A 65,231-nucleotide genomic window follows, 5' to 3' on the forward strand; every position below is an offset into this window, starting at 1 on the left:
AAAAGCCATAAACATGTTTATTCTTAAGTAGGTGGTACAGCTTGAGATTCAAAAGCAACAGTTTCTTGTTTGCAAAAATGGCAACAGGGTGCCTGAAGCACATGGGGAGCTTCCTTGGAACTGGCTCTGTTTTGAGGAAAAGAAGATGGAAAAGGATGAAATCACACAACCTACATTGCAGGTCAGTCCAAGGAGAGATGAGAGGCACTTCACATCATTATGAGTTGCCTGCCAGTTGCTAACCGTAATGTTTTTGGATCAGTAAAAGCTAATAAACTTCTCATGCACGCCAACCTAGAGCATAAAAACATTTCTCACCAGCCTGGAATATAATACTGGCCCATTCTTCAGGAAAACCTCCTTCAGGTAATCAGGCTAGAAAAAATCATTTTATTCAAACATGAGTTATCAGAATGGAACCAGCAACAATATAAAATCTGAATAGACTAAGAACATTCCAGGATGAATATTCTAATCCTAAAGTAATTCTAAAAATATAACAAAAAGGGATATATACAACTGAAAAGTAAATATATAAGTTAAATTCAAAAACATACTCAAATAATCAAAAAAAGAAGAAAAAGGGAATAGAGGATCAAAAAACAAAAGAGAGTATAAACAGAAAACAAATAGTAAGATAATAGACCCAAAACTATAGTATCAATAATTCCATTAAAGGTTAGTAAACTAAACAAATAAAAGCAAAGGCAAATGTTATCAAAATAGGTAAAATACAAAAGAATACTACATAGTAATTACAAGGAATGGACTTTTAATTAACACACAACGTAAAGGAATTTCAAAAACGTTACTATGAGTGAAAGAAGATTTATACAAAGTGTACGTACACTTTAGTATCAAATTCGAAAACAGGCAAATGAATCTATAATGGAAAAAAATTAGAACAGTTGCCACTTCAGAATTTAAAAATAAAATATTGGATACATGAAGGAATCACCCAACATTTTATGTATTTACTCATCAGAGTTGAGTACTATTCTGGCCTTTGGATACAACAAATTCTTCAAATCAAGACTCTTTGCCTTTAACACATCATTGAAGTTACAAAAACTCAAAGATTTTTACAAATTATAACAACAGGACAGGACAGAGTTAGAATATTGGCGCTCAAGGTATAAAACATACCCCACACCCACCCACCATCAGCATTTATACTGATCTTTCAGTCCTAATTAAAATAAAATCTATGGTCCTTATTTGTGCACTGTTAAATCATTAATGCAGTATAAGTTGTCTGGTAAATGTATTTGCTCTTTCATGGAGGGAATTTTTTTTCATTTAGAACAAATTCACCTCTTTAGTAAAAGTCACTGTTTGCAATACATTTCTTTGAAAAGTGTTGATGGTTTTTGATTAAAAAACAAAAAAAGCTAATAATCCAAGAATTCGGCAGCTTAAAATATCAGCTGTTTATTCCCGTGGATCTGAGTTTGCCTGAGGTAAGAGATTGCTGTAAGTGCAATTGTTCTGCTCTACCTGGGGCCAGTAGGTTAACTGGGGTCTGTTCATCTAAAGAATGGATATTTGTTGGGTAACTAACACTACCATAGGGGTTAAGTTTATAATTGAATTTAGCAACAAGTATGACCCCGGTGACACTGGTAAAAAACTGCTTCAGTGGATCAGGAGACAAATTAGAGTTACTGGAGGTAAAGGGAAATGAAAAAGTAGGAAAAGAATGCGAGGACGAAATTTTCATGAAATTTGACTCTAAGAAAAAAGAATAGCTAAAGAAAGACAGTATTGGGTGAGCTTTAAACACTACACAATTGTATCAACGTGCAATGCTTTATTTTTATTAAATTTCTTTAGGTTTACAAAATTTTGAATTCTTAAAATATGTTTACATATATATTCTCAAGTATGAAAATGAATATGAATGTTTATATGTATAGACATTCATGACTCAAGTTGTAAGAGCTCATATTTCTTAACTTGCACAATTAGAGGAAGAGTCTCATAAAATGATATGAATAGAAGATCATGGTTTAATTGAAAACCAATTTACCACAAATATTACATTGGAGAACTCCAATTCCACACTAGTCACTGGCCTACCTGTGGAGGAACGTGGTGCATCCTGGAATCACTGTTTATTTCTCATTTGTGGAAGCCTAGTTCAGTACTTTGCAAATATTATACCCAAGAAACCAAATGATGAATTTGGCACTACTGCTATTGCTTTAAAAGACTTGTATTGGATACAGCAAAGGTAAAAATCACTGTGAGGAAAGTTTGTAGTGACAGATTTGTCTGTTGCTATTTCTCAAAGTAGGTAAGGGTTGTGGAATATTTCAGACATGTGGAGTTGGGAAGTAGGGTGAACTTGTTTTCAACTTTATGGAAAAATTGTATTTATACAGGTGTTTATGATAGGTGAGTAGATAAGTAAAATCATATCTCTTCCTGTGAGGAATGCAGGAGGAATTTTTAGTCGAGGAAAGAGAATTTCCTTTTAATTTCATTGAGAAAGCTGTAGAATTATTGAATACCAAATTTAGAATTTGCATTTCAAAGTTAAGCCTTTTCCTAGGTTGAGAGATGAAAAGGAAAGGAACATTGATTCTCTTTTGTGTTTTGTTTTCTGAATGAAATATTACTTTTTATTCAGTTTGGTATTCAAATTGTGTATGCTCCAATTGTTTTACTGAAAATACTTAAAGATATGAAACATATTTGAGCCCAGTTGGTATCCTACTTTATATTAAAACCAGACAATTTTATAAGATGATTTGTCTCCTTTAATTTTTCTATACATTTTTTTCTAGACACAGTGTGCTTTGAATACTAAACCATTAAGTTATGAGAACATTCAGAATTTAAGCACATACTAGACTTTAGTACAAATAATAACATAGACATCATTCTGTATGAAATTTGTTCTACCCCTTTCCATGTCTAAATGTTCATTTTTGCATAAACATTATCTTTGGCTTCAATAAAGATTTATAACCCCTGGAATTGTTTAACTTTATGAAATGAACCACAGTCAAACCAGGGCTTCAAACAGTTTCTTTATAAGAGACAATTTTCTGGTTATAACTCTATTCTTGCCTCTCTAGTCAACCTAAATATTAAACTTAATAAAATTGGTATATGCCAGTATATCTACAAAAATGTCGGGATTTTATAATATTTGTCATTTAATAAGAGTTAAGGCATAGATTTATAGACATATTAGATGGAAATTATGAGAGAATAATAATGAATCTTGGTGTTTTTAAAAGTAATGTAACCAACTGACTTCCTTCATCTGAAATAATAGCTAAATGACGATTACGATGTCTTCCAAGCCCACAAACACTTCTAAGGGAAAACAATTCCACTCAGAGCTTTTATCACAGGATTGCTCTGTACACCTAGTTTTGTACCGTGTGATACTACTCAAAAGCACCTCTGACTAGACAATGACTGAATCCAAGAAGTGTATCCATGCCAGACTATGAGAGTGGCCAGTGGAAAATGCTCTGAATGGCAACATAATCATTGTCAGAAATCTGAACTAGGAACTATTTAGTATGCTAGCCTTCTTTGCGTTTATATCCAATAATTCTTTTCATATTTCTTCTAGGAATATAATAATTTTACCTATTAGAAACTTACTGGATGTGGTTTGGGAGGGGCTGGCATTCTCCCTGCTTCTACTGCCATAGGTATGAAACAAAGATTGGTTCAGAGATGGGCACATAATATGTTATGTTAATTAGAGTCAATCAGAATACTCCTTGTGGATATTATGTTAAAGCTGTTGGAATACACACTCTCTTTCAACCAGGTCACTAAGAAGATATGATGTAACTCTAGGACTGGTAATGTCAATATGGCCACCATATGGAGCAATCTGGTCTAATATATATGTATATATCTTTATCTGTATTTATCTATCTATCTATCTATCTACCTACCTATCTAGAGAGAGAGAGAGAGAGAGAGAGATTGAGAGAGAGAAATATTATTCAGTCCCTGTATCAACCATTCCTGAATGCAATGGTAAACCTTTACTTATCTGTTATATACAACAATAAATTGTTTTACATTAATGATAATTTGCTTTGCATTTTTATTAAGTGCAATTGAAAGTATCCCAATTAATACAGAGAAAATTTATGCATAGGGAAAGAAATCTGAGGCTAAAAAGAAACAGAGATAAAGGTCACCCATAAGGCAGAGAAAAGGAATCATAAAAAAATCAAAGTTATGAGGAAGCAAAAGCTATAAAGAAATAGATTGGTTTGGGGAAAAGAATGAAAAGCAGATGTTTGTAAAAATTCATTAAAGGTTAGTCACTACTGCATTACTTAGAGCTGCTTAGAATCCAGTTTCAGCCTTTGTGATACCAGGCACTGCTATGGTTTCCATTATACCTCAGATCTGATTGCATACCTGAGTGTCATACTTCGTTATATCCACTTGTATCCTTACAGTAAGCCTCCCATTATTTGGTGATAACTTGAATAATTCTGTTTTAATTGCATCCACAAGGGACTAAATAAAGTAAATTATCTTAAACTTTTTAATGAAATAGTGGAAATTTTCACACTCCTCTTGTACGACCACAGATTGATGCCAGTTATGGGACCATTTGAAATTGAAATAAGGAAATTGTCATTTTCATCTGGAAGATTTTATATGAGGCAATATATAAATAAGGTGAATTTTTAATGTAAAAAATTCTGGATCTTGACAATTTAATTCATATCAATATTTACTAAATTCTTACTCTTTAGTCAAGATGCTTTCAGATAAAAAAATCTGAATCAAATTTATGATATTATAAATGTATGATATTATAAGGTAATATTGCATAATCAACAACTCAAAATCCAGAGGCAAAGTAAGCACCATACTCTATGGTATATCACTCAATAATATAACTAAGAAACCCAGGATCTCTGCCAATAAATTTCACAAAACTATATGAAATAAACAAGTACTTACAAAAGACAAATTATTAAAGATGACCAAAAGAGAGAGAGAGAGGGGAAGAGAGAGAGAGAGCAAAGAAAAAAAAAATCTGATGTGTCCAATAGCTATTTTAAAAATGTAAACTATTACTAAAAACCTTCCTATAAATTCTTATCCCCATAATGATAGAGTAGATGGTACATTACTAATCCTAATTCAGATAAAAATTATAAACACTGGGTAAAATATTTGAAGAAATAGTGAACAAAGTAGACAGAAACTGGAAGGAGTTGACCCATGAAAGAAGGAAACTACACTAGATTTTCTCTTGACGGGACTCTCAAGTTAGTATACAAGCCGTATTTTTACTGGGTTGAGGAGAGTAAGGAGGAAGATTCAATAAAGGAGGGACTAACAGAGGAGAGAGCCCATATCTGTCTATAAACTTTATCCAGATTATTTGCTAACCACTGAACCTCACATGTGCGGAGAGTTCAGATTTCTCAGTGAAAAACACAGCTAGAAGACTGAGATAAATGAGTCATTTCATTGATGCCCACTTCAGGGGAGCCAAAACTTTGAGTTTGTGTCAAATCGATTTAATTTAATTACTAGAATAATAATCAATCATCTTTAGAACAAGATAACAGAATCCAGTTTCTACAGTGGTCATCCACAATGTCCACTATGCAATAAACAATTAGTAGACAATGAGAAGGAACAAGAAATTATGACCCACACTCAAGAGGAAAAGCAGTCAACAGAAAACAATCATAAAATACTATGAACATGGAAATTAGAATACAAGGACTTTAAATAAACGATTATAAATAAGTATGGGAACTTGAAGTAAAATATGATGATGATGGATAGGCAGATAGGGGATCTCAGAAGAGAACTGGAAACTCTAGAAAATAACCCAGTGGAAATTCTACAACTGAGCAAAACAATGTGTAGTATTAAGAATGTCAGATATGGTGAAATAAGTGGTTACTAAGCTTGAGGAAAGGTCAATAGAAAATATCCAATTTTAATAGAGAACAGAGAGAAGAAAGGTTGAAAATAAATCAGTAGATTCTTAGTGATCTGTGAGATTATATCAAAAGGTCTAAGATATGTGTAATTGGAGTCCATGAAGGAGAGGAGAGGAGAGAAAGAAAGGGGAATAAGAAATATTTGTAAGATATATTAGTCTTCTTGGGCTGATGTAATAGAATATCACAGACTGTGTGGCTTAAAGAGCAGAAATTTATTTTCTCATAAATTTTGGAGGCAAGTCCAAGATCAAGGTGCCATTAGGGTCAGTTTCTTGTGAGTCTTCTCTGTCTGTCTTGTGGACTGATGACTTCTCACTGTGTCCCCACCTGGCCTTTCCTCTGTGGGCATGCAGAGAGAGAGAGAGCTAGCATCTCCTTCTCTTCTACAAGGACACCAGTTCTAATGAATTAAGGCCTCATCCTTATGATCTCATTTAACCTCTACTACCTCCTGATAGGTCCTATCTCCAAACACAGTCAAGTAGGGCATTAGGATTTCAACACACAAATTTCGCAGGACTTAATTCAGTCCATAACAGAGGAATAATGGCTAGAATTTTCTCAGATGTGGTAACAAATATCTACTAACAGACCCAAGCAAGACAAATATAAAGAAAACACTCCTAGTTTTATAATAATAAAACTTGAAAATAAAAAATAAGGAGACTATTTTAAAAGTAGGCAGAGAGAAACACATTACCTATAGGGCATTATGGAGGGCAGATGACAGTGAAGTGACATCTTTAAAATGCTGAAAGGATGTCTACCATGAAGTTTATATTCAGAAAAAAGAATGTTCAAAAATAAAATTGAAAAGAGAGTAAAATAAAGACATTGTCAATAAATAAAAACTAAGAGTATTTGTATCCAGTAGAACTGGATAAACTCTTACGGGAACTATGACATATGTAGATGTTATATATATATGTATTTGTAGATATATATACATACACAAAAATAGCAATACAAAGGATGAGGGATAAATGGAATTATACTTTTTGAAATATGAATCTAAATTTTAGGCATGCTATCATTTTTTTATTTCCCTCTCCTTTTTGACTTGGGTTATGCTGTACCACTGCCTTTCTGTGTACCCTGGAAAATTTTACTCAGCATTCAAAATTCAACTGATTCTCTCTGAGGAAACTTCTTGACAATTACAGAGTAAAGAAGTGCTTAGGATTTCATTAATAGCAACTATAGGATTACTCCATTTTATTACAATTATCCTGTATGATACTGCCCTGGTAGACCCCTCAAGAGCAGGCTGTATTTTATTGTTCTTTATATCTGCCTTAGCTTCTGCCAACATATCAATCCCTTGTTTGTTGAGTGAAGAGGTAATAAATAAATGAAGCAATGCTTGAATGAATGAACTCGTTGAATGAAAAGGAAATCAGCCTGAGGAAAGAACTTTTAGAGAAAAGAAGTTTGGACATACTAAGGGATCAAACACTATGGGGACTCTGGTGCTAAAGCAGTAATCAGGTAAAGATGTTACAAAAGCTGTGAAATGTGGATTTGGACTATAAGAGAAAGGCAGGATTTGGAGACATAGCTAGTGACCATAAATGAGACTCTAAACTCATTGTAGAAAAACAAAATACAAAAGAAGGGAAAAGGTCCCCCAAATCTCTCAAATGTAACTTTTTGTGCATTTGTCACATGGCCACTAACCTCTACAAGTCTAAGACTTCTATCCTAAAAAATTACGTATTTTGTCCTGTAAAAAAGATTTTGACTATACAAACTATGGTTCATTTTAATAAGTTACAGAGGCTTATTGGCTAATCTGACTTACCCTGACTCATTACTTTCATAAGTTAATGTCCTACTGTTTAAAATGGAAATTTCTCTCTGCATAAGTTCTTTATCTTGTTTTCATGATTAACATCTGGCATCAATAATATGGTAGTTTAGGAAACAATTTTAATCATAAAGGTTTTTTTTTGAAGATTTGGTTTGTTTGGGATTCTAGCTTTATTACTAACACCTGATACCATTCTCTTTAAAATTCAAAATTAAACATTGACTAATTTCAAGTCTTGAGGTAACATTGCTTGTACTACATGGACTATTATGAAAATTTGTGTGAGCTATGTTCAGTCACTTTCACAGATAATTTGGTTTCTCCTGAAAAGAGATTTTGTTTTAGCCATGTTAATTTATTCACAATACAGAGGGCTTTCTGACATTGGAAAGGCATTCTATTTTCTATTTAGTGAAAAACCTTCATGCGGCAATGAAAATTTTTAGGATCTGACAAAGAAAAGAGTAAAGTTATTCTAAACATCATAAAAATGCATTTAATCCAAGATTCTTGGGACTTAGAACTGGAAAAACAATTAGTTTCATCAGCAATCCAACCTTATCATTTCTCAAATAACAGAACTCTAAGGCCCAGTCAGAGAGGCAACTCCATTTTGTTATCAGCTAGTGGCAAAGCCAGAACCAGATAAAACCCAGGTCTCTGATCAAATTCTGTACTCTTCCTACTACCAAAACAAATCTGTAATACTGCACAGCACATATTTTTAATATAACTTTTTTAAACTATGCCTATGTGTCCAATTACTCACGGTGCAGTCATGTTCACTTGTCCATTTTACAGAGGTGGAAAGTTGAATTGGTAAGAATGGGAGTAGTTATACAAGAACCCCCAGCTTCCTCATCTCTCACTGGATAATTTTGGGAGATCTTCTCCATAGTTTCTCAGAGTCCGCATAGTGTTGGGTCCCTATTTGCCTCCATGGTGATTCCTTATTAATGCATCCTTTACTGGCTTTTCTATTTCACTTCCTTCTAAATTATTTTCTTTTCTTTCACATCCAGATCTTTGTCTCAGAATGTGCTTTGGGGACAACTGAAATTAGGACAAAGGGAGAATTGGAAAGTAAGTGTTTAGCCTTTCCAGTGTCTATAGAGAAGTGGAAAATAGAAAATGGGAATCAGCAGAGGCTGTTGACATAACCGAACAACCATTTTGCTGTAGCACCTATTATTAATCTCATTAACAATTAAGAAAATTAAAGTCTAGATAGGTTGTAGTTGCCTGAAATCATACAAGAAGTCAGTGGTGTGATGAACAAGTATAATCTGTTGTTTACTTGCCACCCATTACAGGATGTGAGAGCATGTTCCCTGTGGCTGGAGTCAACCAGAAATAGAAGTGAGCTGAGCTTCTTTTGCTTTAGTTGATTCTGCAATCTCTTTCTTTCCAGACTGAGAGATAACATCTTTGATTTTTGATTTGCTCTAAATTTTGTTGATTTGTTTGTGCAGTTGAAACTTTTACTATTTATTGCTCAATACATTTTAGATATTATATATTCATAACATTATAAATATATATAGCAATTTACTTTTGCAGGTTAAAAACAGCAGCCATTTGTTTTTTTTATGTGTATTTTTCATCTTAATCTCAGCCATAACCTCATGGACTAAATTATCTTCTCTGAGCTGATGGGCTAATAGATTACAGGAAACTGATTCTATCAGGACCTAGGACTCTGCTAGGACTTCTAATTCTACTTTCTAATTAAAATAAAATCTCATATAGACATAGCATAATATTTTTGATACATTATCTTCCAGTCAAATTGGACTGATTAATTTCTTTGCTGTGTAAAGTTTCTTAGTTTTTGTTTGTTTGATTGTTTGTTTGCTTATTCACTTTAGCTACTCTGCTGCAGAGCCCTTCAGACTTCCCTAGACAAAGTACATAGCTTAAGAAATGCTTATTAAAAGAATCATGACTAAAGGCTAACTTTTCACTTAGAAAAGAATAGTTCATGGTGTCTGAATCTTTGTTGCTTTTCAAAGGTACTGTTAGGTGTCACACTCCCAGAAATTAATACTGCTGTCTCTTGCAAAAAATGGGAGGGGAGAAAGAAATAGAAACAACAACCCAAAAAGAAAGGAACTGTAGAGCAGTTACTTTCTTGCAAAAGGGTCTTATGTGCTTGGAATCACACAGCTTTCAATGAATGATATTGTGTAATATGTACCATCTGGAATTAAAATACTTATCATTTAGTAAAGTAGATAAAGAAAGAACATTTGGACATTTTTACAATATGTTCATAGAATAAGCAATTTATGCAACAAAGATATATAGAAACCATTTTTTTGCCATCATTTATTTTTTCATATTTCTTGCATGAAATATGAGAAATTAAATGTAAAACTAGTTTTCTTGTGAACTTTTCCTTTGGGTTTGCCAGTAAAGAGATGATATAATTATTTCCAGATTTGCATTGGTTTAATTCTGTTGTGCATGTGTGTGTGTCTGTGTGTGTGAAAATGTTAAATGAGCTATCATTTTGGAATGTTTATTCTCATTTACCACTATACACAATTTAAATTTGGTAGAATTACAACATACTTTTGGCATGAAGTCCCTGAACTAATTATGTGGTATTTAATTGCAAAGTGGATCAGTATATATTTACATAGCATCTGTAAAGATCATTTCAAATGGGTGTGGGCTTATTTTATTTTCTTGTGAACATGTTCAAATTCATAATTCCAATTCAGAAAGATAACTTGGAATATTAATTCAGTGCCCTCAGTCACAGCTGTTTTCTATTATAAACACAGAATTGACTTGGCAATTCTCATTTTATTCTGTTGAGATCTTTTTCCAAATATTTGGAGAAATACTGGAATATTTGGAATTATTATTTAGGACCGAAAGATTCTGTCAGATAACTTAAGAACTGTTGAACTATCTTGGCCATTTAGTATTGCTAATAATTTAGATTGAGTATTCATTCTTCGTAAGGTTTATTTGCTTAGATTCTGAGAGTACCAATTTTCATCTTCTTAAGCAATGAACTGCTTTCAGAGAACACTAATTAGTTTTATTTCTATCAGAAATTATGCATGTCTGTATTTAAAGTTTGATGTATTTTGTAGGGCTGATAACTGAGGGTCGAATCTAGTAGCGATTGATGCGTTTTCCTTTTTCTGGGCTCTCTTGTATGCAAAGATTTTTATAACAATAGCTCCTAATGCAGTCAGATTTTCCTTTAAGCACTAAGCACCTAGCAGATATACCTGTGTATATTAGTGAACAGTAACAGTTAGTCTGATAAAATGTGGGAGAAACACTCACACAATCTATTATTGTGTAGCTTTACTAGTTGTTCAGTAAAATACTTAGACAGTCAAGAAAATAAAATATTAAATTTTCTGAGGACTACTGTTATAGAATGATTTGTGTCCCCAAAATTTATACATTAAAGCCATAATCCCCAGTACCTCAGAATGGACTGTATTTGGAGATAAATTCTTTAAAAAGGTGAGGTTTTTAAGGTAAATTCTTATCGAATCTGACTGGTGTATGTCTATGAAGAGGAGATTTGAACATCCTGAGTGATACCAGGATTTCATGTGCACAGAAAAAGGACCATGTGAGGACACAGGGACAAAACGGCCACCTGAAAGCCAAGGAGAGAGGACTCCGGAGAAACCAAACCTGCCAACACCTTGATCTTAGACGTTTAGCTTTCAAAACGGTAGAAAAGAAATTTTTGCTGTCTAAGCTACCCTATCTGTGCTATTTCATTTTGGTAGCCCTAGCAAACTAATACAACTGTCACTCATAAGAATATAAAGATTTTAACGTTTTAAAAAGAGAAGCACATTTAACTGAAAATTTAGAAAGAATGATAATCAACTATAAGTTGTTTGGAGTTCCATAAATTAAAAAAAGAAAGAGAGAGGAGGAAGCTACATGGTAATTTCAATATTTAACTGAAGAACAAAATCTTGTAATTAGAGAAAACAGGAATCCTACTAATATCAGGCATACAGGGAGTGAAAGTGTATGGAGACGAGGTGTTGTTGGATTACTAACAGTGGAACATTTGAGCAAAGCTGTTTATGTAAGCCTAATAGAGCAATGCAGTTTTACTAAAAGCATATACAATATTTACTCTCAAAATGAAATAAGTGCCTACCTCTACATTTGAAAGCCTAAATGTTGTCAAAGGTCATTCAGATTCAGTCAGTGCAGTCACGTAACCCAGGGGACCATGCATAATTCCTTTCCCTTCCTGCTGTGGCTCCCTTATGACACCCTATTCTATACACCTTTACCTTTAACTCCCCACTTCCTGACACTTTCCCTAAAACTTCTCCTTCCTGCTTCAAACATTTATCTCATCCCAAGACTCATACACACTCCAGGTAGAAGATTTCAAACAGCTACATGACATTAAATCTTTAGTAGCATAATGATGGACAGGGAAGATGCTGTCTAAGCACACTTGTCTCATGTTTTCCCAGGATCCCATTGAAATCATTGCACAGAATTTTAAAAAGGACTAAATTTATTACAGCAAAGAGGATTCAGGAGGAGGTCAACTGTGGATGGCAGATTTCAACATCTCTTTGGATGATAGTGGAAAGAAAATGAACATGTGTCAACTAGTGTGTCAGAGAGGACAGTTACATTTCAGTATTTGCTGAAGGATGGATACAGAAAAGAAGCCCATCTCTTACCCTAACCTTGGAAGAAAAGATATTTATATACTCACTATACACTAAACTGTCATTTTTAAACTTTCACATTTTAGAATCAGTTTATAGGCAATGCATGGAAAACGTAGTTAATGTTTAAGAAAAGGTAAACTTGAACAACTTTGACCATGAAATTAAAGGAATATTTCACAGAAGATGATGGAAGAATAGAGGAAGGGTTCTCTTTTCACATAGAGAAAATTTGAGATAATTTTCTAGAGTTGTTGGAACTAGAAATAGAACTGTAAGGTTTTATGTAAGTTTATTGCCTAAGTTAAGAAATACAGATAATAAGATAGCTATCAAAATCTAGGAATAAGGGAGTGGATAGGTGTGAGTATGCTAAATGGTTCTCTATATCAGAGTCAATAAAGCATGCATAAACTTGCTAAATCAAGAATGATCAAAACATGTTCTCAGCAGTATGGAGAAAACTACAAAAAATTAAACCAATAAACGTTTAAAATGTCACTTCTAGAGAACTGGACTGGGTTGAAAGGGTGGGGCAGGAAATCACTGTTTTTTTTATTGGAAGCTTTTCTTCGTTATTTGAATTTTTACTAAGCTCATGTATCATTTAGTTATAAATAACTTAAATGGAAAATATTAAACTGATTATATAGCACTGTTTTCAAACTTTATCAGTTTACATCACTGAAAATATATGCAAAATATGAATGAATTATTAAGGATAGGCTGTAATGCCATAATAACAAATAACCACAAATTCCAATGGCTTAATACCCACCCACCCAAGTTACTTTCCCTCAAATGCTATCTGTCCCTATGGCAGTTAGCAGGGCGGCTCTGTCCCATGTAATCCACCAGAGAGCTACAGAGAGAGCTGACAGAGTGGCAGACAAGACTCACTACCACGGGAGCCTGGAGCATGTGTACATTTCTCTCCCTCGCAACAGTGGAATGGAAAAGAGGATTGCACCTCAGCAATGAAATCCTCTGACCTGGAAGTGATACCTATCACTTCCACTCCTTGCCCAGTGGCCAGAACTTATCATATGGCTTCTCTTCTTTCTTTCAAGGAGACGGGAAAGTTTAATCCTTCAGTGTGCCAAGAAAGAGAGGAAAATAGTGTGGGTGAACACTGGATTTCTCCAATACAATAAAGAAATATGCATTTAAAGATTTTGATAGGTTCAATAATATAATTAGTATTTTGGAGCCTCTACAAACCATTAGATTATGAGTGAAAAAAGCCTAACACATTTTCAAGTCCTTTTTCTACCTCTAGGTATTTTTTTCTGAAATTTTATGATAAAAATTTTCAAGCAACAGTATTGAAAGAATTTTACAGTGAGCACCTATATTCTAGGCCTTTTGACTTTATCATTATCACTTTGCTATATTTGCTTTATCACGTATTTCTTCCAGATATATTACTGTCTAAAACTTCTTTAGCATAACTTTGCTTAAGGAATTCAAATAATAATAATACCAATAATACTAATGATAATAATATTTATTGAATAATCAACAAGGTCCTACTGTATAACATAAGGAACTATACTCAGTATTTTCTAGTAACCTATAAGGGAAGAGAATCTGAAGAATATATATGTATGTACGTATATATACACACACACACACATATATATATACATATATATATATGTGTGTGTGTGTGTATATATATATATATATATATAAACTGAATTGCTGTGCTGTACACCTGAAACTAACATGATATCGTAAATCAACTATGCTTCAATTAAGAAGATATTTACCAAGCACCTACTGTAGTCTAGGCATCTTAAATACACTATTTATTATCCTCAGAGGACTGTCATGTAAAGTACATATTATTCTCTGACTACTTTAATTAAAGAACCAATGATCAAAGAGTTTGAGTAACTTGCTCACGTTCCCTTAGCAGATCTAGGATTCAAATCATTTGTATCTGACTCTACATCCTTAATGCTCTTACTACTGTATCTCATCAGCCTTGATTTTAATACATCAGAAACTACTGTCACCTAAATCACTTTCTCTTTCCTCCTAAACAAACAGTGTATAAAAACTGTGTGTTTGATCCTAATTTGCTAATCTTGTATAGAAAATATGTTTGCTCCATCTCTGTTTCCATCTTTCTGAAGTCAATGTTTCTACTTCTCAACCTGGATAGTGTTCCTGGTCTATATTCCCACTAACCAACAGCTTTGTTATGTCACTTTTAATGCAGGCTGGAGGCCAGCACATGGAATATATGGCAGGGCTCTTGCCCTGTTGGAAACAAACCCTGGCACCATTATATACACTATAGATAACTTTTCCTGTGAGTTTTGCAAAAGGCAGTCCTACTAGCGATTGTACTGTTCTGATCTTTTTTCCAGGATAATTTTAACTTGTCTTAAGAAATCTTTAAGAACTGACAACGAGTCTCTTTTTTACACTTGAATTGTGTTTACTCAGCTGAATGTCACAAAGAAAGTGATATTTTTCCAAAGGTAGAACAATAAATTCAAAATTCAAGATAATAGTCCTGTGATTTTATAAATTACGTGTTATATTTACTTAACAATTTTGAATTCTACAATATGCTGATATTATATATCAGCTATATCAACTATATCAGCTATATCAACTATATCAACGATATCATTTTCCTTCTTTTCCCAGTACAGAAATATTCTGAGCAAACTATTCCTGAGATCTGTCTCAGATGCATAAAGAACAAAAATTTCCTAGAGTTTTTTGGTAAATATGACATTTTATTTTTTTGCTAAATTATAAATTGCCTTCAATACATGCAATGCTTCAGATATTGTGCAAAATATAATTTCATAGTACACAAACCTTTAAACTGGTATTTTAATAATCAATTACTATAAGTATATATGTAATATCTTAGAATAATTTTGTTAATTTTTTTCAACCATAATGGCATATTTTATCATGAGAGGTGGTATAACATAGTGATTGAAAGCAGGAGCTCTGAAGCCAGACTACATGGGTTTAAATCCTGTATCTGCCATTCGGCAGCTCCATGACACTGAACAAAGATACTTAAAACTATTTGTATTGTTTGAAAGTTTTCTCATTTGGGGCTGACTCTTCTCTGATTCCAGGATGCTAAAATAAACTGGAAGCACTTGCATCGGAGATTCTTACAAATTCAAACTCCTTTGGTCTCTTTGACCCCAGTGACATTCACTTCCTCATTTTAGTGGTTCCTTTCCATAGCCACACCGAGAATCTCATGTCTTAGCATTGGGACTCAAGACATTTTAAGGTATAGTCTCCCAAGCTCAGATCACTCATTTTCTTCCAGGTCTTGTATTCTGTAATTCCCCTCAAACCTGTACTTCAGTCTTTTTTTTTTTTTTTTTTTTTGCGCTGTACGCGGGCCTCTCACTGTTGTGGCTTCTCCCGTTGCGGAGCACAGGCTCCGGACGCGCAGGCTCAGCGGCCATGGCTCACGGGCCCAGCCGCTCTGTGGCACGTGGGATCTTCCCAGACCGGGGCACGAACCCACGTGCCCTGCATCGGCAGGCGGACTCTCAACCACTGCGCCACCAGGGAAGCCCTGTACTTCAGTCTTATTTCTTCCAATTTTCTTGTCCCCTCCTGATTTCATCTCTTTCACTATCCAACTTCAGTCTCATGGTTCACTGGCCCCACTCCTTAACCCTCAACTCCATTTCATTGTTTACCCTCCCAATGCACTAAAACTTAAAACCTATAACTTGGATCAGTTCAATCATTTTTCTCAGTTCCTTATTTGTAAAATGGTCTGGTTTGGAGAAAATGTGTGCAATTTTGTGTACTGGAGTCCCTACTTATAATAAACTTTCTACCTATCAGTTATCGGGTACTTTTTATGTGTCAGGTGACAAGAACTGCACATCTGTTCTCTCTCTTTTCTCCATAGCAAAAGTGTAAGATCGTAGATATTGTTTTCTATTTTGCAGATGAGGATCCAAAGCTTAGAAATGTTAAGACATTTTCCAAAGATCAAATAGTAAATGTCACAGGCAGAATTTGAAACTCAATCTTTTTCCTCTAAAGTACAAGCTCCTAACCACTGTACCATGTAATTACCAATATACATGGTAATACATGGCTTCAAATACACTACTTTTTTAGATGCATTCTATTGTCCTTTTATTACTTTTCTCTTCTTGCCTTCTTTTGGACTCAATAAATACTCTTTGTCCTTCTATTTTTCTCTATATTAGTTTGACAGTTATACATTCTTTACCTATATATTGTGGTTAAGTTTATTTAAAAAATTATTCCTTATATATTATATACAATCCTGACTTTAACCAATAAACTTTATACTCCTCCTTGCCAATGCATGGTTCCTAGAACATTTTAAGTTTTAAGTATCTACATATATTCATCTCTCATCTATCTATCTATCAGTATACACACACACACACATTTACATTCAACCATTTGGGAGAATTCATTGGATTCTTTGACACCAGTTTTGTCAAAGATGTCATCTGGGAATTTTCTTCCACCATGCCAGTTGTTCTGTCTAGTTTTTTTTTTTTTTTTTTTTTTTTTAAGGGAAATCAAATAAAAAATTCTGTTATAAAGTTCTTACTACCAAAAGTCCATCTTTTTTTTTTTGGCGGTGCACGGGACTCTCACCATTGTGGCCTCTCCCGTTGCAGAGCACAGGCTCCGGACGCGCAGGCTCAGCGGCCATGGCTCACGGGCCCAGCCGCTCCCCGGCATGTGGGATCTTCCCGGACCGGGGCACGAACCCGTGTCCCCTGCATCGGCAGGCGGACTCTCAACCACTGCGCCACCAGGGAACCCCCCATCTTTATTTTTTTAAACATTATTGTTTGCAAATACATTTCTCATTATCATTGGACACTGCCTTTTCTCTTTCTTTTTTTTTGCCTATATGTTCATGGTATTTACATGCAGAGATCATGGATAATGTTGTTTTGTTTTGTTCTGTGTTTTAGTTAGGGCCATAAATGAGGGACTGAGAGTTTATTATGATCCCATCCCATATTATAATCCCATCTCCTATTCTTCTTGATTTTCTTAATAGTCATAATGTATACATCAAGATTTGTAAATTTTAGGGACATTCTAGTAACTTTGTGCATATATTAAAAAATTAAAAATGAAGGAATTGATTTTAGAAAGCTCATTCTATTCCTCATAGCTTCATGTGTCAATGCTTAGAGTTATGTGTGCATTCTCCTAATCCATCCTCTGTCCCTGACTCAGTCTTACCTCATGGGAGCATGGATATTTAAATGCAGAATTCTTCCAAAATTATTGGAAATATCAATAAAATTTAGAAAATTTCTCCTGCATGTTTATATATCTATTCAGGCCTCTCATGGACCTCATTTAACAACTTACATGACATCTCCTCTTGGATAAATAAAAATAATTTCAAACTAACAACGTCTAAAATCAAACTCATGATCTTCTCTTCTAAATGTGTTCTCCTTAGGAAATGTACTGCCATCTATTCAATTATGCATGTCAGAAAACATCTCACCTCCTTGCTCTCTTCCCATGTGTCCAATCAGCCATCAGATCCTAATAATTTTACCTCCTGATTTTCTCACAGTGTCCACTGCTCTCTACTTCTACCACCACAATCAGTGAACTTACACTTCGAGATACCATTTTTTTCTAATTTGTATTAAAATCCTAACTGATCTCCTCATGTCTAGTCTTAGTTTCCTCCAAATTGTTTCACTCACTGAGCCAAGAAGAAACTTTTGTGTATGTGCATAAATATATTGTATATCTCTATCTAGTACATATCTCTATCTATTTATATTATATACATATGCACCCAATGATAATAAGAAACACTTATTTATCACTTACCATGTGTTAAGCACTCTTCAAGGCACTTTACATATTGTAACTCATTTAATTCTCACCATAAGGTAGGTATTATTATTTGTCCTCATTTTATAGATTAGGAGAAACTGAGACACAGAAAATTTAAAGATTCTGCCCAGGACCACAGGACAGTGAAGCTGGCATTTGAACTCAGCAATTTTAGCTTCAGTATTAATATTCTTTACCCCACTACGTGATATTACCTCAATGAATGTAATCTCTTATGACTTAAAACTCTTCAGTGACTTCCAGATTGTTCTTAGGACTATAGACTCTTTAAACATGGCATGGAATATTCTCCCCTTTCAGTCTGTGTGGTTAAATACTTCTCATGCTTTATGTGTTTCCTTAACCATTATTTCTTTAGGAAATCCTCCTTTCAGATTCCTTTGCACCATGCAGCTCTCTGTTAATATAACTTATCACAGATGAAATTTTACATATTTTTGTGATTATGTAGCTAATTTGTGTCTCACCCACTGTAGTATAAATCGTGCACACTTATATTCCCTGTGTGTAGTATAGTCTAGTACAGCAGTCCCCAACCTTTCTTGCACCAAAGACCGGTTTCGTGGAAGACAACTTTTCCATGGACCAGGTGTTGAGGCGGGGGTGGGGGGGGGGGGGGGGGGGGGGGGATGGTTCAGGAGGTAATATGAGCGATAGGGAGTGGAGGATGAAGCTTCGCTCACTCACCGCCGCTCACCTCATGCTGTGCGGCCCCGTTCCTAACAGGCCAAGGACCAGCTGGGGACCCCTGGTCTATTATATATATGGCACTCAATATATATTTTATGAAATAAAGAAAAAAGACAGGAAGGAAAGACAGAAAGAAAAAAAGGAAGGCTGAAAATTCTTAGAGTTGAAAAGGTCTAGAAAGAATATTTTACAATTTTGCTTTCAGATCAGGAATTCTTTTCACATCCTTTCTCTCATTTTTTTTAATTGAAGTATAGCTGATTTATAATATTGTGTTAGTTTCAGGTGTACAGCATAGTGATTCAGTATTTTTGCAGATTATATTCCATTATAGGTTATTACAAGGTAATGGGTATAATTCCCTGTGCTATATCCTTTCTCTTGAATTGTCTCTCTGAACAGTTTCAGTGGTAGGTAACTGTACCTTAGGAAAAGCTGCTTCCATCGCTGGGTGACTCTGATCAAATATTAGAAAATTCTTCCTTAGCTAGCTATGAAATATGGCTCCTTATAAATTTCACTCATATGTTCTACTTACTTTCATTTTGGAGCTTCCTGGAATATGTGTCATCCCCCTTTTCACATAGCAAGTTTTCAAATATTTAAAGTTATTATGTTTCTGTTAACATATTCTTTTCCCCCAGCCTAACAATATCTGATTACCTGTATTTTTATGACATAATTTTATATGACATTATTTTCATAATTTTCTTTACGTGCTTTGAAGTATTTTAAACTTATTCTTTTTCTTAATGTCTTGCCTTCAGCCAGCATTAAAAAACTGTTCAATGTATGTTCATTGTTCTTTCCTCCCACCCCCAAATAAATTTTGGTATGAAAATACATAGGCAATCCTGCACATTATTTTTTCTTCTTGGGAATTCACTTAACAAAGTAACATATTAATTTTCTGAGAAGCCTTGGATTAAAGTAACATGTTGGGCTTTCATTAATGTGGTGATTCACAAATGTATATGATCCTTTTTCCAAGGAAATATATTTATAGAATTTTTCAGAATAATGTCTGGAAAAATATATATAAATAGATGTATTAATCAGCATGGAATATTTATTGTTAATAACATATACCTAACAAAATCAGAAATATAAGAAAACTGTACTTTGTTACTTAACAAAATCCTGTTTTGTTTTGTTTTTGACTCATGAGAAACAGGTATATTATGTCAAGTGATTAGAATATAAATTTTTTCTTGTGTTCACTGGATAAAAGGAAAACGGGTAGGAGAAAATATATTTTAATGTACTCATGCTAGAAAAATGGAACTAATTGTTACTATAACACTTTTTATTAAAAATATATTCTTAATAAGACTTGTGAATAAGCCTCCTGAAATAAATATTTTACTTCTGTTTTGTTGGAAAGCATTCACTCTTTTTATTTCAGAAATCCAAAAAGCACTGGCAAATATAAGACTGAACAATTTGCAATTCAAGTGGATTTCAAGTGTTAAAACACTAAGATTCTGTCAGAAATGTGTTACAATAAATGTAGAACTTTAATTACTAGAGTACACTGTACTATATCTAAGAACAGCAGATTTAAGAAATAGGTATAATGAACTAAAAATGACTATTGCTCTGTTATTTGACATTAAATGACTAGAATTTTCTTGTTACAAAGTATCCGATGCATTTCATACCCATTCTTTTTTTTTTTTTTTTTTTGCAGTACGCGGGCCTCTCACTGTTGTGGCCTCTCAACCACTGCGCCACCAGGGAAGCCCTCATACCCATTCTTGAGCTAAGTACCAGACTTATACTTACAAATGTTACTTAACAATCTGAATTTAATTATTTCTTTATAATTATGATAAAGAAATATCTCATTTTTTCATTTTCTCTAGAAATTCCTACCTCCTGTTAGATGTTGTGTTTATACTGTGAATATAATATCTGCATAAGCAATTTTGAACATTTGCAAACAAATATATCCTTCCTATTGAATCACAATGTATTTGTATTATTTGGTATTAATAAGCTGTGAGAGAGACAAAAAGGAACTATCTTTGAGCTGATAAACTATCTTAACTCTGTGTCTGTTTTACTAATTAAAGAAAAGCAGTCTGTGCTACATATCATGGGGAAAAGCAACTTTGAATAGAAAAAAAGTAAGCTATACAAATAAAAATGGTGGCCATAAGCAATTAGAAAAGTGATTTTTATCTTAAACCTATGAATGGCAACCAAATTTCAGGTCAGAAATATGAACTCATTAAATGAATTTTAGATTGTTGAAGACATGTTTAAATAATGACAGCCTGAAGGAGCCTGAAGCAGGTCATTAAATCCATTGGGATTGGTGGTTTGATTTCATTTCCATCCAGACGGAGGTAGCGAAGATGAGGTCCATAACTGAAGGAATCGTGTTCCGCAGGCAATGTGATAGGAGTGGTAGGACATATTACAGAGACATTCACATCTACGGAGACAAAGAAAGCGTGAATAAATGAACTGGAATACAAGAGACTAAGGATGGGAAGACCAAGAGCTATTATAACAGTCCTATGGAGGGTCTAGTGGCCTGGTCTATGAAAGTGGCAGAGAGACAAACCCTTTTCGTGTAAGCTGGAAGTTATGCATATCTGTTTTATAGAAGTAACCCTGAAAAAATGTGCAACGTACACATAGTCATCTCAGTCCATACTTTGCTATGCTTAATACAGAGCACTAGAAAGGACATATTGTTAAAAGTTGTGATGGAAAAAAGGTGTATAAGATATATCACTTGTCTTATTCCTTTAGCAAGCCAGATAAGGCATGATTTGATTACTGTAGAATGAGAAAGGTAGTATTGGGGCATTAGAGGTGGAAACAATGGTTCAGAGTTGGTACTGAAAGAATGGGTAGGTGCATGGTGGAATGGAGGAGTATGGATGCAAAGGAAGAAAGCCAGTCTATTATTAGAGAAGGTGCTTGAAAGTTACCTTAAAAAAATGCAAACATTCAAACTAGTAGTACATGATGATAAGTTTTTTATAAAGTGCAATTAATATAACTTTACATATGTGATATTTGCAGAAAACAACCTTGAATCTCCATACTTAAGTGTATTTAATTGGAAAGGAAACATTTGCCAAGAACTGAATTACAAAAATTCAAACCAGGAACTATCCCGTCAGCCTTTTCATATGGTTAAGATGTGAGAAATCATGCACCTGCCTTGGATCAGAGCCCTTGGCATCAATGTCTATACTGAAGTTAGGAGCATTCAGGAGAGAAAGCCTCTTAAACCAGCGAAATTCTGACAAGTGTGCATAATAGCTGATCTCAACCATGAATTCATGTACTCTTAAATCCTATTTTGAAACTGTTTTGAGGAAGAGATCTTCCCTTAGAAGATAAGACCCAACTAACTTTGGCAATGACCTTCCTTTTGTGCACACTGACTTGTTCTGAAGGATTTTATGCTTACAGTGAGGGTGCTTTGTTCTGATCTTATGCCATTTTGTGAATTCAACTTGCTAAAAATAATGACTCTGTATAGCAGATTTATATTCATCAAGGTATTTTTTCTTACATATATTATAACCTTATCATGACACAACCTGTATTGGGCAACATTATTATTCTCCCCACCTGGGCATTGCTGAAAGAGTGGTTCAGACGGGTAAGGCAATGTGCACCAGGTATTCCAGCAAGTAAGAGGCAGAGCGGAGTCCCAGCCTCATCCCTTTCCTACTACACAGGGTCCCTTGCCTGCTGGAGAGATTATGTCCTTTCTGATGTGTTATCTCCTATCCTTATCACCCTCATGACCCATAACCCATGCATGTGTGAATAAATAGAATGTAAAAACAAGCATTCTAAATTTAATTATATTTTCATAAATTAATTATAATGTTTCTGAGAGTACCAAGAAGTAACTTGTTCGAATAGATAACATTTTTGTCAAATTTAAAGCCCCCTAAGGTGTTCAGAAGAAATAAGTATTTCCATCATTTTGGACAAGAAAAGTTCACTGTCCTATAAATTCTGAGAACTCTTCATATAAGAGGTATGTTTCTTGGCAACCACTTCATTAACAACTAGACTAGATTATGAGGTAAGAAGAAGTAAGTACTTTAGCAGTTATTATAATGCATTGTGATATAATGGTGAGCCAAGAACTCTTGCCAGGGAAATTCTTCTTTTCCATTTCTTTTCTTGGAATATAGAAATGACCATGCTTGATATCTACATTAAGCAGCAAGTAAATCAATTTCTCTTTGTTGATGTTGTTGCTGTGAAAACGATTTTTACCTCTATTGATAGAAATTTGTCTTAAGTCTCATATTCTAGGCATTGAAGAAAAATGTGCTATGATAATAACGTTGGAGTGGGGGAAAAAACACCTAATATGGGAAACCTTAGGTTCAGGTCCTGGCTATTATACTTATCCTTTGTCCTTGGAAAAATAGCCTCACTTAGTTGAGCCTCAGTTTTTCTTTCTTCAGAAATTCCTAATAATAGCACACAAGGTTCTTTTGGTGATTAATTTGTGGTTCTTAAAGTGTGGTCCCTGGACCAGCAGCGTCCATACTACCTGAGAACTGCGTGGTTAGACCCCACCCCATACCTGTTAGGTGGGAAACCCAGAGGCTGAAGCCCAGCAGCCTGTGTTTTATAAGCCCTCCAGGTGATTCTGATGCACATTAAGGTATGAGAATGATTGGAAAATAGAAATATATGAGAAAACTTTGAAAAAAACGCTCTAAAATAAAAGTGGAGGAAGAACAGAGTCCTCTTCTTTGTGTAACTTTGTAAAACTATGTAAGTACCTAGCATAGGTGCCCAACTATGTGTTGAATTTTGCTATCTCACTCCTGAACACTCTCATTCTCAAGTTCCCACTTCAGGGGAATTCCCAATTCACAAATGTGCTCTATGTGGAATCCCTTTAAATTAACTTCCTACATCAAATGTCTATGGGACTTTTGCTGTCAGGTAAGGAATGCACCTGTAGAAGCACAGAACTTTCATCAGGAAAAAAAATTACATTTATTTAGGTTGATATTAGCTGCTGTACTATTGGGTTCAGTGCACAGATTCAGCTATTAACATTTTTTTTTCTGTTGCATCTTTTGCTTTAACTACAATATTAAACAATGTGTCTCATCACCATGGAAAAAACTCACTGCGGTGGGAGCAGCCTGCTCATGAGTTCCTGGATTTTATGCTTAAGTATGCTGTTAGAAAAAAACCAAAAAATACTGAAAAACTGAAGAGTACCCAGTGCAAAATAGTCTATTCTTATAGGTTGGATGTTTATGTAATTATTTGCTTAATGAAAAGTTTAGTGAGTAATAAGCAGGCAGCACAACCTTCTGACAATTATCTGTGTCATTTTCCTGCAAACTATCCAATTGATTCTCATTTTAGGGATGTATTTTATAAGGTTGTTCAGAAACCTCTTCAAGATTAGCTTTCCAAAGGGCTTGTGCTAGGGTGGAGCATGCATGGATACTTGCCAGGCTGGTATCATCCCCTGTAGCTGGACCAAGATATCGTCTGCATCTACACCTGAGTCATCCTGGTCTCAGGCATAATTGTGAAGATGCTAAGTTTGCCTGTAACGTCTCCAGCCCCTTCTTTCTATAACCACTTGTTCCCTTCATGGCACCTCTGCCTCCAAGACACTTTGCACTCATCTCTCACACGGGGAGGGGGAAGGGTACGCTGGGACGAAGTGAGAGAGTAGCATTGACATATATACACTACCAAATGTAAAATAGATAGATAGTGGGAAGCAGCCGCATGGCACAGGGAGATCAGCTCGGTGCTTTGCGACCACCTAGAGGGGTGGGATAAGGAGGGTGGGAGGGAGACGCAAGAGGGAGGGGATATGGGGATATATGTATACATATAGCTGATTCACTTTGTTATACAGCAGAAACTAACACAACACTGTAAAGCAATTGTACTCCAATAAGGATGTTTAAAAAAAAAGCTATTTTCAGGAAAGGAGTGTATATTCTACCTTGTTGACTGCCATTAGTCCTAAGGAGTTGCCAACTTCCAGGGAATTTATTTCAATTTCAATTGAGCAAAGCCTTAAAGTACAATATTGGTTTCCCATGTATGGTCCCCAGAACATCAATCTCAGCATCCCTAGGAAACTTGCTAGAAATGAAAAGTCTCAGGTCCCACCAGACCTACTCAACCAGAAGCTCTGTGATGGGGCCATCCATTTGTGTACTCCAAAGTTTGAGAAACCCACTGATCTAAAGCAGACATTCTAACTAGGGTGATTGTAGGCATCAGCTGTCCTGTAGGTTTCAGGACAGAGGTCCCTTCCTGATACCTCCTAAATCATATTCCTTCTATTACTATTCATGAGGTTGCTTGTGGCTGGGGTACACTTTCTTCAATAAGTCTGCCCACCGAGGCAGAAATATCAGAATCTCCTCAGAGTAAAAGAAGATAGAGACATTTAGTTTCTCCAACAGGTAATAGCCCTCTGTAGATTACTAAAATCCACTTTTCAATTTGCAATTTGAACATTTGAACTTCTTGGTTCATCGACACTGTCTGTGAATAGACAAAACTTGAAAATACACTAAAAAAATATCTAAGGGCATGAGAGCTGGAGAGAAAATGAACATTATTGATATTCTTAAAGAAGATATAGAATAAATTTAATAACCATGAATATCTTAGTCAAAGACACACCCTGATGGTTACTTACTTTTAATTTTGTTATGATCGAGGTGAAGGTGCTGCAGATGAGCACTGATTTTGGGGACCTTTGTGAGTTGATTGTGAGACAGTTGAAGATCTAGAATTGATGATACATTAAAACCACTAGAAGGGAGGCCAGCATCTGATAATTTGTTGTGGTTGAGTCTCAGGAAGGCCACTTTAGGAATCACATTAAAATAATTTTCTGGTATTCCTTCAATGGAATTGTTGTCTAAAAACAGCTGCATAGTGTTGGCTGGTAATCTTGGTGGCATATTCCTCAGGGAGTTCTTAGCCATATTTAGCTGCATGAGGTTCTTGAGTCCTTTAAAGGTGTCTCTTTGAAAGGCATTGTCTAATAGTTTATTGTGCTGCAGGTCAAGAAGGGTCAGGTTCTCCAGATTGCTAAAGGTCCCTTGAGGAATTCTGGACACCTTGTTTCTAGCTAATTGTAATTGTTCTAAACTTCTTGGCAATGGAGAAGGTACCTCCTCTAGCTCATTATCTTCCAGAAATAAGAAAAGCAGCTTCTTCAGTTGGCTCAGGGCTCCTTTTTCAATTCCATAGTTGGTTATTTTGTTCTTGTTTAGATTTATCCATCTCAGCTGGGTGGCATTCTCGAATGGCTTCTCAGGAATGGTTTCTATCAGGTTGTTTTCAAGATAAAGATACCAGATCCTTGATGGTATAGCAGGGATTGCTTTGAGAGCCCGGTTTTCACAGTACAAAGCGGTAGGGAAACTGGGGGGACAGAAACATTCCCTGGGACAATGGAAGTCATGCATCATCCAGTCCTCTGGATCATTTGCCTCATAAACCTGTCTCACACTTCGAGTCCATACAGTATCTGTTATGAATAACACCCAGATGATGAAACAGATTGTGGTTGCCATTTTAGTACCTAGAGTAAGGGATACAATTGTCAGATGTTTAACGATCTTGACCTTTAGATAACTGCGTGCACCAAAATGATCCATAAACATTGCTTCTTCAAGGTGGGTGGGGAGGTAAAGACATGTCAGCATTTTATGCATATTTATCAACGAATACCCATCTATTTAGTGGGCACTATCTGCAAAGCATTTTTGCAAACACTGAAACTGACTCACCAACTTGTAACTTTCTGGTTTTAACCCAATCACAATGAAAACCAAGAAAGAAAAAGCAAATTTTAGGAACTCTTAAGTGCTTTTCCATTTCAAGCTATTTAATGCAAGGAAGTTAACTGAAATCCAGAGTTGAACACACGAGTACAAAAAAGTGACCTTTTAATAACTCAAATTTAGAGTCTATGTTGTTCCTAAGAAGTTGGCATATGTTTTCACTTTTACTCCTAAATGAGCAGAACATCTGGATGAGATTTCCCAGGCTCTTTGGCCCTTCAACCAAAGAAATAGAGAGATCAAAGAACATTTTAGCAACTTTTTGTGAAGGAAAATTTTAGGATTTGAAGAAAAATGTGTGATTAATCTCTTGCTCTGTTGCTCAACTTCTCAGGTAAGTTTTATTTTGGGGGTTTAGGGAAAGACTTCTAATATTTTAAGTAGAGGATCAAGTTGTTTAGCCAAGAAATTTGGATTATGAAACTCTCTATATAGATATAGCTATAGATGTTGATACAGATATATATCACACTTACATAAGTAAGCAGTGTTACTATGGTTGATAAGAAACAAAACAAAGAACATGCTCAGGATACAGGTGGATCTCCATATTTTCAGTATGGATGCTAACAGAGCAAAGGTTAACACTTACTGATATGTGATACATTTAAAAGACATAAATCCTCCCCGTTGAGTTTCAACAAGGTTATGGGAACAAAGAACTATCCCAACAGGAAAATAATATGTATCTATATAACAATAACGTTCTTATCAATGTACATTTAGTTCAAACACTTGGTAATAAAGACCAAATAAATTTCACTGATTCCTTAGGAAGAGATAAAATCAGCATCATTTAGAAATGCTGATCTTTCAATTTTGCCCTAAATCGAGGGAAATGACAAGCACAGGGCAGCTTCTGCAAGCTGTCAAATTTCTTGCGATTGCAGAATACTGCTCTGGTCATCTTCCAACAGAGACACATTAAAACATTATTTTTTTTTTCAGAATAGGGATTTGCTTTAGTTATTGAAGCAGTAACCCTGCCTCTGATGAATCATAACTTTGAATTCTTAACTTTAAGAGTTTTGAAAAGCGTAAAATAGTTTACCTTGCTGTCCAGGAATGTATCGCTGAGTCCTGTGTCTGGATCTGAAGTTTGCTAAAATCAGTTAAGAAAAAAAAAAAAAACTTTGACTAGAAGAATTTGTTTTTATTTTATGCTGTCTAGCCTCCTACGAGAAAAAAGAAAACCTCCTCTGACCAGTCACCATGAACACCTTTGATCTATTGTTTCCACTTTGACAGAGCTTCAGAACACCGCTTACCTCAGTTTTCTTGGATCTTCCTCGTCCCTTTCTATTGGTCACTGCTCATTCAAAGTAATGGATTGACCCAGGCTCCACTGTCGTGTTTTGGTGAATCCTCCCTAATATATATGCATCCATGGCTCCAGCTTTAACCCCTCCAACAACCACAGCACCTCAGTACCTAGATAGCCCAGCACAGGAAATTCTGACTTTAATCTCAAGAACCTATAACAAAATTCAGTGCAACTTTCATTCTGAGTTCACAGTCCCAAAGATATTGTAATGCACTGATCTGGAGACCTGATCTAACAGCAAGAAACTAAAAGCAGTTTTGATTTCAACTACAACAAAAAGATTTTAAAGCATTTTTCTCTAGATGATCTTTTTAAAAAATTGGATACAAAGACATAAAGACCAATGTTTTCTGTTTATATGGAAATATTTTATTCATTTTTTTGTATAAAACAGATGCTGGGATTACATTTAGATATATTGTTTTTGGTCAAGGGGTAAAAGATAAAAAATGTATTTGAAAAATTTAAAAGTGAAATTAGGAAAGCTCTACCTGATGTTGGCACTAAATATGGTGTATAGAAATAATTGTTTTATAGAAATAATTTTTGTGTCTCTATTTCATAGTGGAAGCTTTATTCCAAATAATTATTAAAATGAGATTTTTCTTTCCTGCATTATAAAAGATGTTCTGCATTTAGGCCATTATAGGACATTCTGCTGCACTGTTTTGTTTTTTGTTTTTCTTTAACATACAAGTTTAGGATAATATGTCTTCCAGTTCTTGTAATTTGAGGGAAAAAAATGGTATGCCTCTTAAGGAAAGACAAAAAGTTTTGAAAATCTCATTTTCAGATATTACCCTGCTGATTGATTGTAATCATTTTGTTTTTCAAAATCTATCGTATTCTGGGAAAAGGGAGTTGTATTGATATCACTCATTCAACACTGCCCACATAAATATTATCAAAGATAGAACACAGTGAAGAGGGGAGAGCACTGGACTCAAAAAATTTTTTCTGAACCACTTACTTCTTTTCTCCTAAACACAGTTTTGTCATCTACAACATACTGCTGGGGGCTTCCCTGGTGGCGCAGTGGTTGAGAGTCCGCCTGCCGATACAGGGGACACGGGTTCGTGCCCCGGTCCGGGAAGATCCCACATGCCGCGGAGCGGCTAGGCCCGTGAGCCGTGGCCGCTGAGCCTGCGCGTCCGGAGCCTGTGCTCCGCAACGGGAGAGGCCACAACAGTGAGAGGCCCGCGTACCGCAAAAAAACAAAAACAAAAACAAAAAAAACATACTGCTGGACTACCTCGCAAGGTTGGCCCTAATTTGTTGTAAATGATTAGGAAATGTTAGCCTTTCTGTAGCATTAGCCCTACACTTTCAACTGAAAAATACCTTTAATTTTCAAGGCCTTGATAGCTTAAGATCAAATTCAGACATGATCTCTTAGTAGCCCAACAGGTACACTTCTATCATATTTTAAGGAAAAAATCAAGTGTTAATTTGCTTTTGTCACAACAATGATCTCCTCTCTCTACTGCACTTTTCCTTTTCTCTTTCTTCTTTTTCTAAACCCTCAGTATAAAACAACAGATGATGTCTGAATCTGCACGGCCCGCTTTAGCTACTCTCTTATTTCTTAATTTTCTTTTTTAGCCAAACTTATTTTAGTCATTTCTTAATTCTATTACACAAATTTTGCTATGTGTCCATTGTAGGAAAATTAGTTGTACATTGGCTGCCTCCAATTTCTGTTTCTTATTCACCATTCCACCCATGATTCACCCGTCAAAATAAGGTTTCTAATCCCTCTGCTTCCCTCACATTGCTCTAACAACAACAACAAAAAAGCAATAACCTTCATATTTACTAATCTGTTGAAGTCTTTTAGTGTTTCGCCTACTTGACTTGTGACTTTTGGCAATGCAGACCCACCCCTTTAATAAAATGTTTCTTGGACTACATTCTCTCCTAGTTTTTCCTCCCCTTTCTTTGTGACTTCTCTCTATCTATGTTCTGAAGCTCTCTGTTTCCTCTAACAGTTTTTTAAAAAGCTTTTCTAGCATTTAAGTCTCTTTGAGATTCTAAGATCTCAAAGATTTTTAAACGATTCCAAGGTTTTAACCATTCCCTTTATTATGATGACTCCTGAGGCTCTTTCTTCAATCTAGCCTACGGAAGAAAAACAGCACTCCAATGTGTGTATCCACTTGCTTTCTAGACATCTCCTGTTGCAGGTCTCACAGCCATATATCTAAAATGAAATTCACTATCTCCCTTTAACTGCTCTTGTCACTTTATACTTTTGAGTGATGCTATATCATCTTATTCAGTCTCCTAAACCAGAAATCTGGAAATCATTCTCAACTCTTCCTTCTCATTTTGTGAGCATATGATAGCAATCACATTTTAAGGACGCTGGGAGACATGATATAAATTAAAATGATCATCTACAATGCTTGCCAGGTTTGGTATCATTGTTTCCAGACTAAAATATAGGATGTCTTCTGCTGTTAGTATAATCTCTGTTTGTCTATGTCTTAATTTTTCCCATTACAATTCAATCTACCCTTCTTTGATTACTGATTCCTGAAGGATGGGGACTTAACTCTTCATTAGGACTGCTTAAGTGGAAGTTCAATAAATTAAATTAAGACAATGGTGCGAACCTCTGAGTCATGCTAGTTGTTATAAGAATTAATGGAAGACTCTGCCCAGTCTTATCTGACTCTGCTAAGAGGGAAAAATGAAGCCTAATATGTAACGATGTGGCTTTGAAATTGTCCTTCTAATGACAGACTAATATTTTAGAAGTCCCTGGGGCTTTGGACATGGTAGGTATCCAATAACTATTTACCAAATAAGCAAATGAACAAATAAACGCATAAGGCACATGTATCATTTTGATAATTATGATTTTTTTGATCAGCATAACTACTATGTGAATAGGAATATAGTGAAGAACCTTCAAAATATGGTAAAAAAATGTGAGTTAGAGTCTTCCTGTTGCATCTTACTAGCTGTTTATGTGGGCACAGGTTATTTAACCATCGTAAGCCTAAGTCTACCCATAATGCACCTGTTCTGACTACTATGAAGCGTTGTTTGAAAATCAAAGAAGATAATGACGGTGAACATGTCAGAAGGCCCAGAAATTTCTTTCAGCAGAGAATGTGATAGTTGGTATCTTGGCCTTCCTGAGAAAAGTCCTAGAAACTTGAGATGGAGTTAAAGTCTTGGTGGCTTAACCTCTTTTACTTCTGTTAGTACATTTTGATGTTTCCTGTCTGCTTATCTTGCTTCTACTTCTTAGTAAAAGGGAGGATGCTTTGCTAAACTGTCTTAGACTGGGGAATTTGTCTTGTTGCATTCCTAAAGATCGTTGACATTTAAAAAAAGGCGATGCATAAAGGTATAAAAGACACGAAACTCTAGTAGGATTTCAAATTTGTTGGCATATGTATCTGATGATTCTATGTTAGCAATAGTTGGACTGTTAGGTGCTCCCAGGACCTATGTTTATGTCCAACTGACTATACGTTTACTAAGAGAAATAATTTTCTCTTCATAGATCAATTTTAGCCTGTTTAACTAAATTCTGTCAAAAAATTTAAAAATATAAAAGGAATCCACTAAAATATATAGCTGACACACATGCATATACATGTGTATTTAAATGTTTTCAAAATAATACATTTAAAATATAGCAATGACACATTTAAAAGGTCAAAATTACTACAAAACTGGTAATGCACCAAGCAGTCCCCCACCCCACACTTTGGTGTAAGTCCTGCTCCCAAGAGGCCATTGTTTTCAACTCTATTCTGGATTTCTTTTAATATTTACTTCAATATCCTTGCTTGTACTTTTTGTTTAACTTATCAATTTTAAACATCAACTATTTTCTTTTATTTTTATTATTGGAGTATAATTGCTTTACAATGTTGTGCTAGTTTCTGCTGTACAATGAAGTGAATCAGTTATATGTATACATATAACTCCTCCCTCTTGGACCTCCCTTCCCTACCCCCCCGAATTAGATAAAGATTTAGCACATTTGCTCATTCCCACTCCTACCCCACCTGCAACCATTATTCCTTTCAATAACTCCTAATGTATGTATACCACAAACTTTGATTAAATATTTACTGCATGTTATTACATAATATAAATATTGTTTACTGCTGAAGAAAACAGTGCAAAATTAGTTTAATTCCTTCATTGTATTGCACTTATTTGCCATATATATATATACATATATATATACACATACATATATATGTGACGTTCTGTATACATATATATCTATGTCACTAATATTTTCCGAAACAGAATTATTTCTCAAACAGAATTATAAAACCATTTTGGAAATATTTTGCACCCAGAGGGTAGGGTAACATAGTGTGCTGGTTAAAAGTCAGATCTGCTTGGGCTTGAATAAATCTGTCTTATTTACTAGCTGTGAAATATTAAACAATTATTTATCTTTGCCTTAGTCTTCTCATCTGTAAATTAAGGATAACAATAATATAAATAATCATAGTAATAATACTGCCTCATAAGATTGTTATGAAAATTAAATGAGTTAGTATTTTTAAAGCATCTAGAACATGGTAAAAGTGTTCATAAAAAAAAACAGAAATATTAAGTTCACTTTTTTCTCCTGGGAGATATTTCTTCTGGAATTCCATATCCTCCTACTTCAATCTAGTTTGCTTGCTGTTGTAAACCAACCTAAGCAAATTTGGTAAATGACAATTTTTAAGTTCTTTGTGGTACATTTCAGTTGACTCATAATTAATGAGGGCTATAGGAATCTTCTCCTACAACCTACAAAGAGGTGTTAAGTTTGATGAAAATAAGTTCAACTGTATGTTACATAACAGGCCTTTATTTTGCACCAAATATTTAAAAAATTCATGAAGTGAGTCTCCATTATAAGATTTCTTCAAATGTTAACTAAGCTTACCTAAGGTGTCAAAACTAATGCAAATTCAATATCTTATAATCTATAATGGAAAAGAATAGATATATGTATGTATAACTGAATCACTTTGCTATACCTCTGAAACTAACACAACATAGTAAATCAACAATATGTCAAAGAAAAAAAACAAACAACAAAATCAGCTGTCTCTGACAAAGTACTGTCTTTTAAAGTACACTTATGAATAATAGAATCCTTGGTTTCTGGTCCAGTGAGATTGTTGTGGTCCTGGACTTCCTTCAGCCATCTCCTGGGTTAGATCCCTTGTTCCTTTCTGAATCTTGTGTTCTCTTCTTTCTTGGTTAACTCCACAGCATTGGGGGAACACAGCTTCTGATCACTTCCTGTGCACGTGAGTTACCTCTCTTTTTTTGTGTGTGTGTGAAGTCACGTTTATAAAAATGTGTTTACTCAGCCCATCCGCTTAACTGATATTTCGACTAGATACAATTCTAATTTGAAATAATGGTCCTTCCAAATTTTGAAGATACTCAAGAAAGTGACTGTCTTGTTGCTTCTTGAGTTGAAATAGAAAAGGTTAATAAAATTTTAATTTTCAGTTTTTAGAATGTGACCTTTTTTGCTCTCATTAAACTTTTGAGATTTTCCTTTCATCTTCAATTTCTGAACTATTACAATATGTCTTGAGAGGGTGTATTTCACTCACTCACTGAGTACCCAGGGAGTCCTTTCAATCTAGAAATTCACGTCCATATGGTCCATCCATTTTTTTCTATTTTCTCTTTTTGAAAGTCTTAGATGGTGCACGTCCTTCTTACACTGTCTAAATCTTTGATCTCTTCTTTTCTGTTTCCATTATCAAAAGATTTTTATGCTTTCCAACAGATTTCCTTAATTTTGTCTTCTTTAAAATTTCTATATCATACTTCATGTATTTACTTTGGAAACATTCTCTGGTTGTTCCCTTCCTAAAGCATTCTTTTATTTTATGTAATTACTACCTTCTCTTTTAATCTCTTCAAAACGAGACTAAAAACTACAAGGTTTTGATAGTATTGTGAGTTTTTTTCTGCTCCCTGCAAGAATTTTATTTCCCTCGATATCTTTTTTTTTTCTTGGCTTGATTTGACCTATAGAGGTATTTCACATTGGAAACATTCCTCACATAGCTGATGGTGCTTTGCTGAATTTTGATACTTAAGAAGAAGCACTAGTAATCTTATTAGAAGATCTATGAGAATCAATAGCACTTGTCAGCTAAGGATCAGGTATTCTGTCTCTCTTTTATATATATATTACACACATACACACACATATTGGGAATAAATTGAAAAAGTCAACACATATTCTTCTTAGTGTACTTTTTATAACTTTGATTTTTTTATTAAAACTGCTAACATGAATTTTTTTGGTTGTGAGTAAATAGCAAATAACCTTCCATGCATAGTTTAGCCTTTGTATATGAAGCATCCTGAGGCTATGCTGTCCAAAATTTATCTGAAACTAGTAGCACACCCTGTCACTTATAAGCTATTTATGTTTTGATTCAATTTTGATATTTATGACTCTCTCTGGTGCCGGTTCCTCCAAGACTCTACAAGAAGACTTTGAATACCTAATCAAAAAATAAAAATAAAAATATCTCTGTGATTCTTGGGTGAGCTGTGTTACCAACCATCCAGAACCAATATGCTCTAGGATTGTTCTCCTCCAGCTTCTCAAGCTCCCTCCATTTCTACAAATGTTCCACCTTAGCACTATTGGCTTTCAGAGGATACTAAGATAACAGGAAGTGAGCAACTTGAAAGCCAATTAGTTTAAAGCTCGCCTCCAAAGCACTTCAGAAGAGGTCTCTTACAAGAAGGCATTTCATCAGAATAGTGAGAATTAGACTCATAATGTCTCCAGTATGTTGAGGAGATCCATTGAGTCAAATATGGATTCTTGTTCTCCTTAGCTTCTTATCGAACTGCCTTCCAGGGCATCCTAATCAGTCCTATACTGTTGCAGCATTTCACTCTCAATTTCTTCCTACAAATCGTATAATTTTGATTATAATTTATATAATTATAATTGTATTTATACTCTTCTTAGTCAGCTGGTCATAGAGAAGGCCCCCATGAGCCCCCGTGTACTTGATGAATCAGCACTGCTGAGCAATTGAGATTAGGCTAGATAGATCAGGTAATACTAGGTTTATGAGTAGTTAACGTCAAATTGTTGTTTAGCTTCCCCTTGGGTCCAGTTTCTTAAAAGGATAGTAGTTATTTGCTAAATATAAGCATATCCTTGCTTTGGAAAGCTAGGGTTTTAATTCTCTTACTAAGGCTTACCACACACTACATATAGCAACCTGACCTACTATGAACCCTTTAAATATCATTTAATCTGATGAGTGATAAGTAGCAGGATCACTGTGACCTCTGCTGTCTGGAGAGCCTTCTCTTGCCATGGGACAAACTCAAATCTTACAGCTTCTCAGCACGAGACTCACATGCAGTAACATGTGGCCTCCAAAATTCAAAGAGACTATTCATGTTCCTAGTGGCCATAGAGACATGGTTCAGCAAGCTGTCTTCACTTTAGAGAGCTAGCCCAACTTTCCTTAGACCTCTTAACCTTTAAAATAAATCAATAACTTGACAGCCCTATATTCTTCCATTGTATTTGGCTCCAATGTGCTGGCATTCAAGTGTCTAATTAATGTATCTAGCTAATAAAGTTTACCCTCTAGGTTGTATCACATGATGTTCTGTGAGATGGTATTTCTGCAGACTATAATGTGGTACAAAGCCAAGGAGTTAACACAATCCAGAAACAGTATGGCAAAATTATATTACTGTTCCTGTCTGGTGAAATAAAACAGACTGCTTCTAGTAATTTTGTTTATTGGAATAGAGGAGAAAGACATTATTCAGATCAGTTGCTTTATACAAAGTACTAAGAGCTATAATGATTTGGACCCCATATGGAACAGCAGTTGCAACAGAAGTTGCCATCTAATTAAACTTTGGAAAATCCAATTTTATCTTCTCAAACTATCCTTCCACTACTAAACACAAATGAGAATCCGCTGAGGATCATTAGCCCTGCACTTTTAAGTCACTAAAGATGGCACTAATATTTCTGATTTTTATTGAAGCATTATTGCTATTAGTTTAATATTTTTGTAGGAGTAGAAAGCTCTGCAATTTTCAACTTGGTATTTCCAATCAAAATGTTCCTTTTGCATGGGTTACAGAGCTGATGTAAGAATCCATCATATTTTGAAGTCATCTATTCCAGCTGTACAAGAACTTGGGTAATAAATATGGGAAGGATAAAGGTAGCTTCTCCACTTGTCATTTTAACATCAAAATACCCTCAGTAGTGGACTGCAGAAGTGTCCTGTGTCCCTGGGAATTAGTTGTGTTTCAAAACCATGTTTTCTTTCACAGGGCACAGTTACTTTGGTAACGAACTCTGGTTCTTTTAGGCGAAGACTAGGTTAAAAAAAAAAAATAGTAGCACACACTTGAGATATCATTGCAAAGTACTTATTTAAGACAAGATGCCCTCTCTTTCATTCTGGTGACTCGAGGTCCATGATTTACCTATGTTTTAAAAATTCAGTGGAGGGCAGAAGTTCCATATCATATGTCATAATGACACACTCAAGGCTCTGATGAGCAGTTCTGGAGGGTTATTAATTTCACAAATCAAATAGCTCTACAGAGGACTTCACACCTCTTTCATTCCCAGAAATCTAATTCTCAATTGGCTGTTAAGTTCTTTTTGGATCAGACTATTCTGACTTTGTACTGATCCTGATATCTATTAATGGAAAATGTATCTGTTTTACTCATTGGTAGTTAAATGACACTACGTTATCTCTTCCACTCCAGATTTGCCCTTCCTCACTGAAATCAGGGAATCAATTTTCATTGCTATGCCTTCCACCAACAATTCAGGGACATCACTAAAGTCTTTTTAAAGATACTGGTATTCCCATCTCCAATATATGTCTCAATTGGTGAAGATGGATGGGTGGATTATACATGATAAAAACCCATTTTATCATATAGTATAAGAATTCCATTTTGTGAAAATTTTTATTTTGTGCTTCTATACTATGCCAAGGAATCAACTTCATTTAATGTATGCTTCCGTTGAGTTCCATTTTGCGGTGTTTCAGCAAACTAACAGACTCCCAGCTCCTTAAACTATGTTAATGGATCCACAGTCTCTGAAAGTACACTCATATAACTAATCCAGCTTTATCTAATGTTATCATTCTCTCTCCTTGGTTGAGTACCCTCAGAATCCATCCATCTTTTCCAATTTTTAGCCAATATACGTTAGGCAATTCCTGTAGTTCATTTATAACAGTATTTCCATCTCTAGATTTTACTTTCTAATTGATATCCTGTTGCCCCTTCTTATTATAGGTGGGAATCATTGAAGGTTAAGGGGAATGGGGCATGAAAAGAATAAATTCCCTCCTAAAGGTAATGCCTTGAGTTGAGGAACTAGTTGCATCTTCAAAAAGGAAGGAATTGCTTTACAAATCAAGTAGTGTGGGGCTCTTTCAGCAAACAAAGGAGGTTCGGTGGGGCTGAGAATCATGACCACTCCTTCTCATCTGTATCTTATTGTCTAATCCCTATGCCAATTCTTGGGTGGCCCTCTATTTCCAGATCAGTGGCTAACTTTGTTGGACTTATGAACAAATTGGACTTACTAATGTGCTCTTGGAAGGAACTCGTTTGTACGTAGGGGACTTACTGTACGGTTTTTCAAAGCCTTACCCTCAGGAAATGTGTCATTTCCGGTAACTATACAGGGCCCATGTCCCATTTTTGTGGGTCACTGTCATCCAGACTCTTACCTCTGAATAATTTCAGGGTTCTGACTGCCTTTTACCTAAGCTATGCAGATAACCAATGTGAATTCCCCAATATTTCCCAACAATCTGATGTCAATAATGGATTTCTGGTATTGATATCTTTTTCTACTAGACTCCTTGGCTATAAATACCAGAGAATAATTCCGGGTGTTTCAACAAAAAAAGGGTTTCTTTGAAAATGATAGGTGGAATCACATAAATGAGAAGAGGGTGGAAGAGTGAACCTGGAAAACAGGCAGAAGATAAGGAAGCTTTTAAAAACTAGATAGAAATCATCTGGCCAGGAAGCATTGCCATTACTGCTGAATATCACTGGAACCAGAGGGTCTTACCAACAGCCTTCACTGGGGGCCACCGCAGATGAATTCTAAGCCAAGAACATGCCTCTCCTTGGCTAAGCCTGCCATAAGCTCCACCCTGGCTTTATGAGGCTGGGAAGAGAAGAGATACTTAGGGGCTACTGAGCCCCACTAAGATTACAATCAAGGGCAGTTTTCTACATATAAGAAAAAGGTCTGGAGGTGGGACAGATGAAAAAGTGACAGACCTTTACTCAGGAATATGTAATTGCCTGATTAAAAGCATGAACTGGACACTTTTCGGCACAGAAGCCTTCATGATCGTCCCTTGCTTACTCCAGAACTCTGTCTTGATGGGTCCCCCACCCTGCATCCACAAGCCCTCTGCTACAGCCTCACCCAGATTTTTGCAGTTTTCTGAATTTACTGTTATATCTTCACTCCAAGCGTTGCTTGTGATGCTTGCTCAACCAAAATCCCCTTACCACCCATCCGTCTGTAGAACACAACAAATACAGCATCACTTCCTCAACGAAGGCATTCAATACTACTCTCCTTTAGAAATAAGTACATGCTCCTGTTAGAACCTACTTACCCAATGTAGACTCAATTCCAGCTAACAATTTGTGATTGTCTCTCTGTCTTCTACGCTACAAGTTTCTTGATGACAGGCAATTCTTTTTTTGTTTGTCGTTTTGGCCTTGGAACCCGATTGAAATTCCCGACAGATATTTATTGCAAAAACATTTCTCTTTATATAACAATTTAATCAGGCTGAGGTGTGATAAGCGGGAAGGCAGCCATTAAAAAAGGCTGTCAATGCGGCAGGATCGTCTCCTCCTGCTGCTGGGTGTGGCGTAGTCATGGCCGTTCATTAGAAATTAAAGCGGAACTGAAATCCATTTACTGCCTGGTGGCGTGGAGCGCTGTTCTTACAGCTTAACCCAGCGTCTCCCGTATGCTGTGAGGCCGGCATATGTCAAGCAGCCTCCAGCTGTAATTCCAAGAAGGATCACTTTCATATGCTTTCCCTATGGCCCTAGACAATTAGTTGAGCTCAGATACACTTGATTTTCCTGGAGCCACAGGTTGGAGGCAGCAGGAAGAAGGACTGGAGAGGTGACAGGGAGAAGGGCAGGCAATTCTTTTTCCCCCATTGACTAACAGCATTGTGCTGGTATATCATAGGGGCTCAACGGCTGCTTATATGATGAGGAAGATAAATTGAATTTCGTCAATAGTTCTCATAGCCCTTTTAGTCCAATTTTAACTCCCTAACAAAATAATTTTAAGCTACCTGTCCCCTTGAATTTTAAGCATTTAATTCTTAACTCTTCTCTCCATTGTGAGACTTGGTTATAAAATATTTAATATTATTAATAATTAGCATATTTATCGTTTATCTCAGTAAGAATTTTCAGTTCTACTGATTGTAACTACTCTCTGGGATTGAATAGTCCAATTAATTTCTTCCCTATGTATAGGTTTTTCCTTTTTTTTCTTTTTTTTTTTTACTAAATACTTTAGGCATTTAGTAAAACTTTTAGGGCAAAAATCACCTATGAATATGGGCTTTTTGTATTTTCCTCAAATTTTAAAATATGTTAGAGAAAAATAGTTTTAAATAAAAACATTGCTGTAGTAGTTTCCTCACTGGAAGGTAAATTATTTTTTTAAAGGATAGCTAAAGATAGTATGTAATTAAATGCTAAACGCTGACTTCAACTATACACAAGAATTCAGTGAGAACTGGATTATAATGGTTAAGAAAGTCTCCAGCGTCAGGAACCTAACTAGCTGTGACTTTGGGTCACTCACTCAGCCCTTTCCATTAGTAAAATAGAGGCAATGATGACATTACCTCATTGGTTGTTTTGAAAATTAGGTATAAATCAATATATAAAACACATAGAACATTGGCAATCATCAAAGTTTAGCTGTTAACATCACTGCTATTTTAAGGAATAAGAGCATCAGAACGCTAAAGGGAAAGGTCTAACTGGAATTGTAGTGAAAAGCTGGTTCAAGAAATGTCCCTCGGGGGACTTCCCTGGTGGTCCAGTGGGTAAGGCTCTGCGTTCCCAATGCAGGGGGCCCAGGTTCGATCCCTGGTCGGGGAGCTATATCCGACGTGCATGCTGCAACTAAGAGTTCGCATGCCACAACTAAGAGCTTGCATGCCGCAACTAAAGATCCTGCAGGTGGCAACTAAGACCTGGTGCAGCCAAACAAATAAGTATAAAAAAAGAAAAAGAAGTGCCTTTTTTTTAAAAGTAAGAAATGTGCCTCAAACATACCTTAATGAATCAGGAAACTGGCATTCTGTTTGTTTATTTAGCCAGACTTCAAGCGTGGCTGATTGTGTTAATTGTCCATATAGGCCTCTCTCGTGTTTTGTTAATATTTTGCAGTTTTTACCATTCGCTTTTCTTGTGCCCCTCCTTATGAACAATACTTTTAATCTAATATACACCTTTTGGTTTGTATTTGTTCCTTTAAAATATGTATCTTTATATTAACGCATTTTTAATTTATATAAATGTTATTGGTTATATCTCACTGTTTCTTACTTTTTAAACCAGCAAGTTCTTTTTACGATTCAACCTTACAGTGTGTACATCTTGTCCACGACCTGTAATTGAAAGCCTGACTTTTTCTTTAGCAGATCTTTTAAAAACTGCTAGGATGTTGTATAACAATGTTCTTTTCGTGTTCTTGTTGGAATAATCATTCATGTTCCTGGCTAGAAGCCACATCCATATTTTCCATATTCCTAACTTTGGATAAGATGCCTTCTTTTTCTACTAAAAGGATGCCATTCCTAATTGAGGCATCAAAAAAAATTTAAGAAACTCTAAAGAAAAAAATGTTTGGTGCTATTGTTTGACTACCATAGCTAAAGTACTGAAGAAGTGTAATACAAACCTACTTTTCTTGAATAAAACCAAATAAAATGTGTTTTTTATTCTATGCTTGGTGCCAGTGTACAGTAATGGAAATTCCAGAGACCACTGTGAATTTCATTTATTGAATCTGAAGAAATAAACTGCACTGGTGGTAATACAGCCAACCTTTCTTCACTCTCTATCTGCTAAGTTAGGGAAGCAGAAATAAAGTGATTGCAGTTGTGCTGTGAAAACCTCAAACAAATGCCTTTTGTTCTTTGTCCAATTTTTTTATAAAGATACCTTCTAGTAGTCTGAAGGAAAATTTATTAACTAATTAACTATTTTTGCATTAAAAAATCTCATCACTAATTTTGTACCTCTCAGGACCATACTATTTTTTACAATTTTGTATACAGTGTAATTTCATTTTTTTCCCGGTGAAAATACAAACAAAGTAGTATTAAAGTGAACAAAAGAGAAAACAGGAAAAAGAAGCTGTGTGATTCAAGGTCAATAATAAAAAGAATCTTCATCTATTTAAATTTTATTACTAATTACCTATCAGTGTTCAGTGCTTCAGAAAGTTCAAGGAGGATAAAGATTTTGAAATGGTCATTGTCTTTGGTCACTTACTTTGCTTGTAATTAATTTAGAATTTGATGGCAGTAACTGATGGCCTTAACATGAGCTGTTTTTTGTGTGTAAAGAAAAACAATGTGAAAGATATAAATAGAAAGTTAATATTGGGGAAAGTTTTTGATTATGTGGCTGCTGGATCAAGGTTTTAAGTCAAGAAATGTCACAATATTTCAGATTTAGATCATATCAAATCAAGTTTACCATCATTTACCTTGCTAAATGCTATAAAAGGTACAAACAATATAGAAGAGATAGTTTACCCCACAATTCTTAAGAACTGAGATGTCAAACTACTTCCCAATCCATTTGCCAGTTATTGAGTCTCCCAAAGACTAATTTGTTAAAACAAACCCACTCAAAGTCTCTGTACCATAATTTGTGTTTAAGGCTATTATGAAATAATCATATGCAATAAGTACAAAATGTGTGCTAGGGTATTAGAGGAGCCTGGAAGAAATCTTTTCTGCGACAGTTCTTACGTTTTATAATGGAAATGTTCCACAATCAGAACTTTTCCGCAAATCCAATTCAAATAGCTGTGTTTCCTCATATTTGGCTTTTCTACTATGAAGATTCTAGGGAATGCTATCTACCATATCATTTTAACTGTGTCTATTGATTCTGAAGAACTTATTTCTAGAATCCTTAATATTTCAGTCTCTCTGTGCTTGTGAGAGAGAATGTATGTGTGAGATTGCTATTAGTAAAGATGGATTTACCTTATTAAACCAGTAAGGAAAAACCAATATCAAATTAAAATTTTATAAAAACTTACACTTTCTAATTCTGCCTGGGGAAACATGATCAGCTGGGCCACCTGAGCTATCACAGTGTCAAATGACTGTCTGAAGCCCTTTGGAATTGTCTTTGCACTGTCTGCACACTTAAATCAGACTTAACACCTCAGCAAGAGGACTGATAGACATTGGATTTTCAAAATATCCTTTTCCTTCCCTCCTCAAACTACAAAATAGTTTCTCCACATTTACCTGAAAGTTCGTAGTGAGCTTAAGCATTTTGTTTATAAAGAGATCTGTATCCAATAAAATAAATTTTTAAAAAAGTAAAAATTTACACATTATAAATCAACCATACTTTAATAAAAAAATTTTTTTAATAAAAAAAATTTTTTAATAAAAATTTTTTTTAAAGAGATCTGTACCCAAAATGAAATGATTGTTATTATTCTCACATTTGTATATTTTCCATTATAATCAAAGTTATTCTTACATCTGCTTGGAATTTAGCTAAAGACAATTGTTAGAGAAAAAGAAAAATCCAAGGGGAAAATTGAACAAGCATACACATTTTATAGAAAAGAATTCTTGTGGGCTTCCCTGGTGGCGCAGTGGTTAAGAGTCCGCCTGCCGATGCAGGGGACATGGGTTTGTGCCTCAGTCCGGGAAGATCCCACATGCCGTGGAGCGGCTGGGCCCGTGAGCCATGGCCGCTGAGCCTGCGCGTCCAGAGCCTGTACTCCGCAATGGGAGAGGCCACAACAGTGAGTAGGCCCGTGTACCACAGGAAAAAAAAAAAGTTCTTTAAAGCAAAGTTATTGGAATCTAAAGTGACTTTGCTGGGAGTACTTGCTACTAAGCATTTTTCCCCTCAGGTAGAATATTGCAGATTGTATTTGAAATATTATAAATCTAAAAAGAACTGGCCCCATAATCCACTATACATTCACAACTTTCTCCCAAGCCAAACATATTCATTTCAAATAACGTTTTCAGCCAAAGGACAATAAATACTTTCACTGTTAAATTCATTTTCAATTGCTCAAAAAGCCTCCAAGCTGTTGGCTTCATAAGTTGACAACTCACTCCCTATAATCATTTCTAGGATTTTACCTCAAATTCATAAACTTTATGCAAGAATACGTGATTTTTTTTGGCTTTTTAAGTCCTTTAATGGCCACCTAATTGCATTGCCTTTAACTTATTCAATCTATGAATATTAGGGAAAGTACCTCAAAGTAATTTTAAATATACATCTTACCCTTCTCTAAATTCTTAGAAGAACAATGATCTAAATTCAGATTTTAAAAATAATGCCTTCCAGGGGTGGTGACACGGATGTAGAGAACAAAAGTATGGACACCAAGGGGGGAAAGCGGGGGGCGGTGGTGTGAGTGTGTGGTGGTGGTGGGATGAACTGGGAGATTGGGATTGACATATATACACTGATATGTATAGAACAGATAACTGATAAGAACCTACTGTATAACAAATAAATAAAATTCAAAAAACAAATCACGCCTTCTATAAATGATCCAGAAAGAAGCACATTTTTAAATTAAGATTCCTTCTAGAAACTTTCAATATTCTTTCCATACTCTTACCTAAGGGATTCTTAAGATTTAGAATCATCCAGGGAACTTGTCCAATTTTCACGTTCCAAAGCTTTAGTATCAGAGACTCTGACTTAGTAAATTTGAGATGGAACCCAGGAATCTGTAGTTTTATCATGACTTCATGGTGATACTGATTCAGATTGTTCAAACAAAACACTCTGAAAATTTTTGCTGTCTATTTTTAATTAAATTGTGATTACTGATCTCAACCATTTTCTTTTTCCTTGTGTTTCCTGGAAGACCAGGGCCTACCGCAGAAGTTTTCAAAGCTGGGGAATTTCCTTTAGCTATATTATAATCGGTTATTAAAGAGTTACTTAAGCTTGAGGTAGAGAGAACAGCATAGAATTTCACTCTGGCACCTCTGAAATATAGCCTTGTTGTTCTTTAAAATTTAGAACTTTCCATAGCTTATGAGAAGGGAGAGAAAAATAGAGAAACCTTGAATGCACACCCTGCCAGTTGGCCATTATGCCAATGTGGGGACTGTAATGAAAAACCTGCATGGTTTTCTTTCCATTTTCACCAGATGGAATCTATCATAACAATCCATTTTAAAAGCCGCTCAGGCTGGGAGGGGTGTGCTGTAGACAGACTGTCAGCTCCAGCACTGACAGGATCCCTATTTCTAGGCACTGAATCTATCTCTTGGGAAACTTATAAACATCTTTGCAAAAGATATTAATTAGTCTTTAGCATTAATTCATTTTGCTGGCTTCTTTGTTATCATGAGCTTATTCCCTGGCTGTAGAGAAAGGAAACTTTCCTCTTTTCCCACTGGTCCAGCACAAGAGATACTTTGGCGCATTTAGCAGACATCAGTTACAGGTGGGAAGCCACCTTGTGTCTGTCCCCCAAGCCAAGAACACTTTTTGGTGAAAGTGTTACCCTAGTAATCATTTGAATAAATGGAGATAAACACCTCTTCCATAGAACTCATCTTCCAGACAGGTGGAGAAGAGGTGTGTAAACAAGCTTAACACAAGGTATAAAAGGGTATGTGGCATGAGACAGTAGGGACTGTCATAGAGCTCACCTGAAGAAAAGAAAGAAAGAATTAGAGGTGTGGGGAGAGGGACAGACAGGCAGGAAGTTCAGGGAAAGAGACTGTGATTTGATTTCATGATGGGAGGCAATAATGACTTTACAGAAAAAGTGGCATTTAAATCCCCTGTAAAAGTGTTTGGACATGGAGGTGGGAAAGTATGATGTATTAAGAGTATTGAGTGGTCAGACTAGGTCTTTAAAGGAGTGTTAGAATTATTGCTGATGACACCTTCCCAGATACTACATTCAGTCGATCAGTATTTAGCCAGGGATGTTCTCTAGGGCATGAAATATGGGTTGGAGGGAGCTAGAGAGAATGAAAACAGTTTTCATTGAGCACCTGAGAACTTCTCTTTCTCCTTTAACATTTAGAGTACATGATGATAAGGACTCAAAATTCTTAGCCGTGGTCGGTTTTTTCATGAGATTATGCTCAAAGTTCATCCTTGTCAATAATGTTGATTTTTATTAAAAATGCGTAATCTTCACAATGTCTGAGAACAACTAGACCTGCATCATGTTTTACAACCTAAGTAGATGAATTCATGTACTTTTATTTCTATCAGATTTCTTTAAGTGATATTTTGTCCCCGGTAGGAGGATTCTGCAAGGATTCTTTCCTCAGAGACTAGGGGGAGAGCTGGGGGAGAGAACGGAGAGGTGGTGCAAAGAAATCAAAGATTTCAGTTCAGAAGGAGTAAACTAATAAAAAGAAATGCGCTTTAGATCAGAAAGAACTTGTAAGAAACTATGGGCCCTTGGTAACACCTGAATGTATTTCTCATATTTCTCTTACCTAATCAAGACACTAGATCACAAATTTTTCTTTACTCTCTATTGAAAACATAAAGAGCAAGGCCGGTTAATCTCTGAAAAAGAAGGTTTTTAAAAGAGATTTTGCAGGTGTTCCATTTTTCTCCTGTAATCAGTAAAATTGATTTAAATGTCACAATTTGCTGACCCTATTGTGGTTCCTGTCGGAAAGGAAAAAAAGCATTACAGAGGATCTCCCAAAACAATGGAAAAAGTTTTGTGTCATCTTCTAGAATTTGTGCATATTTATTTTATACTATAAATGAACTTATTTTATATCTTTGAATGGAATGTCCTAGCACTTTTTAAAAAATAATGTGAGAAAACCTGATGGATTACATGTGGAATAAGGAATCTGGTCTTCATCAAGTTGTTTCTGTTTATTGTATTTTCTGAGCATTTGTCTTTTCTTTTAACTTTTCAATTTCCCGTATCCAAGAAGAAAAAGATATTGAATGATGGCCAAGACCAAGGACTCATCATGTCTCTATCCTGTCCTGCATTCCACTCTTCTTCTCCACCCCAGGCATCTGGAGAATAAATGCACAGAAGTCAAGGCCATACAGATGCACATTTCTTTGAGATGATTTTTTACTCCCAATGTTACTCCGTAACACTGTTGGCCCAAATGGAAAACACTCTTTTTCTAGATGAGGGTCAGACATCAGAGGCCAGCAACACTGGAGACCCCAAGCTCACAACTAAATCTTATTTTTCTATTCTATATTATTAGATAGGTGAGAATGGTGAGCCGTATGTATAAGTCTGGTAGGGAAAATTTTATACTGTGTCATCCTACAAATCTGTCAACTAGAAAACAGGCAAACTAACAAGCAATTTGGCCTTGTGGAAAAAAGAGAGAGAGAGAGACAGAGAAAGAAAGAGAGAGAGAAAGGAGAGAAGGGAAGAGAAGAGAAGGGAGAAGAGTTTATTATTAGGAGACTCAAAGTCCTGAGAGAGAGAAGAACGATACCCCAACAGTTTAGTCCCATAAATGTCTATGCATTCAACAAATATTTACTAAGTGACTTATATGTGCCAGGAGCTAATGCTCCAGTAGGCCCTGGAGAGAGAGCATTAGAAGTAAAAGACTAAAATATATGCCTCCATGGAACTTATATTCTATTAGGGGTAAAACAATTAATAAGAGAATGTAAATAAATAAAATATACATATTAGGTGGTGACAAGTGTGGAGAAATGGGATAGGACGTGTGAAGAGATTTCAAAAATTAGTTGAGGGAATTTGAGCAAGGTGACATTTTATAAGGATCTGAAGGAAGCAAACCATTCTGAATCAATTTAGGTTCTTTGAGTTACTACCAAAAGCAACTCTGGCTAGTTTAAACATAGAGGCAGATTCATTAGAAAGATACCAGGGTTACATGCATAAGTAAGGAAGAGAAAGCAAATAAGCAAATATGTAACAAACAAACAAACAAAGCAAACAAATAAATACTTTATAATTTTAGAAGGAAACTAACAAAGAGCTTCTGCACCAGGAGTTGATGGATTTCATCTTTAGCTACCTTGCAATGACCACATTCTTTTCTGTGTCTCCTTTGGAGTTTTTATATTCTTAAGGGAAAGAACATTACTGACTCATCTCAGGTTGTAGTAAAAGCAGAATGACCATAGAAGGCAGAGGAAGCTTATTACAGGGGTGGGAAAGTTCTGCAGAGGTGAGGTCATGGAAAAGGGTAAGTAGAATGGAGTAGGCCTTTGAATTAATGAAAGAGAGGAACCAATTTGTATCTATCTACAAAACTGAGTAAACCTGTTTCTTCTTAAGAGTATAAGAATCAAGAAGAGCCCATGGGTTATTTTCTGCCTGAGGTGTCCTTCTTAGTGTCTCTCAGCAGCCTCCAGGTAGGATAAGGCTACTGGAGATAGAGTGGACAGACTGGAGATTGAGTGGACAGTCTGGAAATCATAAGCTGTAGAGAGACAGCAAAAGAGGCAACAACCCAGGATGAGCCAAAGTCCAGCTTCACCTCCTTTGTAGGATGGCATATGTCTAGCCCTGCTCCCTGCAATTGCCTGGGTAACCTGTGTCATCAAGGGGACCAATAGGAAGAATACTGAGATAGTCAAGACACATGGTGATCCCAAAGTCTTGCTCTGTGGCTTGAATCAGTTAAAACTCATAGACACTTACAGCTCAGTAGACTGTGGGCTCATTTATTCCAGTCTTCTTGATTTATGTATGAAGATAACAAAGATCAAAGAAGTAATCACTCAGCCAGATACTTAGTGGCATAACCATGACTATAACCCAGGCCTCTCCATTCCCACTGAGTGTTCTTTCTGCTCTATAAAACCACCTACTTGGCCAGGAAACTTTGCTTCATTTTCTTCTTTTCAAAAATGGGTGTGAATGTCTACAGAATATTTCACAGTCTTTAGGATGAGACAGATCTGTGTTTAAACCTCAGCTTCAGATCTCACCATCGGTATGAAATTTGGCTAGTTAATATAAATTCCCTGAGCCTCAAATTCCCAGTGTGTAAAATAAGGGCAAGATTTACCTCATGGAACTCTTCTTTGTAGTACGCGGGCCTCTCACTGCTGTGGCCTCTCGCGTTGCGGAGCACAGGCTCCGGACGCGCAGGCTCAGCGGCCATGGCTCACGGGCCCAGCCGCTCCGCGGCATGTGGGATCTTCCCGGACCGGGGCACGAACCCGTGTCCCCTGCATCGGCAGGCGGACTCTCAGCCACTGCGCCACCAGGGAAGCCCTCTTTTGATTTTTAAAGGAAGTAATTATATTAGGGTTTTGCATAAAACTGTTAATGATTTTAAAAAATAGCCTATTTGGGTTGTTTTTACAAACTGAATCGTTTATCAGTGTTGTTTGTTTGTTGCCACAGCTTACATACTTACATTATATTGTCTTTGGAGGAGAAGAAGAAGGAGGAGGGGGAGGGGGAGGAAGGAGAAGAAAGAAGAGGAGGAGGAAGAGAGAGAGGAGACAGCATAACAGCTTACATTCCAAGTGAATAACCAAACCTTCAAGTTTTGTCCTCACTCTAAACTTGACATGGAAAAGGTACAAGTGAGAGAGAATTCTTTTATCATAAGCTAAACATTCTCATCCTCTCAAGGAGGGAGATCTTGGACTCATGCTATTGGAATTTGTGTATCTAATACTTCAGCTCAGCAGGTGCTAGATGGGTTTACTTGAGAAACAAAGGAAGCATTTTACTTCTACAGTAAAAGAATTAATTGGAACCTGGCTGACTGCTGCCTGATACTTCATCTCTGAAGCGAGAATTAGATACACTTTAGAAAAAAAAATACATAAATGAAAGGCTTCTCTAGTACTGAGTGTGGTGACATCTATCATGGTTACAAATAGCCCTGAAGTGTGTCTCCAGTTACTTTTTCAAGGTCTAAGTGAAATCTAATTCCACTTGTTTCTTGTCTGAGGAAGGGTAAAGAAAGGCTAGAGATAAGGCAAACTTAGAATGGTTGCCCTGTTTGAAATTGAGAATATTTAAAAATATACCTATTGCAAAAAGATAAGCTAAAATTGCTCTAGAGTTACTTTCTGGCATTCATTAGGCTTACCTTCTTTTTTTTTTTTTTTTTTTTTTTACAGTATTCCTTTTCAGCTGTTGCTAAAATAGTGGAATGAGGTAAATAGAGGGAAAGTACAACCCTGGAATAGCTAAAACTATGCTAGCAGTCGTCGAGGAAACTCCAACCTTAGCAATATCCTAATCAGCGATGAGAATGGTGGTGAACTGGGAGTTAGAAGTAGTTCTCGAGATTATAATAGTCAAGAAACTCTCCCCCAAGGGCTTTTCAAAATACATATCTGGAAAATAATTTAAGTGGATACATCCACTTCTGAGAGTGTGGTGATTTATTTGCATCGTTGGCAGTCTTTCCTGATAAAATCTGGATGTCTATTTACCAGGCAGTGTCTCTTATTGAAATGATCTAAATTGTGATATCTAAGTCATGATCAAAAAGTTTAGCAAATGGCATTAGATTTCCCATTCTTTTAATTTTAAAATAATCCTATTCTAAGCAAGTCTTTGTTAAGAATTTGGACAAAGCCATTTTCAAGGCTAAAACATCTGAACACCCCTTTATACATCCTAATAGCCATGAAGTCATAGTACTTGTAATTTCCATCTTAGACAAATAAAGGTTATTGTTTTCTTAGAAAAATAAAATTTTAATAATAAACCTAGAATTAAGATGATTATACTCAGGACTAAAGGCCATTAAAAAAAATTGAAATGGAACCTTCCTCCAAGAATTTTTCTGGGAAAATGCCAAGGAATAGAAATGAGAAGACAGATGGAATTTTTTTTTTTTTTTTTTTTGCCAGTGAGTTGACAAATCGGAAAAGTGATTGCAAAATCTTGGAAAGCTTTAGTCTTTCTAACTAAAGAGAAGAAAAACCATGTTCCTATCAACAAAATGCTCAGGTCCCATAAAAATGGCCCTGATTTTTAGACTATGTATTTGTCTGGGGAATAGAAATACTCAAAGGAGTGTCAATCCTTGGCCAATGTTAACTGGCCAAGTGTAATTAGCAGAACAAATGATCTCTCCAGTCCTCTCCCTCATCTTTTAACAGCAATATTTAAAACTGAGTTGATGTAGAATGGGAATCTGCATAACACCTAAGAGAGAATAGAATACCAGACAATCTCTGAATAGGTTATTTCGAGCCAAGGAATCTGCTAGTCTATGAGGGACTTTAGAATAAAAGTTTCTTTGGGTATTACCTAGCCCGAATCTTTCAGTGATGTATGGGCCCTTGAAGCAAAGCAACTTAACTCTGGAAACCTGACAGGAACAGTGTCTGAAGTGGTTAAAAATACAGGCTTTGGCCCCTGTCTTTATAGAGACCTCCAAATATGGTTATTCTGAGGTACTGGGGGTTAGTACTTCAAAATATGAATATTTGGGGGGCTTAAATTCAACCCGTAACAGGAAGTAAAAGAGGGAGCAGAAAGATTAGTTAGAAACATTGTAGTTGTTCAGGCCAGATCAACTGAAGCTTGCACTGGGATGGTAGAAGTGGAGATGGGGAGAAATGGACAAATTTGATCTACGTTTTGGTGGCCTATTCGTTAGAAGTTGCTGATAAACTGGATGTGAGGTACAAGAGTAAGAGAAGAAGCAAGGATGCTCTCTAGTTTGCTGTCTTGAGAAATCTCTGGATATCATTTATTATCCTGGAAAGTTACCTTACCTCTCTTTTCCTCAGTTTCTTCATTGTAATTTTATGATATATCAAATGCATAGAAATGTTGAGAGGATAAATTCTAAGATATAAAATATATATGAAGTACTGAAATATATACTATTAGATATTATTTTCTCTTGATTTTGATGTATTTTTGAAATTCATTTTTTAATAACATAATGATACCCATGGATAAAGCATCCAGTCCAAGAAGTAGAGTGTTACCTGTCACTTCTGTGAGCCTATTACCTTCGTGCCTATGCTACCCTTCTAATGGCCACTCCCACCATGAAAACCATTGTCCTGAATTTTGTGTTTATCATTTTTTGGTTTTGCTTTCATAATTATAATTGTTTCATATATATTTATACATAAATAATATATTGTCTTATTTTACTTAATATTGAACTTTATAAAAAATATATCAGTCTTCTCAGATTTGCTTTTTCACTCAATGTTCTATTACCAAGATTCATTCATGTTATTCTGTTTAGCCATAGTTGATTATTTTTACCACTGTATAATATGCCATTTGATACTACATTAATTTTTTTATTGATGCACATTTGGGTTTTGCTACTCTTTTGCTATTTTTTAAAGGACCATTATGGATATTCTATACACATCTCTCTTTGCACATATGCAAAGTTTGTGTTGGGTTTGTCTTGCTATTCAAAGTGTGAGCTGACTGGCAGTGTGGGCATCACCTGGAACCTTGCTAAAAACATGGAATCTTGGCACATTCTTGAAAATTTGCAATTTACCAAGATCTCTGTTGTATGTATATGCACATTGAGGTTTGAGAAACACTGTAGAAAAGGAATTGCTGGGTTACAGGATAAATGAATTTTCAACTTTACAAGATGATGCCAAATTGTTTGCCTAAGTAGTTGTACCAACTTACATTCACATCATTAATAAATAAGAAAACTTATGTCTCCTCCAATGCTTTAAATTGTCATACTTAATTTTTGACAATTGAAGAGGCAAAAATTATGTCTTTTTGTGGTTTTAATTTCCCTAATTTCTAATGAGTTGAACATCCTTTCTTATTTGGAGGTGGGGAAACTAAAGGGTCACAGTGTTTTCTGTCAAATCTCTATTCAGCATTTTTCCCATTTTAAAATAAGAATGTTGGCCTTTTTCTCATTGATTTAGTGAGGTTCTTTACATATTATTGTTATTAATCCCCTACAGGTTATATATGTTGCAATTATCTTCTCTTAGTTTCTGTCTTTTCATTTACTCCCTTTTATAGTACTTCTTGATAAACAGGAAGTCTTAATAATAATATAATCCAATTCATCAATCTCTTCCTTAATGATTTGTCTTAAGAAATCACTCCTGGGCTTCACTGGTGGCGCATTGGCTGAGAGTCCGCCTGCCGATGCAGGGGACACAGGTTCGTGCCCCGGTCCAGAAGATCCCACATGCCGCGGAGTGGCTGGGCCCGTGAGCCATGGCCGCTGAGCCTGTGCGTCCGGAGCCTGTGCTCCGCAATGGGAGAGGCCACAATAGTGAGAGGCCCGCGTACCGCAAAAAAAAAAAAAAAAAAAACGAAATCATTCCTGACTTCACATCAGAAATATATTCATCTATCTTTTCTTCTAAGCATTTTAAAGTTTGTGCTTGACATTTAGGTTTTTAATCTATTTGGAACTGATTTTTGAGTGTGAGATGAAGAATCCAAGTTCATCTTTTTTCCTTGTGGATTACCAATTTTTCCAGTTATTTTTGTTGACTTGTTCCTACTCTCCCTAGTGATATGCAACATTGTCTCTCATATATCAAATTTCCATACAAATAGGAATATGGTTATACATTTTGTAGTCTATCCTATGGGTCAATTTTTCTGTGCTTTGCCAATACCATAATATCTTAGTTATAACTTTATATAGTCTTGTAGTTGGACAAGTCCTCCATCATTTATTTTCAGGTGTGCCTTGCCTATTCTTTTTTTTTTTTTAACATCTTTATTGGAGTATAATTGCTTTACATTGTTGTGCTAACTTCTGTTGTATAACAAAGTGAACCGGCTATACATATACTTATATCCCCATATCCCCTCCCTCTTGCATCTCCCTCCCATCCTCCCTATCCCACCCCTCTAGGTGGTCACAAAGCACCGAGATGATATCCCTGTGCTATGTGGCTGCTTCCCACAAGCTATCTATTTTATATTTGGCAGTGTATATATGTCAGTGTCTCTCTCTCACTTCATCCCAGCTTACCCTTCCCCCTCCCCGTGTCCTTAAGTCCATTCTCTATGTCTGTGTCTTTATTCCTGTCCTGACCCTAGATTCATCAGAACCATTTTTTTTTTTTTAGATTCCATGTATATGTGTTAGCATACGGTATTTGTTTTTCTCTTTCTGGCTTACTTAACTCTGTATGACAGACTCTAGGTACATCCACCTCACTACAAATAACTCAATTTTGTTTTTTTATGGCTGAGTAATATTCCATTGTATATATGTGCCCCATCTTCTTTATCCATTTATCTGTTGATGGACACTTAGGTTGCTTCCGTGTCCTGGCTATTGTAAATAGTGCTGCAGTGAACATTGTGGTACATGACTCTTTTTAAATTATGGTTTTCTCGGGGTATATGGACAGTAGTGGGATTGCTGGGTCATATGGTAGTTCTATTTTTAGTTTTTTAAGGAACTTTCATACAGTTCTCCATAGTGGCTGCATCAATTTACATTCCCACCAACAGTGCAAGATGGTTCCCTTTTCTCTACACCCTCTCCAGGTTTTATTGTTTGTATATTTTTTGATGATGGCCATTTTGACCAGTGTGATGTGATACCTCATTGTGGTTTTGATTTGCATTTTTCTTATGATTAGTGATGTTGAGCATCCTTTCATGTGTTAGTTGGCAATCTGTATATCTTCTTTGGAGAAATGTCCATTTAGGTCTTCCACCCATTTTTGGATTGGGTTGTTTGTTTTCTTTGGTACTGAGCTGCATGAGCTGCTTATATATTTTGGAGATTAATCCTTTGTCCTTTGCTTCATTTGCAAATATTTTCTCCCATTCTAAGGGTTGTCTTTTCCTCTTGTTTATGGTTTTATTTGCTGTGCAAAAGCTTTTAAGTTTCATTAGGTTCCACTTATTTATTTTTGTTTTTATTTCCACTTCTCTAGGAGGTGGGTCAAAAAGGATCTTGCTGTGATTTATGTAATAGAGTGTTCTGCCTGTGTTTTCATCTAAGCATTTTATAGTGTCTGGCCTTACATTTAGATCTTTAATCCATTTTGAGTTATTTTTGTGTATGGTGTTAGGGAGTGTTCTAATTTCATTCTTTTACATGTAGCTGTCCAGTTTTCCCAGCACCACTTATTGAAGGGGCTGTCTTTTCTCCAGTGTATATTCTTGCCTCCTTTATGAAACATAAGGTGACCATATGTGTGTGGGTTTATCTCTGGGCTTTCTAACCTGTTCCATTGTCTATATTTCTGTTTTTGTGCCAGTACCATCCTGTCTTGATTACTGTAGCTTTGTAGTATAGTCTGAAGTGAGGGAGCCTGATTCTTCCAGCTCCATTTTTCTTTCTCAAGATTGCTTTGGCTATTTGGGGTCCTTTGTGTTTCCATATAAATTGTGAAATTTTTTGTTCTAGTTCTGTGAAAAACGCCATCGGTAGTTTGATAGGGATTGCATTGAATCTGTAGATTGCTTTGGGTAGTATAGTGATTTTCACAATGTTGGTTCTTCCAATCCAAGAACATGGTATATCTCTCCATCTGTTTGTATCATCTTTAATTTCTTTCATCAGTATCTTATAGTTTTCTGCATACACATCTTTTATCTCTCCTTAGGTAGGTTTATTCCTAGGTATTTTATTCTTTTTGTTGCAGTGGTGAGTGGGAGTGTTTCTTTAATTTCTCTTTCAGATTTTTCATTATTCGTGTATAGAAATGCAAGAGATTTCTGTGCATTAATTTTGTATCCTGCTACTTCAGAAAATTCATTGATTAGCTCTAATAGTTTTCTGGTAGCATCTTTAGGATTGTCTATGTATAGTATAATGTCATCTTCAAACAGTGACAATTTTACTTCTTCTTTTCCGATTTGGATTCCATTTATTTCTTTTTCTTCTCAGACTGCTGTGGCTAAAAATTCCAAAACTATGTTGAATAATAGTGGTGAGAGTGGACAACCTCATCTTGTTCCTGATCGTAGTGGAAATAGTTTCAGTTTTTCACCATTGAAAATGATGTTGGCTATGGGTTTGTCATACATGGCCTTCATTATGTTGTGGTAGGTTCCCTCTATGCCTACTTTCTGGAGACTTTTTATCATAAATGGATGTTGAATTTTGTTGAAAGCTTTTTCTGCATCTATTGAGATGATCATATTAAAAAATTTTTAAATTTTTATTCTTTAATTTGTTAATATGGTGTATCACATTGATTGATTTATGTATAATGAAGAATTCTTGCATTCCTGGGATAAACTCTGCTTGATCATGGCGTATGATCCTTTTAATGTGTTGTTGGATTCTGTTTGCTAGTATTTTGTTGAGGATTTTTGCATCTATGTTCATCAGTGATAATGGCCTGCAGTTTTCCTTTTTGTGACATCTTTGTCTGGTTTTGGTATCAGTGTGATGGTGACCTTGTAGAATGAGTTTGGGAGTGTTCCTCCCTCTGCTATATTTTGGAAGAGTTTGAGAAGGATAGGTGTTAGCTCTTCTGTGACTGTTTGATAGAATTCACCTGTGAAGCCATCTGGTCCTGAGCTTTTGTTGGTTGGAAGATTTTTAATCACAGTTTCAATTTCGGTGCTTGTGATTGGTCTGTTTATATTTTCTATTTCTTCCTGGTTCACTCTCGGAAGGTTCTACTTCTCTAAGAATTTGTCCATTTCTTCCAGGTTGTCCATTTTATTGACATGTATTGCTTGTAGTAATCTCTCAGGATCCTTTGTATTTCTGCAATATCAGTTGTTACTTCTTTTTCATTTCTAATGCTATTGATTTGAGTCTTCTCTCTTTTTTTCTTGATGAGTCTGGCTAATGGTTTATCAATTTTTTTTATCTTCTCAAAGAACCAGCTTTAGGTTTGTTGATCTTTGCTATTGTTTCCTTTATTTCTTTTTCATTTATTTCTGATCTGATCTTTATGATTTCTTTCTTTCTGCTAACTTTGGGGGTTTTTTTTGTTTTCTTTCTCTAATCGCTTTAGGTGTAAGGTTAGGTTGCTTATTTGAGATTTTTCTGGTTTCTAGAGGTAGGATTGTATTGCTATAAACTTCCCTCTTAGAACTGCTTTTGCTGCATATGATAGGTTTTGGGTCATTGTGTTTTCATTGTCATTTGTTTCTAGGTATTTTTTGATTTCCTTTTTGATTTCTTCAATGATTTCTTTGTTATTTAGCAGCATTTTGTTTAGCCTACATGTGTTTGTATTTTTCACAGTTTTTTTCCTGTAATTGGTATCTAGTCTCATAACTTTGTGGTCAGAGAAGATACCTGATATGATTTCAATTTTCTTAAATTTACCAATTTTCACAAAGTTACTTGATTTGTGACCCAAGATATGATCTATCCTGGAGAATGTTCCATGAGCACTTGAGAAGAAAGTGTATTCTGTTGTTTTTGGATTCAATGTCCTATAAATATAATTTAAGTCCATCTTGTTTAATGTCTCATTTAAAGCTTGTGTTTCCTTATTTATTTTCATTTTGGATGATCTGGCCATTGGTGAAAGTGGGGTGTTAAAGTTCCCTACTATGATTGTGTTACTGTTGATTTCCCCTTTTATGGCTGTTAGCATTTGCCTTTTGTATTGAACTGCTCTTATGTTGGGTGCATAAGTATTTACAATTGTTATATCTTCTTCTTGGATTGATCCCTTGATCATTATGTATTGTCTTTCTTTGTCTCTTGTAATAGTCTTTATTTTAAAGTCTATTTTGTCTGATATGAGAATTGCTACTCCAGCTTTCTTTTGATTTCCATTTGCATGGAATATCCTTTTCCATTCCCTCACTTTCAGTCTGTATGTGTCCCTAGGTGTGATGTGGGTCTCTTTAGACAGCATATATATGGGTGTTGTTTTTGTATCCATTCCGAATTCTGTCTTTTGGTTGGAGCATTTAATCCATTTACATTTAAGGTAATTGTCAATATGTATGCTCCTATTACCATCTACTTAACTGTTTTGGTTTTGTTTTTGTAGGTCTTTCCCTTCTCTTGTGTTTCCTGCCTAGAGAAGTTCCTTTAGCATTTGTTGTAAAGCTGGTTTGGTGGTGCTGAATTCTCTTAGCTTTTGCTTGTCTGTTAAGGTTTTAATTTCTCCATCGAATCTAAATCAGATCCTTGCTGGATAGAGTAATCTTGGTGTAGGTTTCTCCTTTTCATCACTTTAAATATGTCCTGCCCCTCCCTTCTGGCTTGCAGATTTTCTTCAGAAAGATCAACTGCTAACCTTATGAGGATTCCCTTGTATGTTATTTGTTGCTTTTCCCTTGCTGCTTTCAGTATTTTTTCTTTGTATTTAAATTTTGGTAGTTTGATTAATATGTGTCCTAGAATGTTTCTCCTTGGATTTATCCTGTATAGGACTCTGTGCTTCCTGGACTTGACTGACTATTTCCTTTCCCATATTAGGTAATTTTTCAACTATAATTTCTTCAAGTAGTTTCTCAGTCCCCTTCTTTTGCTCTTTTTCTTCTGGGACCCCTATAATTCGAATGTTTGTGAGTTTAGTGTTGTCCCAGAGGTCTCTGAGAGTGTCCTCAATTCTTTTCATTTTTTCTTTATTCTGCTCTGCGGTAGTTATTTCCACTGTTTTATCTTCCAGGTCACTTATCCATTCTTCTGCCTCAGTTATTTTCCTATTGATTCCTCCTAGAGAATTTTTAATTTCATTTATTGTGTTGCTCATCATTGTCTGCTCTTTAGTTCTTCTACATCCTTCTTAAAGGTTTTTTGTATTTTCTCCATTCTCTTTCCAATACTTTGGATCATTTTTACTATAATTACTCTGAATTTTATTTCAAGTAGACTGCCTATATACTCTTCATTTGTTTGGTCTGGTGGGTTTTTACCTTGCTTCTTCATCTGCTGCATATTTCTCTGCTTGTCATTTTGCCTAACTTTCTGTGTTTGGGGTCTCCTTTCCACAAGCTGCACGTTCGCATTTCCCGTTGTTTTTGGTGTCTGCCCCCAGTGAGTGCGGTTGGTTCAGTGGGTTGTCTAGAATTCTTGGTGGAGGGGACTGGTGCTTGTGTTCTGGTGGATGAGGCTGGATCTTGTCTTTCTGGTGGGCAGAACCATGTCCAGTGGTGTGTTTTGGGGTGTCTGTGAACTTATTATGACTTTAATCAGCCTCTCTGCTAATGGATGTGGTTGTGTTGTGTCTTGCTAGTTGTTTGGTATGGGGTGTCCAGTACTGTAGCTTGCTGGTCATTGAGTGGAGCTCAGTCTTGGCACCGAGATGGAGATCTCTGGGAGAGCTCTCACTGATTGATATTACATGGGGCATGGAGGTCTCTGGTAGTCCAACGTCCTGAACTTGGCTCTTCTACCTCAGAGGCTCAGGCCTGACAGCTGGCTGCAGCACCACAACCCTGTCAGCCACATGGCTTTTGGGAAGTCTGAGGTCTTCTGCCAGTGTTCAGTAAGTGTTCTGTAGGAGTTGTTCCATATGTTGATGTATTTGTGGGGAGGATGGTGGTCTCCATTTCTTACTCCTCTGCCATCTTGAAGGTCCTTCCTTGCCTATTCTTGATTCATTGCTTTCGCACATAAATTTTAGAATCAGAGTTGAAGTTCACACACACACAAAACTACACTGGAAGTCCATTTTCTTCTTCCATCTATCAATTTTCCTCTAGTGTCTCCCCTGACAAACCTCTACAGGCAAAGCCATCTAGGAACTAGTTTCCAGAGTCCCATATCCAGCATTACAGAATATAAAGAAATGGCACTGGATCTCAGATTCAATCAGCAAATAAATGGTACTTTCTCTTACTCTTTCTAATAATGTATCCATAGACTCTTTCATGTTTTCTAAGCAGTCATATAATCTGCAAAAATTTAGAGTTTTATAATCTTCCAATTCTTAATGCATTCCATTCTTTTTCTATTATGCTGGCAAGTTCTGCCAAGAAACTGTTGAATAGAAGTAATGATAGTGAATATCTTTTCTTTATCCCATATTTTAAAAGAAATCATCCTTATTCAAATTGAATATTTATTACATTAATTTTCAATTCAGTAACATGATTAAAGGCTATAAATTATTCTTAAATTACTAATATCACAGATTCAAACTCATTCTGATATACAATATTTTCACTATTATTTGTATTATATTTTTAGGTCTTTATTCAGATTTCTTCTTTTTGACCCATAAGTGCTTTAGAATTGTTTTCTTAGTTTCCAAATAAATGTGAATTATCTTCTTCATGGTCAACTTCTGATATATTTTGTGAATTGAGAATGGGACCTATTCTTTGAAACTTGTTAAAACAAATTTGGCTTTGTGACCAAATATGAAATCAATTTTTATAAATGCTCTATTTGAACTTGAAAAAGGTATTAATTCTCTAATTTTTGGTTATAGAATATAATATATGTCCATTAAATCAAGGTTGGAAGTTCTAATCTTCTATATCTTTGCTGATTTTTTAATCTTCTTGAATATTAATAATTAAAGGAGTGTTCAAATCTACCACAGTGCTATTAAAGTTTTTCTCTACCCTTCTTTAGTTATATTAATTTTCTATGTTTATTTTGATACTGTTCATTAGTTGCAAATATATTTTAAATTATTATATATTTTTATATTACATTAAACTTTAGGTTGTGATGTTGTGAACCTTCATTGCTAATGATGCATTTTGTCTTCAAGTGTATTTTGTCTGATATGATTAGAGCTATACCAGATCTTTTCCTAATATTTACCCCATATATTTTCCTACCCTTTTACATTTTCCTTTTCTCTTACGGCTAACCATATTGTTTAACTAAAACATTTGGTGTTATTGTGAAAGTTGATATATTGACACAATTCTACCATCTTAACTTTCAATTTCTATCAGTCTCATTTTTTAAAAACTCTTTCTCCTTTGTGTTTTTAAATTTTGATTTATTGAATCTTTGGGTTTTTTAAGTCAATTTTTAAAATACATATTGTTTTTTTAATTTATAGACTCCACTGATTTTGCTTGCTCTTAAAATTTTACCGTACAAAATTACCTTAGGAACAATAAAATAAAATAATATGTTGACCTACTTCTTTAATGATAAAAGGGCTTAAAACATGTTCACCTATCTTACTCTTCCTAATTTACATATGTTTCCTTCTCAACTATATATTTCTACGTCCTTTTAAAAAATTACACAAATTCAACATGATCCTTATAATTTGACACCATGTTTTATTTCTCTAATATTTGTCATTTAATTTGTTTAATTTTTTTCTTACTCTTTAAAAAGTTTTTCTGAGATCAGTTTCCTCCTTGAAGATCATTTTTTGGAATATCCTAAGAGGTAAACTGTACACATCTTTATTTTTAAATAGGTTTTTGAAAACAATTTTCACAAATATATATTATCAGTTATTTACTCTAACTGCTTGAATATATTATGCCATTATCTTCTGGCTTCCATTTTTCTCTTTTTTGTGGAGAAATCTGCTATAATTCTAACTGATGTTCCTTTGTAAGTAGTTTTTCCTTTCTAGATTAATGGATTTATATTTTTTATTACCTCTGAAAAATTCCCTGGTATTATCTTTTAAAATATTTTCTCTCTGCATTTTCTCAATTCTTTCTTTACAGGTCTTCTTTTAGACCTATATTAAAAATAATTATTCTAGTTTCCTTAATTCTAAAACTCACATTTTTTGTTTTCTCTTTATCCCCTTTTGCAGCATTCTATAAACTTTTCCACTTATGTATCTTAAAGGTCATTAATTCTCTCTCTAATTGTATTCAATCTGTTCTGTATTCATGGAAGCTGTTTTTATCAAGTATATCTTTTATTGCTAAAACTCCTTTTTTTTCAATGATTATATATTGCATTTCTAAAATGCGTGCTTCTACTTTCTGTTTCTATGATTTTGACTATTTTAGATATTTCCTATGAGTGGAATCATACTGCATATGTCCTTTTGTGTCTGGCTTATTTTACTTAGCATAATATCCTCAAGGTTCATCCATGTTGTAGCATGTGATAGAATAATCTTCCTTTTTAAGGCTGCAGAATAATCCATTGTATGTATACACCAAATTTTCATAAACCATTCATCTATTGATGAACATTTGGGTTGCTTCCACCTTTTGGCTATTGTGAACAGCGCTGCAATGAATGTGGGTTTGCAAATATCTCTTCAAAATTCTGCTTTGAGTTCTTCTGGATATATACCCCAAGGTAGGATTACTGGATCACATGGTAATCTTATCTTCAATTGTATGAGGATCCTCCATCCTTTTTTCCATAGTGACTGCACCAGTTTACATTTCCATGGACATTGCACAAGGGTTGCAACTTCTCAGCATCTTCAATGACTTTTTTTTTCCTCTTCTTTTGAAAGTGACCATCCTGATGGATATAAAGTAGTATATCATTGTGGTTTTGGTTTTGTATTTCTCTGATGATTAGTGATGTTGAGCATATTTTAATGTGCTTATTTGTTACTTTGTATGTCTTCATTGGAGAAATGTCTATTCTTCTGACCATTTTTAATCAGGTTATTTGGAGTTTTGTTGTTGTTATTGTTGAGTTGTAAAAGTTCCTTTTGTATTATGTGTATTAACCCCTTATCAGATATATGATTTGCAATTATTTTCTTCCATTCCATAGATTGCCTTTTCACTCTGTTGATTGTTTCTTTAGACATGCAAAATCTTTTAATTAGATGTAGTCCCATTGTCTATTTTTAAATCTTGTTATCTGCTTTTATTTCACAATCAAAAATCATTGCCAAATCTAATTACCTTGAAGTTTTTCCCTATGATTTTTCCAGGAGTTTAACAGTTTTAGATTTTATATTTAATCTTTAATCCATTTTCAGTTAAATCTTATATGTGGTGTAAGATAAGAGTACAACTTCATTATTTAGCATGTGGATATTCAGTTTTTTTCAGCACGTTTTGTTGAAGAGACTGTTTTTTCCCCTATTGTGCAGTCTTGGCACCCTTGTCAAAAACTATTTAGCCACTTGTGCAAGGGTTTATTTCTGGGCTCTCTATTCTGTTCCATTGGGCTGTATATCTATTTCTATGGCAGTACCATATAGTTTTAATTATTGTTGCTTTGTAGTATATTTTAAAATCAGGGAGTGTGAGGCCTAAAACTTTATTCCCCTTCAAAATTGCTTTCATGAGTTGAGTCCCTTGAGGAGTCCATACAAAATTTTCATATGTGGTGATTAGTAAAGGCCACTCTAAGCAGATGTCTTTTTTGACAGAGATCAGAGCTAAGTAAGGAAATAAACTGTGTCTGTAACTGGATCACAGGTAGAGACAAATTCAAGAAACCTGGGCCAAGAATAAATTCGGCATGTTCAATGAACAGGGAGACCAGTGTGTTTGGAGAGGAGTGGGTAAGAAGAGTGATAAGGCAACCAGACCTTGAAGGTCATGATAAGGGCTTCAGATTTTAAGTGTGATGAGAAAATATTTCAGCTATCTAAGCTGGGGTAGAACATAATCTGATTAATATTTTTTCAAGACTAATCCTGACTGGTTTGAGAGTAAACTGTAAGATTCCACTTTTGAGTACACTTTGAAATGCGTTAGGAGGTTATTGCCTTAGTTCAAAAGAGAGATGACAGTGGACTGGACCAGTCTTGGCAAACAGTCAGATTTGTGATATATTTTGAAGATGAAGCCAGAAATTAAGTTGACAAATTCACTATGAAGAAATAGATTGATATTCCTATATCCATTATCCCAAGTTTTGAAATAGAGAATGTTCTGTTAAAAATAGACTTTATAGAGAGAACTGGATGAACCCAATGAATTAAAATAAACTGAAATATTTTGCGTAAAGTTAAAGAGACCAAAACAGAAGCAATTGTACTGGAGCTTGCTAGAAAAGGGCTGGGTCAAGATTGACCTCCATGACTTATCCCCTTGTCACTGCAGTGTGATTCCAGTAACCCTATCCAACAATCATATCTTCAGAACTTACCACCAGGCACTGTGTTTTGTCAGGGTGGGAAGAGGGAATTTACAGACACACATATAAACATATCTAAGCTCCTTTTAATTCCATGGGCATCTACCAAGTCAGAACATGTACTCTGACAGTAGAAATCTGTTTTCCAATGAGGGTTACAGCACTTAAAATATGTCTGACCTTACATCTTGGCTTTTCTCCCCTGTTAAGTAGGAATGTACCATATAGGTATTATTTGAGCTAAAATAATACATAAAAAGTATTCCCTAAGGTATCAATACATAATATAATTTAAATAAATATTATTATTACAATTAAGTCTCTTCCGCAGAAAAGCTTTCCTTATCACCCAATCAAAAATCACCACTTCCTCCCCTCCCTCTTATCCCTTCAGGTACTTTATTTTTCTTCATAGCATGTATCACTACCTAACATCAAGTCACAGAGTATGAATTTATCTTCTTTATTGTTTGAATTCCTTATGAACGTCAACTTTGTTAGGGGAGTAATTTGTTGGTCTTGTTCACTACTGAATTCCTGACACTGACGCCATTCCTGGAGTATAGTGGGAGCTCAATAAATATTTATTGAATGAATTAACAGAAAACTTACAGATAGAGGCACAATAGAGGGAACTGTTAGTTCTAGCTCAGAACTTTGATAAAGAATTTTTATTTTTATGATACAGGATTTTCCTATAATGATAAAGTATATTAATTCTGAGGAGGTAAAGAGGGATTTATGGCAAAAGGACAGAGTAGCTTAAGGTGAGTTTGATAGAGTTTGTGTCAGTGTTTCCAAATAGAAGGAGCATAAAGAGATCCCAGGAAGAAAAGACAGAGTTTTCATAGACACCAGAGCAAAACCAGCTGCAAAATGGTAAATATGGTTGCAGCATCAAGTGATTTAACACGGTGCCAGTGGGACCTGGCAAGCCTGGTTAGGGATGAGGCTGTAAAGGTAACCAAGGACCAGATCAAACAGGACATTTGATATCCTAGGTGATTAGTATGCTGTCTTGTGGAGCCTGAGTCTCATCCTGAAAATGATGGTGTATCACTGAATCATTTTAAGCAAGTAAATAATAAAGGACTAGGTTTATATATATTAGAAAAACTCACTCTGGTAACATTGTAGATGATGAAGTTAAGCAAAACATGAGAATCTTTAGAAATCTAGATGAAAATTGAGCAAATTATAAAGTAAAGCAGTGGTAGTGGGAATAGAGAGGGGTTTATTTGAGACATAATTCATAGATAAGGTAGCTAAAGCTCTTGAATATTTTTAAAACATGGAATGTATTCTCTTTTATAGAACAGCAGTTACACTTTAAGGGGACAAGACAAGCATATAGGTGATACTCTTTAGGTCAATCAGAACGTGAAAGAGGAGTTACTACACAGAAAAGTGCAAACCAGGGGTTAACAAAGTGAGCTAAAAATGCATGGGACCTCACTCTTTTTATGTTGCCTAAATTTCTACTTTTCCCTATATGTGTTGTAGTTCAATTTTTTATATCTTATTAGGAAACAAAATCTACTGAATGCATGAGTGAATGAATAAAAATATCTAGCTAGATATTTTAAAGATTCATTTCTGTTTATTTCATATACTTATAGCATGTCTACTTTAAATTTTATAACATTGTTATTTTATATACACCTTTAGTTCACACAAATGAGCATTTTCTTTTACTTGAGAGTAAAATGTTAAACAAGTTTACATGGTTGTTGCAAAATCCAACCAAAGAAAAATCTAAGGCCATCATTATGATAAAATTACTGCTATAGAAAAAACTGGAACCCAAACTTAAAAAATCACAAGGAAAAAAATTCACAGTCCTTTGTAAAACCAACCTTTT

At 35.3% G+C, this 65,231-nt stretch overlaps 1 protein-coding gene across 1 annotated transcript; it reads right to left on the minus strand.

Annotated features, from left to right (window-relative positions):
* Positions 1-20,414: 20,414 nt before the first annotated feature.
* On the minus strand, positions 20,415-39,332 carry KERA (keratocan). The gene is made up of 4 exons (XM_027107171.1): positions 38,876-39,332; positions 27,930-27,980; positions 25,723-26,616; positions 20,415-21,477 (listed from the first exon to the last, which is right to left on the minus strand). The coding sequence occupies exons 3-4, from the start codon at positions 26,606-26,608 to the stop codon at positions 21,302-21,304; spliced, it is 1,062 nt and encodes a 353-aa protein (XP_026962972.1). The 5' UTR covers positions 26,609-26,616; positions 27,930-27,980; positions 38,876-39,332; the 3' UTR covers positions 20,415-21,301.
* Between the last annotated feature and the right edge of the window lie 25,899 nt (positions 39,333-65,231).

Source organism: Aethalodelphis obliquidens, unplaced genomic scaffold, assembly GCF_003676395.1.
Source record: "Aethalodelphis obliquidens isolate GAN/ISIS:26980383/991018 unplaced genomic scaffold, ASM367639v1 scaffold8, whole genome shotgun sequence".
Lineage (NCBI taxonomy): Eukaryota > Metazoa > Chordata > Mammalia > Artiodactyla > Delphinidae > Aethalodelphis > Aethalodelphis obliquidens.

Coding starts and splice junctions, on each gene's coding strand:
- KERA (XM_027107171.1), bottom strand. CDS start 26,608: ATGGCAACCACAATCTGTTTCATCATCTGGGTGTTATTCATAACAGAT. Junction 21,478..25,722: donor CGATCATAACAAAATTAAAA/GTAAGTAACCAT, acceptor TTGTCTCCGTAG/ATGTGAATGTCTCTGTAATA.